The sequence below is a fragment of the Onychomys torridus genome, chromosome 9 (genome assembly GCF_903995425.1).
Source record: "Onychomys torridus chromosome 9, mOncTor1.1, whole genome shotgun sequence".
Lineage (NCBI taxonomy): Eukaryota > Metazoa > Chordata > Mammalia > Rodentia > Cricetidae > Onychomys > Onychomys torridus.
The window spans coordinates 58785573-58854521 of record NC_050451.1 but is presented as its reverse complement, the minus strand read 5'-3'; the positions used below and the strand labels follow the sequence as shown (position 1 = coordinate 58854521).

Genomic DNA, 68949 nt, shown 5'->3' with positions numbered 1-68949 from the left:
GCACAGTTAACACCCACCAACTATGAGGATGGAATTGGTAATGATGGGAGCTAGGGAAAGAAGGCTTCTTGGGAATAAACAAACACACGGCGGTGATTATACAGTCTTAATTATTATCATCAATTTTATTAGTATTGCTGGATGTGGGAGCCAGCAATGAAACCTGCCCACAGGAGAAACTCCTCCATGCCTTCAGTCTCCCTTTGCTCCTCTTGCCCATCCCCCCACACTGTTTTGGAGAAACAAGAAACACCAGGCCTGAGAAGGTCCCAGACACCATCTGTCTTGTGAACCATTTTTTTTTTTTTTTTTTAAGACAAGGTCCTATGTGGTTTAGGTATGGCCTTGAACTTCTGATCTTCCCTCTTCTTCTCCCTAAATGCTGGCATTACCAGCATGTGTCACCATGTTTGGTTCATACTATGCTAGGGTTCAAACCCAGGGCTTCATGTATGCTAGGAAAGCACTGGGCTGAGCCACATGTCCAGCCTTCCAAATTATATATATATATATGTATACAGATATATATATCTGTGTGTGTGTGTGTGTGTGTGTGTGTGTGTGTTTTGCCTGCGTGTATGTTTGTGCACATGTATGCAGTAACTGTAGAAGTCAGAAGAGGGACTAGAGTCGCAGGTGACTACTAGCCTCCAAGAAGGTGCTGGAAGGGCAGCAAGGGCTCTTAACTGCTGAACCAACTCCCCAACCCTTTAGATCTGATTATTTAGGCAAAAGGTATCAAGTAAGGGTAGGTGTAATGGCACATCTCTTTAATCCCAGCACTCAGGAGGCAGAGGCAGGGAGATCTCTGTGAGTTTGAGGCCAGCCTGGTCTACTTATAGAGTTTCAGGACAGCCAGGCTACCTAGTGAGACCCTGTCTCAAAAACATCGAACAAACAAACAAACAAAATGTTTTGTGTATCTCCTTGAAGTCAGAAGGATGCAGCCGACAGAAGCAACTTAGGAAGCGTAGCGCGCTACATAAAAGAAGGAAGGGACACCCGTCACTCGAGAAACCTATGTGAATCCAAACCCTTTGGTATGTTCACCCACTGGGTGACTTCTGGAACCCCCTCCCTGACTCTATCATCACAGTCTCTTTGTATGGTATAGGCATGGGTAGGCATGTGTGTATGCAGACAAGGGACCTGTAGAGGGTAACAGGATGTCTTTCTCATTTGCTTCTCTACATTTTTTTGTTGGTTTAAGACAGGGTCTTACTATGTAGGTCTGTCTGGCCTAAAACTTACAGAGATTACCCTGCCTCTGCCTCCTGAATGTAGGATTAAAGACGTGTGCCACCATGCCTGGCTTCCATCCATGTTTGTTTGTTTGTTTTTATTTGTTTTCTTTTTCAAGACAGGGTTTCTCTGTGTATCTGACTAGAACTCACTCTGTAGACCAGGTGGCCTTGAACTCAGATCTGCCCGCCTCTGCCTCCCAGAGCTGGAATGTGCCTCAAAACACCGCCCAGCATTTTTTTTTTTTTTTTTTTAGATAAGGCCTCTCAAAAAATATGTTCCTAGGCCGGGCTTTGGTGGCGGTGGCACACACCTTTAATCCCAGCACTTGGGAGGGAGAGGCAGGCGGATCTCTGTGAGTTTGAGGCCAGTCTGGGCTACCAAGTGAGTTCCAGGAAAGGCGCAAAGCTACACAGGTAAACCCTGTCTCGAAAAAAAAACAAACAAAACAAAACAAAACAAAAAAAGTTCCTGTCTCAAAAAACAAAACAAAATGTTCCTGGAGCTGACTATTTCAGCTAGACTGACTGGCCCATAAGCCCCTAAGAAAACAGACATCCCAGGATCTGTCTCCACTCCTCCAGTGCTGGGATTGCCCTGATATGTCTCCATGCGTTAGGGACCCAAAGGCAGATCTTTGTGTCTGTGCAACAGACACTTTACCCACTCACTAAGAAGACATCTCCCCAGGCCAACCAAAGCCTTGTTTTGAGTTAGGTGTGGGGGTACCTGCCTGTAACCTGAATCCAAACACTTAGGATGCTAAAGCAGGGGGATTTGATTTCAGGGGTGGCCTGGAGAGGGAGGGAGGGAGGGACGGAGGAAGGAAGAAAGAAAGGAAGGAAGCTACCCTCTGCTTTCATTTGCTGGGAAGAGCTGGCCCGTGCCCACTCTGAGCTCCCCCAGCTGGGACAGTCTCTCCCACAGAGACTCCTGGCCATGATGCCTGTGCTTGAGAAAGTTAAAGGACATGAAGTCAGAGGTCTGATGCTGGGAACGGGTCTCCTCACAGAGGAGGGTGAGGCTGGCAGCCAGCTGTCACCTTCCTTGGCTTTGACAGAGTAAGTCAACTCTGGCTCTTATAGCCTTTGGTTGACACAATCACCCAGTTACCCTGAGTTGCTAAGCAGCTCCATGGACTCATGGCTGACCCCCCAGGCAGGTGACCAGGCAGCCATGCCACAGAAAGCTGGGCATTCAAGGCTTGATGTAGAGAATGTCTTTCTCCACTGAAGGGAGTGGCTTGTTAGGAGCAATGTTTATCTTGCAACTGGGCAACAGAATTCTGCCAAGGTGTCTAGGAGACTAAACCCATTTCCCTTGGCAACTTCAGTGGACATGGGTAAGGGTGCATTGATTTCCCACTTGAAAAAGGACATTGCCTGAGGATATAGCTGAGTTGGTATAGTGCTTGTCTGATATACATAAAATCCTGGGGTCAATATCCAGTGCTATGTAAAAGTGGCACAGTCATATACAGCTGTAATCTCAGCATTTGGGAAGTGGGGGCAAGAGTCAGGAGTTCAAAGTTATCCTTGGCTACACAGTGAGTTTAAGGCCAGCCTGGGCTATGTGAGACCATTTCAAAAGGAAGAAATGAAGGGAGGGAGGCCATCCTGGGATGGGATAGAGAGGGGGTTCGAGGGTCCCCACTCTGCTAAGAACATAGGAATGGGATTTGAGGCAGATGGAGATCTAGCGCTGTCACTTCGAGTTGCAGCCAGGGATAGTGGGGAGGGCTGGGTGCCTGAAGCCGCAGATGGGAGGTAGTGTGCAGGGGCTCTGAGAGTGGAGGTGGTGAGGGACCCCCACTCTCAGGGAGCTCTTGTCACCAAGGACTGCCTTTCTTTCCCTCATAAACCCCACTTCTTGGAGGCACTCCATCTCAAATACAATCCGACAGATCAAATAGCTCATAATCATGTGCCGGGCACATTCTTCAAAGGGACCAACATGCATCAATCTGTATTTAATGCACTTAAATCTCACGAGAGGTAAGCTGGGCCTCACATGCACTAGTCTATCCCAGGATAGTTGACCCTGCTGCATTGTTAGACCCACTTTAAAAATGAAGAAAGAGACACATATAGACCACGTATAGTAACCCATCACCATTCAGTGCTTTTCCTCAGCAAGTGAACTGAAGCAGGACTCTACAAAGTAGGTTTGCTAATCGGCTTTGCAGGATTTGAGCTTCAGGGAAATTAGTTGACACCAAGCAAAGCAATTGAGCTCACATCTGCTCATGTGTGGTCCAGACTATGGGGTTCAGAGGATACTGTTGATGCATGTTCTGGAGCTCTCAGATCTGGGCTCCTCCCCCTGGGACAGATCGGTGATATGTGATACACAGGGCATTGTGGTGGTTTGAATAGGAATGGCCCCCATAGGCTCATATACTTGAATGCTTAGTCATCAGGGAGTGGCACTACTTGAGAAGGACTAAGAGGTGTGGCCTTGTTGGAGCAAATATGTCATTGGGTTTCAGAAACCCAAGCCAGGCCCAGTGTCTCTTCCTGCTGCCTGCAGATCCAGATGTGGAACTCTCAGCTTCTTCTCTAGCACCACATCTGCCTGCATGCCACCATGCTTCTCACGGTGCTGATAATGGACTAAACCCCTGAAACTGTAAGTCAGCCCCAGTTAAGTGTTTTCTTTTGTAAGATTTGCCATGGTCACGGTGTCTCTTCACAGCAACAGAAACCCTAAGACAGACATCTATGTGACATGTGAGAGCTGAAAGGGGCCATGGAGAACAGATGAGAAGCAGAAGGGAAGAGGCCTGTGTGCGTATGAGTGCATGGGGGTACACACTCCAGCACCCCACTGCTGGAGTTGTCATATCTACCATTTCTGTCCCTTTCCCTGTTTCTTTTCTCTAGAAGATGGCAAAGGGTCCACATTTGTTCAAGTCTGGGTAGAGGAGTAACAGAAGAGAAGTACCACAGCTGAGCATGGCAGTTTTTCAGCGCAGAGCTATGTACTCTTACCACAATGCTCCACGTTCCCTAGTGACCCTGGCCATGGCTTCTGCCCTAGCCCCTGTCTAGTGATCTCCTCCACTCCTTTTGTTACAGGTTCTCACTGTTGTTGTCTCAGAAATGGACAGGATGGAAGCAGGCAGGAGAGAGAGGCAAGCTGCTGCATCCGTTGGCACCAAGTTCAGAGGAGCCTGATGTCAGGCACAAAGCCATGGGTTTGTTTTCAGAAGAGCAGGGAGCCAAAGCAGGCTCCTGAGTAGCGGATGACATAATGGAGAGATGTTTTAGGAAGGCCAGACTGGGAGGATCTAAGAAATAGGCTGGCAGGAGGGACCTGGAGACTTAGTAATGAGGACAGATTTGGATAAAGGTTGTAACAGGGCAAGGGGAAAAAAGAATGCTCATTTGGAGACCCTCAGAGATAAAGAATGGATAACTGGGTGCTGGTTAAAAATGGGAAGAAGAGGGACCAAGATGTTACCTAGGACTCCAAGGCGCCTCACCTTGGTTGGGGTTGGTGGTGCCAATGGCAGACATTAGCCCAGTAGGGGGCTCAGGAAGGAAGTGATAGAAAGACAGGGCTGCTGAGGGCCGAGCATGTCTTTGCCATGATGCTTCAAGTTATCCTGACAAAGGGACAGACCTAGGTCTTGTAGGCTCCAGACTAGTTAATCTCTAGGAAGGAACACTGGGCTGTGAGTCATAGCCAGGTGGAAGAGACTCATCACACAGCCCAACACCCGAGTGGCATCACGGTGAACTCCTGACCCCAGTGCCAGCTGACTTTGAGGATGCCCATTGCTCTGAGGGAAAGGAGCCAAGAGGAACTGGAAGCTGGTGTGGTCCCTGTGTGTAGCAGGGACAGGTGACACCACTCTGGCTCTGCTCCTAAGAAAACACCCTGAGGACACCTGCGAGCTAGTGGCAGGATGGAACTTTTTATTTGAAGCAAGTGAATAGCATTGCCCCCAGATGCCCCAGGGCATAAGGCCGGTAAGAAATCCTCTCAATCTGGCCATTTCCTGCTTCTGGGCTGCTGTTCCCCGTGAACAGCAGAGGGCAGCAGAAGCCTGGTTCCCAGGTGTCCTCCCCGCCACCCACATCCAGCCTCCACCGAGGCACGCTTCTAGGGGCATCTCCGTGTAATGGAGAGATGCCGGGGGTCCCCAACGTGTCCCCGGCACTCACACAAGTGGTTCAGGTGCTCTCAGGCTTCTTGTCTTGGCCAGTTTTGATATCCACCCAAGGAGCAGTCACAGGTCAGGGTCCACATCCCACAGGCGGGGGGAGAGAGAGGAGCCAGCCTGATCTTGAAAAAGCAATAGCTAGCCTTTCCACCTGTGTCCAGGTGAGCTGGGACTGAGTCATGGAACAAAACTCTCGTGAGAAGAAAGGTATACCGCGCTGCAAAGGACCCGGTTGCTGCCGCCGCCTCTGTGCTATTATTGCTTCAGGATGAAGGAAGGCATTTTGTCCCCAGGAGGTCACCGCCATGCTTACTGTTATCCTTATTAGCCACCTAGGGGGCACACTGGGGTGGGCAGAGGAGGTGTCGGTGCACTAGGCACCCTCCAAGAAGAGCAGCTAGGTGATAGCAGGGAAGCCTGCTTGTTTAGCACCCAGTCCGCACGTGGGTACCCTCCCAGACATGTGCATACATGGAAATAGGATGTGGCCAGGTGTGCACAAGCATGTAACTGAGTATGTCCAATGGCGTCCATCCACAGGTGCATGCAGAAGGAGCATGGCGTGGGCAGGCACACTTGGAAGTGTGGGCACACCTGGAGGGAGGCAGCAACTATGGATGCTGAACAGGTACACAAGCACCTTGAGCATCCACAGCAAAGGCCAGAGGGCACAAGGCTAAGCAGAGAAGAAAAGGTCATGGCTCCCTCATTTCTACACCCACTGCATCAGTCAGGCACATGAGCCAGGGATTGGAGCGTGGGGGCACTGTAGATAAGGGGAACACTGGTGCACGCATAGAGGAGAACCTGAACACTGGGTGCCCGGGTCATACATAGGTGCTGATTACAGTCATGGGAATGGCTTCCCTGGTATGTGCCCAGGCCCACTTCTGTGTGTGTGTGTGTGTGTGTGTGTGTGTGTGTGTGTGTGTGTGTGTGCGTGCGCAGAGATATAGGTTAACCCCATGTGACTTCACTTGGAGCCACAAGTTGCTCACAGAAGTCTCCACCCAGCATACAGCATCACCCTGAGGAACCCAAAGGACTTAACTTCCTTCTAAGCACTGAGATCCACCACAACATGTCGGTATACCAGTGTTTGTCCCTTGAAACTGGGGGCCAGAAGCAGCTGGGCATCTCCAGCAGGCATGTAGCAGAAGGCCCGAGGGGCCTGTACAGCCAGCTCCTGGAACCGTACAAATTTCTGTCGTCCCTCATCCCATTGGTAGATCTGCGTGAAGGAGAAGTCACTGCCCAGTGCCAGGTAGCGGTGGCCACCCACCAGGAAGGGCTGCAGGGCCAGCGAACCCCGCGAGGGAAGGGCCTGCACCTCAGAGAAACGGGTGCCCTCCCAGCGCAGGATCTTGGAGTCACCGATGTAGCGACTAAGACACAGGTAACTGTCTCGGCCAGCACGAAAGTGTTTCACGGCCTGGGCATCGGGTACCTGGGTCACCTCTCCCTGGGCCACAAACTGCTTCTGAGTACGACTCCACTGATAGATGACAGGCGCCTGAGAACTGCTGGACACAATCAACCGTGGCTTGCCCTCCCCATCAACAAACTCGAGGTCAGTGTCACGGTGCCAGGCGTGCAGGGCCTGGTGGGAATAGAAGCCATTCTGGTGCCAACGGTAGAGGCTAGTGGCCCCTGCCTTGGAGCTATCAGCCACTGCAAAGTACCAGTCACCGTCGATGCGGAAGGCTTCCAGGTCATTGGGCTTCCGCACACGCTGTGGGTCGATATCCTGCAGCTTGGTGAAACGCGTGGTGTTGGGGTCCCAGTGGTAAATGTACGAGCCACCGAACAGCTGGGCCACGACTACATAGAGCTGGCCATCCACCACCATGGGCTTGCAGTGCACAGCAGAGGGGGCTGCCGGGACAGAGCACGTGGAATTAGGCAGTGTCCGTTAGCTCCCACCTTTTCCCACCCAAATGGAAGATCAACCCCCCAAACATGGCCCACAACTGAGATCTGCTACAGAAGTCCACTCCCAGTGCAGTCCCACCCAGGACTCAGGGTCCATAATGTGTTTTGTTTGTTGAGACAGGGAAGCCCTGGTTGGCCTGGACCTTATTGATATAGACCAGGCTGGTCTTGAACTAGCAGTGATTTTCTTTCTTGATGTCCCAAGTGCTGGGATTACAAGTGTGAGCCACCATACCTGGCAAGCTCTGTTTTGTTGTTTTGTTTTGTTTTATTTTTCTCCTGAGACAGGTTCTATATAGCTCTATAGTCAAGTCATACTCCCATCTCCACCTCCCAAACGCTGGGATTATAAGTGTGAACCATCATTAACCCAGGACTTCATACTTGCTAGGCAAGCACTCTACCCACTGGGCTTCATCCCTAGCTCTCAGTATTGCCTTTATTTATCTATTGAGTCAGAGTCTCTCTATTTTGTAGCCCTGGCTGACCTTGAACTCACAGAGATCCACCTTCTTTGCCTGCCAAGTGCTGGGATTAAAGGCGTGGCTCCTATACATCTTATTTTGTAGATACTGCCCTTTCTCGAACCCAGGAAAATCTTTATGGGCAGAAACCTATTTTTTTTTCATCCATCCTTCTTCCTTTAGACATTGACTGGAGTTAGACAACAGAGCCTCCTATCACCTTCCCCTGGATAGGACCAGCCTAGGCAGGCCACGTGGGGTACCTGGAATTCTATCATAGTCTCGAAGCTGCCGTTCCACATAGTCCCACTTCAGGATGGTGCAGGCACTGGCACCTGGCTGGGCCAGAGCCAGATAGAGGTCACTGGAGTAGAGGAAGGGTTCGGCCGATACTGCCGGGAAGGTCAGTGTCTGGTAGAGGACGAAATCTGCAGACAGGAGGTACAGCGGAGTGGAGTCAACACCAAGGAAGAAGGCACCAGCCCACTGGGTGGTCGTGGGGACCCAGCGATAGAAGCTGGGTGTGCCCAGCCGGGTGGCCTTCAGTCATAGGCGGGGCCCACCCTACCGGTCGTGATGCAGTCAAACTCCCGAAGAGGCAAGTCTTGCACCTTGTGCTCCTGGAAGCGGGGAGGGCTGGCACAGTAGATGGGGGCCACAGTGGTGTTGGTGTGTGCCAGCCACTCCACCAGCCACTTGACCTTGCAGTCACAGTTGAGAGCGTTGCCCCGGAGGTCTCTGGATTGTGAGGGGCGGGGGCACAAAGAGGGGGCAGACCCTCAGCTGCTCTGCACACCAGCCCACCAGGCTTTCAGAAGCTGCTGTGAGCTGCTCACAAATAGCTAGGTGACACAGCCCACGCGGGCACAGGCATGGTCAGAGGTGTGCTGGCTGAGCCTAAGGCCCTGCTTGCTTACCTACCTGGCCAGGTGCCTTGGGGTTTTGTTTGTTTGTTTTTGTTTTGTTTTCATTTTTAATTTTCGTAACACTGGGCATTGGAGCCCAGGACCTTGCACAATTCTAGACAAGCGCTCTAAATCACCAGTCCTGTTTTCATTTTTTAATCGTAAGACAGAAGTTGACTGCTCTGATCCCCCTGCTCAGCCTCCTGAGTGTCTGCGATCACAGGCCTGCAAAGCTGGTCCTGGTGGCCAGGCTTCTTTGGCAGTGGCTAACCTGTCCCTCTGTATGTTGCTTCCCTGTCTCTCCAACCTTGACAGAATTCAGGAGCTTTTATCTTATTTTTGTATAAATAACGGCAAATGACCGCAGATATGCCAGAATTCTTTAATATTAATTCAAATCAACCATACATTAAGAAAAAAAAGAAAAGAAAAGAAAAACAACCACTGCCGGCTGGTGGTGGCGCACGCCTGTAATCCCAGCACTTGGGAGGCAGAGCCAGGCGGATCTCTGTGAGTTCAAGGCCAGCCTGGGCTACCAAGTGAGTTCCAGGAAAAAGGTGCAAAGCTACACAGAGAAACCCTGTCTCGAAAAACAAAAACAAAACAAAACAAAAAACACATGTGTTTGCCAGACATATCTAATGTGCATTTGAGAAAGGCTATGGGGACTGGGAGCGCCCCAGTTTGGAAGGCTCTCAGCTATATCCAACTTGACCTCACCTTCTCAAAGTCCCCAAACCCACCCACCCCCAGTCTCTGATCTGATTCAGACTCCCTTTCTACACCCTCCAGGGGGATGCTCTCTGCGGCACTGTGGGAAGAGGCAGGATTCAGGCCTTACAAGTCACTCAGGATGTCCAGGGGACGAAAGATATCTCTGGGCAGTGTCTGCAGGTTATTGTTGGCCAGTGAGCTGCAAGAGAGACCCCAGGGTCACCAAAGATCATGACCAGGTCCAGGGGACACAACGGGTTCCAGTCCCACGTGGGCATAGAGATCAGGTACTCACAGGTGTGTCAAGGACTTGAGTCCTCGAAAGGTAAACTTGGAGAGTGCCCAGATGTCATTGTTCTCGATGAAGCTGGGGACAATAAGAACCTGCCTCAGTTGCCAATCAGGGTCGAAGACCCTGCCCCAGTGAGTTCCTTACATCTGAGGTGAGACCCCTGCCCAGGAGCCAGAAACAGGCTTCCAGAGTGTGCAAAAACATCATACCCATAGTGACAGGGTATTAGGCAAGGTGACAGGCATGGGTGAAATGGCCTTCTGCCCCATCCTGCAGTCAGGAGATTCAAGGGCTCTTCCCTCCACCCCTCTCCCAGCCTTCACTGCGCTCTCAGCTCACTGGGGCCTGGGCTCCCTCCCTCTGCCCTGCCCTTGACCCTTCCCTCCCACACACAGGTACTGCAGGTGTGACAGTCCTATAAAGGCATTGTCTCCAATGAGCGTGAACTTGTTGGAGTTGAGTAACCTGGGGAGACAAAGGCAGAATTAGAACTTGCAAGGGTGTGCCTGCTCCCCATGCCCACTGCCCCACCCTTGAGCTACCTCAACATCTGGCTGCCCTTCCTCCATACCTCAGGACCCCTGGGACAGCAAGACCGGGTGTGAACTTATTTTCATATGGCAAGCTCCCTGTTTGCTCCTGAGTATGGTGGGAGGCAATGTCGCCCTGGCGAGTTGGCTCCTGGCCCACTTCCAAAGCATCTCCTCTTCCTGGCTTCTCACCTGCACCCCAACCCACTCTAGCCCTGCACAGACAGCTGTCCACCATGCCTCCCAAACTCTGCTCCCTGGAGTCACCTGGATCTAAGAGGAACCACCACCACCACCCCCTCCAAGTGTCTAGTCTTTGGCCCTGGCCCAAGGGTCTCTAGAGAAGCCAAGTCTGTGTTCTACACCCCACATTCTTGGCTTCTGTGTGCAGTCTCCCCGATGCCTGGACTCCTGACCCCATGTCACTCCACCTTCTGCACCTTCTATCAGGGCATCTGCATTTTCAAACACTACTTCCACCTACGCTCACCCAAGCTCAGCATCTCTCTGGTTCTATCCTGTTCCCACCCGCCCTTCCACAAAAGCCATCCATACAAGAACTGCAACAGGGGCAGGTGGGAGAAGGCTCCATCTTGGATCTCGGAGAACGCAGCATTCACCAGGGTCCTGCAAGGAACACATGAGTCAATACCATGTAAAGGTCTGAAGGAACTGTACTGGGCACAGGGGTAGACAGGGCAGTGGCTTCTGCCCACTTGCATCTGTCCTTCACTTCCCAAAGCCTCCTTCGCCACTCCTCTCTGCTGCCTCCAGGAGCACCAGGGGCCCCAGCCTCACCTCTCAGCCAACCGCAGGTTCCATTACCATCACCAACACCCACAATGTGTTGGTGCTGCTGAGGGATGGGGTAGCAAGATGAGGGATCTGGCAGCCTCTCTAGTCCCACAAGCCAGGGTGGGGGTCATGGGCCAGTTGCTGCAAGTGAAGCTGGCCCAGCTGTGTGCAGAACAGCAGACCCAGGGGCAGGAGTCTGGCCCGTGCCAAGCTCCCATGAGGGCAATCTCACTTGTCACCTCCCACCCCCACCCCCATGCCATCCGTTGTCCTGCTTTCTGTCCTTGGTGTGACCTCACAGGGAGGGGCCAGCATGCACATGTAGATACTCTCTCCGACCCACACATAGTAGGTCTCATTATGCTACTGGTGGTGATGATTCATTCTTGGCCATGAACTCTGGTTTTCCCAAGCTATGGCTGCTGGATGATTGCAGATCTCCCTGCAGACTGGGGCCTGGAAGTCCTCAGTTCTGAGGAACCCCGGGAGTGCTCCAGGTCTGTATCCTCTGCAAAGAGGAGCAGGGTTTCTCTCTTCCAGAGCCTTCCGTGCCAGCCTTCCCTTCCCCACCCCCCCCCAGGCTAGGTACACACTCACAGGGAGATGACCTCTGAAGGCAGGTTCTTGGGCACTGCCTTAGAGTCCACGCAGAAGGCGGTGTCCCTGGTGCAGGAGCAGCTGGGTGGGCAGGGGGGCGTCTTAGGAGGCCTCTTGGCACTGGCTTGCAGCATCAGGCAAAAACCCAGCGTGGACAACACCAGTAGCCCGCGCCCTGGGCCCAGCTTGGCTCGTAGCCCGGCCATGCCTCCTGCAGGGTCTCCCCTACACCGGCCTGCCGGCGCCCCGCTGCTCCCTGCAGGCTGCTCTGCTCCTCTCGGGAGCTTCCACGTCCCGGCTGCGGCAGCTCTGGGCCACCCGCACTCTAGGCGCCACCTATTCCTCCTGACCTCAGGCGCTCAGGCGGTGGCTGCAGTCCTTTCAGCTCGGAAGCGCTGCGCGGAACTGGGACCGCAACTACCGGCTGCCGGGGCTGGTGGACGCGGACTGCGGCGCGGGCGGCGGGGGCGCGCGCGGGGGCGGAGCGGGGAGGCCCAGGCCGGGCGCCCGCGGGAGAGCAGCCAAAGGATGGAGTGGTTGCACCCGTCCGCAGCGTGCCCTACCAGGCCATCCCAGCCTCCGTGTCTGATCTCCAGGGCTGTGTGTGAAGCGAATGCGTTTGTATGAGAAGTGCATGTGCGTGGTGCACACGGATCTGCGGACCTATGTGCACCTGTGTGTATGTCTTGGCTGTGAAGGGGCGTTGAATCCAGGGGCATGTCGCAAGTGACTCATGTACATCTAGGTTGGCATGAGAGATTGGGAGCTTGAGGGTGCGAGCGTGTTTGCATCAGCTGAGGAACAGAGTGTGCCTTTGTGCCTGTGAGCTGAAAAGGGAAAGGTAGCCCGCTGGAGCTGGAGTGGGAAGTGTGGAATCCGGAACGTTTCACACTGCACAACCACAGTCCGATGGAGCTGCTGGCACCTTGGATGTGCTCCAGCTCAGGTCTTGGTTTTATCAACAAGGAAACTGAGGAAAGGAAAAGAAGCCAAACTTCATATCTCTACCGTGTACTTGGCATGGTTAATTGGCTGGCCCTTTGGAGGGAAGGGACATTAATTCCTTTCTACAGATAAAAGTGTAGCCCTAGGCCTACAAGTTCAACTTCAAGTTCACAGCAATCCTTCTATACCAGGGCTCTTCAAAGGGTAAATCTAGAAGTCCAAAGCTCCTTGAGAACCTTCCACGGAGTCTCTGAGGTCAACATACTTTACCTAAGAAGGACATTATTTGTCTTTTTCACTTCCATGTTGTCATAAAAGTACTCTGGAATTTTCCAGAGCTACATGGCAAGTCTTTTATGAAACCTCAGACTAAAGAGATTTGCAAAAATATAACAGCAACACTTCTTTCTACAGCTATTTTTGTTTAAAAAGGCAAAGGCATATGAGTTGGCAAGATGGCTCAGCGGGTTGTCATCAAGCCTGATGACCTGAGTTCAATCCATAGGGACCCACACAGTGGAAGGAGAAAACGAAACTGTGAAAGTTATCCTCTGATCTCCACGTGCGTGCCAGGGCTTGACAATGACTCAATAAATAAATAAATAAATAAATAAATAAATAAATAAATAACAATGTGATAGTTTTTGTTAAACATGTAGATGTCTGGCAATATAGTTCAGTGGCCCTGGGTCAGGGCCCCCAGTGTAGGACTGGGGCTGTAGTTCAGCTGTTAGAGTGTTTGCCATGAATGTGGTTTGATCTCCAGCACCTCTTTTTTTTTTTTTTTTTTTTTTTTTTAAGGTAATTAGATGTATGTCTGTAATCCCAGCACTTGGCAGGTAGGAAAAACAGAAGTTCAAGGTTATCCTCAGCTATATATCAAGTTTGAGCCTAGCCTGGGGTACTTGGGACCTTGTCTCAAAAACAAAACAAAGAGATGTGTGAACCAACCGGGTACAGTGGTGCATGCCTGCATTCAAACACTCTAGAGTAGCGGTTCCCAACTATCCTAACACTGTGACCCTTTAACACAGTGCTTCATATTGTGGTGACCCCCAACCATAAAATTATTTTCCTTGCTATTTCGTAACTGTAATTTTGCTATTATTATGAGTCGTAATGCAAATATCTGATGTGCAGGATATCCCACCCCCCCCCCCCCCCCCCCACCCCCACCCCCGGTGAAAGTGTCATCCAACCCCCAAGGAAGTCTTGACCCACAGGTTAAGAACCACTGCTCTTGAAGGAGGCTAAGGCAAGATGATCAAGAGTCCAAGGCCAGCCTTACCATATAGGGAGACCCCCACCTAAGAAAAAAAGCATCTTCCCCAGCTGTCCCAGCTTGAGCCATCGGGGGAAATCTCTGCTCTGAGTTAAAGTCCCACAGACTGTTCTTCCAGACTGGGATACTCCTGCCTCTTGACACTCACTGGCCTCTGCTGGTCCAGTTGCCCATGCTGCCTTCTGCATGCCAGCTTGAGGGGAAGGAGAAAGGAGGGGGTAGTGAGGATGGCTGGGGCAGCTGGACAGCCATCCCTGCTCGTCCCTGGCACGGCTTTGCCCAGCACACAAAGGCCGGAGTGAATCTTGTCCTGGATCGTGCAGCTGAGGGCCTGGGAGCTGGAAGGGATAGTGGCCACTGTAAGGCTTTCCACGGCCCTTAGTTGTTACCGAGGGCAACCCAGAGACAAGGGGGAGGAGTCTGGGTCCTCGCCTTAGCTAGTGAGAGGCATCCCGTGGGTGAAGTAGATGATAGTGATGGCGATTGGCCTTTCATGTCCATGAAGTCACTGGAGTGTCAGGACAGCTTGGTGATGGAGAGAAGACAGGTAATAGTAGTCCCATTTCAGAGATGGACCCAGGAAAGTCTAGAAAAGCAGGACTTCCTGTGGGTTCCAGAGCTTCCAGGGGAACACAGGTCTCATGTACCTTACAGAAGGAGCCTCCTTGTGTTAGGTGGCAGTCTTGTGGTTGCATATGATCATCACACAGGGGCCGTGTGCACGCTCCTCGCCCTGTGACAGGTTCACAAAAACCCAAAGAAAGCATAGTCCTTTCCTTCTGTTTGGGAAGACATCGTGACAGCCTTTCTCGAACCTTTCATCATTGCTGATTCCAGTTAACAGTGTGTGTGCTAATGGGGGTTAAGTTGTCAGGGTGGGGAGGGCAGTGAAAGGACCTCAGAGTCTGGGGCTAGGATGGAGGGGTCCCAGAGCAGGTGCCATTGACTCTCGGCCTTTCTGGGGGAGTGGTATTCACAGTGAGGACTAGCTTCGGTGAAGGCAAATAAAGAAGGCTGTGCCCCAGGGCTGGTCTGGGGGGCGAGGTTGAGGGTTGTGTCTGCCTAGCTGAAGAGACAGTTTCCCCTCAATCACTCTCTCCTCCTCGTCCCCCCACTTCTTTTCCTACCAAGGACCCCTACCAGGAGTTGAGAAACATCTGAAACTCACTCAGGGAAGCTGGACAACAGCTTTCCCCAGCCTCCGAACAGACAAAACCAAGTTGTGTCCGTTATCTTTAAGTCATAATGCTGGGAGAACCCTGGCTAAGGGCCTGCGGGAGAGACTGAGGACCTGAGAGACAACAGAGCTGTTCTCTCCACACTTGGTGATGATAGCCAGCCCAACTGTAGCTCCTGTTCAGAGTAAGTACCACAACTGGACCCTGCGGCCCCCCGAGATGCCCACAGGGACCCCAAGATGCCCGCAGTTCTTGGCTCTCCTGCTGGCACACTGCCCACCTGGCTCCGGCCCAGCGTGTGTGAGTCAGCCATCAATCTTGAGGTTTCCAGGACAACCCCAGGGTGGGAGTGGGAGCCTGGGGGATGGGCAGAGAGGTGGGCAGTGCAGACAGGCTGTCCCTTACATCTGTCACCTGCACACAACCAAGCAGGGAGGACACTGGCTTTCCCTTCCTTCCCTTCCCTCAGCCCTCCCTTCCTTCCCCTCATTCTAGGACACTTTGCTGAGCCGTGGGAGGCTTAGGCAAATATTTAAGGGGGCAGTTAGAGGGGCGAGGAGGATGGCGGGAGCAAACATTTCCTTCCTTCTCCTCCTCACAAAGTGTCTCAGGATCTCTCACCTCAGATGCCATGCTCTTGCACAACCTTGAGACTGAGGCCCTGCAGCTGGTGAGGGGATCCTTGGGAGACAGGGAAGGTGGCCAAGGCTGGAGAGAAGGGGGCCAGCTCATGCTCAAAGGGAAGGGCAAGGTGCTAGTGAGCCTGGAGCATAGGCTAGGAAGCTGGGTGACATTTCAAAGACCAGCACAGCTGGCTCTCTGCATGTCTAGGTTTGGCCTTCACCAATTCAGGGGTAGATGGAGCTGAGTGAGCATGGTGGCACATGCCCGTAATCCTGCCCTCAGGAAGCTAAGCCAAGAGGATTGCCGTCAGTTCCAGGCCAACCTAGGTAGAAAATGAGGCTGTCTCAAAATAAAACAAGGTGGGGCTGGAGAGATGGCTCAGAGGTTAAGAGCACTGGCTGCTCTTCTAGAGGTCCTGAGTTCAATTCCCAGCAACCACATGGTGGCTCACAACCATCTGTAATGAGATCTGGCGCCCTCTTCTGACCTGCATGCTGTATATATATATATATATATATATATGTATATATATGTGTGTATATATATGTATATATATGTATGTATATATATGTATATATATATGTATGTATATATATGTATGTATATATATATGTATGTGTATATATATATATATATAAGCTTTAAAAAAAGTAAAATTTAAAAAAATAAAATAAAATAAAACAAGGGACTGGAGAGATGGCCCGTGCAGAGGATCAGAGTTCAATTCCCCACACTCAAGTCAGACAGCTTCCAACGGTGTATGACTCCACCTCCAGGGAATCTGACTCTTCCTATGTTCTCCACAGGCACTGGATACATGTGCTGCACAGATACGCATCCAAGCAAAACATAAATCTCAAAAACAATTTCTTTGGAAAGATTTTTTTTTTTTGTATTTTTAGTTTTGATACTGTATGTATGTTTCCAAGGCTGACCATTTGGTACTGGAAAACAAATTGGTGTGACCTTCCCTGGGGAAGGCCATCTCTCTGACCCCCCCCCCAGCTTTCCTAGGTCACCTGTAGTTCTTTGTGTAGGATTTAGGCTTTCCCCATCCAGTTTGGTACATTTGTTGGTGTCCCCCTTGTTCAACTCACTTTTGGGTGGTGATATTGGTGGGACTTGATGCATGTAGCTGCTGGTATCATTAGGCAACAAAGTCTCCCAGCAAATTCCCTGATCCTGAGTCTCTGGCACTCACAGTCTTTCTGTCCCCTCTTCATCAATGGTCCCTGTGCCTTTTGTGTGTTGTGTTCTGCAGATGTATCCCTTGTGGCCAGGCTCCACAGCTCTGCATTTTGATTGGTGCTGGTTTTCTGTAGTGCACTGAGTATTTAGCGACATTTCCAGTACCAGGTATGGATTCTCTCTTGTTCAGGGGATCTGAAATCAAATTAGAGAGCTGTTGGTTGCTCAAAGGCAATTTTTAAAGAACACATGAGATTATGCATATGTATGTAACTTTTATAGTTTATTTTGTATAAGGGATTTGTACACCTGTAGACTTGGTGTGTCCGTGAGGAGTCCTGGAAACAATCTGGATGATATCAAGGGCAGCTGTGTAGGAGAACAAGAGTGTCAGGTCAATACAGGGAAGTACTGCGCTCTGGCTTACACATTCATAAAAGTTGAGGGGTGCAAAGACTTCTCGAGACCACCTGGCCGACAATTAAAAGGGACTGAGAGAGAGCTAGAGAGAAGGCTCAGTGGTTACAGGCGTTGGCTACCCTTGCAGAGCATGTAGGTCTGATACCCAGCACCCACATGGAAGTTCACAACAGTCTGTCGCTCCAGTTCCAGTGGATCCAGGTGGTGCGCAGGCATGCAGGTGGTGCATAGACACACAGGCAGATAAAGCACTCATACACATCAAATCAAATCAATAAATCTTTAGTCAGGCGGTGGTGGCGTACACCTTTAATTCCAGCACTTGGGAGGCAGAGCCAGGCAGATCTCTGTGAGTTCAAGGCCAGCCTGGGCTACAGAGTAAGTTCCAGGAAAGGCGCAAAGCTACACAGAGAAACCCTGTGTAAAAAAAAAAAAATCTTTAAAAGGGAACTGAAGGCATGTAGCCAAGGCCAAATTGAAAGGGTAACAGCAATCCTAAGTCACTGGTAGATGTGACTCAGGACCCCAAGCCACAGGAGAGAATTTGGGGAAAGAGAGAAGGCAGCGGGAGGGGAGAAGGAGGGGGTCATGAAAGTGGATGGGATTTGGTTAAATCACACTGGGCACATTTAGAAGATATAAACAGGAGGTCAGAAGAGTAGATAGAGTGGGGTAGAAGGGCAAAGATGGCTGATTGGGACCACACTCAGCCCCGTGCAAGGTCATCTTGGCTTAAGAAAGTGTCAGGGGCTGGGGATGTAGCTCAGTGGTAAAAGGCTTCCCGAGCATGTTCATGACCCTAAGTTTGAGCCTTAGCTCTCTAGAAGGCAAAGAGTAAGGCCTAGAATAAGCCACCAGAGTGTTCAACTTACAGACAAGCCCAGAGCAAAGAGTGGAACAGGACTCATCACCCGTGAGTAAGAGTTTCCCAGCAGTGGGGACAGAATGAGGAAAGTGGCTGGAGCAAATCTGAGGTTAGGGACAGCCCATGTGGGAGGCTGGGTGAAGAGGAACCCGACCCTGTCTAAGAAACCACACTAAAGGATCCCCAGCTGCTGCCCCAGGCCCGTTCCCCCAGTGGACACCTCTCCACCCCCACCAGTAATCCCCACTTTCTCAGTCCCTGAATGGAACTCATGCCTGAGCCTGGGGAGATTATCTGGTGGAAAGGATGGCCAGATTCTTGGCTACCGCAGGAAAGGTTTGGCCTGTCAAAAGAAGAGAAACCACAGGGCTGCAGGGGTAGATGCCAGCAAGAGAGGCAGACATGCCAGAAAGACACCCACGGTGAGAGAAGCAGGTGGCCTGAGGGTGAGTTTGCTCACCTCACCCAGGTTTGCTCTTGTCGGGGCCAAGAGGATTCATGTGCCTAGGCCAAGGGCCCTTGGGGGCTCTTGCAGCTGGCTTATCGGGGCCTAGGCTCTAAAAGCCAGGAACAAACAAGCTTCAAAGCCAAGGACTTGGCTGGCAGACAGGAGAGCCGGTCCTTCACCTCTGTCCCCTCTCTCTGATGATATATATATATATAAGACACTGGCCACACCAGATAGACAAGAAGACGAGAGAGCCTACAAAATGGATGTGGGTAGCAAAGAGGTCTTGATGGAGAGTCCCCCGGTGAGTGTCATTTTGTATGGTTTTTTTTTTTTTGTTGTTGTTGTTGTTTTGTTTTGTTTTAGTTTGGCTTTTTTTTTTGTTGTTGTTGTTTGGTTGTGTGTGTGTGTGTGTGTGTGTACACAAGTGTACTGGACTTGCCTGCTCTATCCATAGGCTTTTTTTCTTCTTCTAGACTCATAGACTCAGTTTAGGATTGGGCTGTTAGGATGATCTATAATCATTAAGAGTCCCTGGCAGCCTGGCGGCAGTGGCGCACGCCTTTAATCCCAGCACTCGGGAGGCAGAGCCAGGAGAATCTCTGTGAGTTCGAGGCCAGCCTGATCTACAGAGCGAGTTCCAGGACAGGCTCCAAAAGCTACACAGGGAAAATGGCATGTGAGGCTGGGATGTGTAGATCAGTGGGTAGAATGCCTTGCAAGCATGGGGACCTGAGTTCAGTCCCCAAGACCACATAAACCAGGCATGGGGGTGCACACAATTTGGGAGTGTTAGCAAGATAATCATTCAGGGTCATCTTTAGATATGTATGTATGGAGTTGGAAGCTGGCCTGGGCCATAGATATGGTCTTTTTAAAAAAAAGGAGGAGGATGCTTCCACAGATAGGCGTGCTTGCTACCAACTGTGATACCTTGAGTTTAATCTCTGGAACTCACCTGATGGAAGGAGAGATGTTGTCTCTGAGTTACACACACACACACACACACACACAAATAAATGTAAAAAATATGAAGATGACACATGAACTGGACTAGGAAGAATATACAAGTGTTCATAAGGCAGAGGAGGAAGGCATGGAAGGAAGAAAGGAGTCTACACAAAGGTGTGGAGATGGTGCCACCTGGATCCTTGAAGGGAACAAAAACACTGGCGAGGTCTGAGGTGCCAGGAGCCTTGGGAAAACAGAAGATAAGACTGCTAACTGACTCTCTTGGATCCTTCCAAACCTAGATTTTGCTTCTAACTTTCTAAGTAACTATGGTACTAAAAATACCATTGGTCTAACAAATCCTATTTGTCAGAATCCAACCACCTTCCCAGAAGCCTTCTCTGATCTCTCCAGTCCTTCTCTGCATATTCATAGCCTAAAGGGGTATGAGAGGGTGTCTGGTTTGTATAGGGAGAGGAATGGGCATCCTCTCAACTGCCTGCTTGTCTCTCCGATTTTCCCACTCTCTCAGGATTACTCAGCAGGTCCCAGAAGCCAGTTCCGCATCCCGTGCTGCCCCGTGCACCTCAAACGCCTTCTCATCGTGGTTGTGGTGGTGGTCCTTGTTGTCGTGGTGATTGTGGGGGCCCTGCTCATGGGCCTCCACATGAGTCAGAAACATACCGAGATGGTGAGCAGGCCTGGGTTGGGCAAATAGTAGCTACGAGGTATGTCAGACAGAAGGGCTGGGTGAGATGGACAGACAGATGGACAGCTGCTGGAGAGGAAGAAAAGGGAGTGGGCAAACAGAGCATATCTTGGGTGATACAAGCAGAGATGGCGTAGCAGTCCAGCGCAGATGGTTTCCCTCCAAGGCCCTGGCCTACAATGTGAGACACCAGTCCCTATAACACCTATTATGTTTAGCCTTCCTGAGATCTCAGGAAAGAAGGCATTGCATTTTAATGGAGGGCTCTGGGTAGATATGGGTACCAAAAGGCTGAGAAAAGAAAGAGGAATGCCAGGCACCACCCTGACACCTTCTCCCTAGGTCCTTGAGATGAGCATTGGAGCACCGGAAACTCAGAAACGCCCAGCCCTGAGCGAGCACATGGACACCATTGCTACCTTCTCCGTTGGTTCCACTGGGATTGTTGTGTATGACTACCAGCGGGTGAGTATGCCCGAGGGACCAATGCCCAGTTGTACCACCTCTTTCCAGAGGTCTCTCCCCATTCCGTGCCTGGCTGCCTTCCCTCGGATGCTTAAATCGCTGACTCAGATGTGTCTCCCATGGCCAATCTAAAGGGAATTAGCTGAGAATCAGGGTTGGGGAGTGAGCAAGGAAAGGGAATTTCCTGAATGACCTCCAGTGTTACATGCCTAGCTCCTGACTGCCTATAAGCCAGCTCCGGGAACCTACTGCTACATCATGAAGATGGCTCCAGACAGCATCCCTAGTCTTGAGGCTTTTACTAGAAAATTCCAGAATTTCCAGGTGGGTGTGTGCGTGAAGGGAGTGAGCTGTCTTCCTCCAAGAGCAGGGGAGAGGAATATTTGAAATGATGGCTAGTGCCATCTGTATGGTACTGATTCCCCTGGGCCAGATGTCTACACTCACCTGTGTTACACCGTCCCCAGCTGTTAGCTGGCCTGCTGCTAAATTGTTGACTTTGGCTGAGCTCAGACACCACCTGTGGGCTTCTGATTCCAGCCCAGTCCCTCTGTATTGGGGAGGAAACTGAGCCTCAGAGAATTTGCCTGGCCAAGGGTCCCACAATAAGGACTACAGGTGAGATTGAACATAGGTGCTCTTTCCAGGCCAAGCCCTCAGCATCCACCTCTAAGCTGGGCCAAGAGGAAGCGCATGATACTGGTTCCGCGTCTTCTGGGAGAGACCTGGCTTTCCTAGGTCTTGCTGTGAGCACCTTGTGTGGAGAGCTACCACTATACTATATCTAGGGCCCCTCAGGTGAGAAAAGGTGCCTTTCAGGGTGCCTGAGCAACATTGGGAGGGCTTGAAATGCCTGCTTTGTCAACGGACCTTCTAGGGACCTTACTGTAGTCAGTGGTCTGGGGAGCACAGAGGATGGAAGGCTCACAGACACAGCCCACCTTGGAATCAAGCAGGTGGCTCCTTAGTACCCCTCCTTCACATGATACACATCAGTTCTCTGCTCCACAGGGTCGGTGGAAACAGCATCGGGACAGGAAAGACCTGCAGCAAAGGGTCTTTTGCAGACAAGCAGGAAGCTGCTCCTGTTCATGCCCGACAGGAGAGGGTAGAAGCCAGTAGAGGAGAGGTGTCTCCTACGAGCCAGGGGGCTCCTATCACAAAACAATAAAGCAGCCTGATTGAAAAACAAAGGGTGGCATTTCTTTTCTTCCACATTTTCTCGGTTCCGCTCCCGATGCGAGCCGTCCTGGGAAGTAAAGGGTTTGGGGGAGTTGGGACGCTTTGCCTGTACATCCTTTCTGTCTAAGAGTGATGGGGATTTGGTCCTACCCCAGGTGGTGGCGAAGGGGGCAAAATGCGGGGATAGGGGACTGGACCTAGGTGCCATACACGGGTGTTAGGCGCCCTCCAGCGGTGTGTCCGCAGGGAAGGACAGCGACAGAGACAGGCCGAGAGACAGCAAGACAGAGAGACAGCGAGAAGCAAGAGAGCAGGTCTGAGACAGACAGACTGGAGTCTCAGGCTGAGAGAACGACCGCTGATCCAGGGATTGAGAGGCAGGAACGGACCTGACAGCGTGTCCCGTGCCCGGAGGCACTCCGCCCCGCGTGGGACAGCGGCCACTAGGGGGCCCCTAGCGGGAGCCGTGCCTCCGGGCATCCCGGGCCCGCGCCCCCTCCCCGGCCCCGGCCCCAGGCAGCCGATCCCCCTCCGGGGCGGGCGGCGCTACGCTCGCCCTCCCCGCCCGGCTGGCACGCTTCCCGGCCCGGCCGAGCACGGTCCCGGCCCCGAGGGGGGCCGAGCTGGGCGAAAACCCGCCCTCCAGCGAGCTCATTTCCCTAAAAGGGGGGGGGGGAGTGGGAGGGCGGCGGAAAAAAAAGAAAAGGAGCGACCGAGCCGAGGGCGAGGGGACGCCGGAGCCCAGGGCCGGAGCGAGCCGGGCCGAGCGGGGGGCGGGAGACAGGAAACGGGACGGGAAGAGGTGGCCACGGGGGGAGAGCGCCTCCCCTTCGCCTCCAGCGCTCCCTTCTCCGTCGCCCCGCTCCCGCGTCCGGGCGCGACCGCCACCGCTGCCCGCCAGCATGCCCGGCGTGGCCCGCCCGCCGTTGCCGCTGCTGTCGCTGCCGCTGCTACTGCTGCTGCTGCTGCTGCTCCCGCGCGCCGGGCGGCCGCTGGACTTGGCCGACTACACCTACGACCTGGGCGAGGAGGACGCCCCGGAGGTCCTCAACTACAAAGACCCCTGCAAGGCGGGTGAGCGACCCCCGGCTCCCCCAGGGGCGCACGGGAGCCGGGTGTGAGCAGGCCGGGATCGAGGCTGCGGGCCGGGCAGGGGTTGGGGTTGGGGTTGGGGGAGGACAGTCCAGTGTGGGAAGCTGGGAGCTGCTTGGTTGGCAATGCAGTGGGGGAACAAAAGACCGAGGGAGAAAGGGAGGGGGAAGTTTGGGGGACTTTTAGGACTGAAGTTTTGCGGCTGTTGGTGGAAACTGCTGCTGCTGCCGCTTGCCTTCGAAGAGGATTCCTGGGGAAATCTGCCTGGGTCTCAGCGAATCCCGCTGGCAAGGAGGCTTTTTCTCCACAAGGAAACTTTGCAAACTCCGTGTGTGAGTGAGCGTGTGGTGTGTGTGTGTGTGTGTGCTTTTCCCTTCTCCCCTGTCCCTCCTGCTTTGTGGAATATTGGTGTTTGCCCGCCTGTCTGTTTGCCATGCTACACATCTGTCTGGTTTGATGCCCAGAAGGCCTGCAGTCCAAAGGAATAGATTTCCCGGATACTCAGCCCAGTGGAAGGAAAAGTTTTTCAGGGGGTTCCATGAGATACTCCTTCGTGGGCAACTCTGTGATTCTAACCAGCTGCAGCAGCCCTCCGGGTACTCAAGAGACAGCTGTCAACGTCAGAGAAATCAGGCCAGCAGAGGACTTACCTGTGCCCCTGTGTGCTAGGAGAGACCTATCAGGGCCAAGTTGGGATAGCAAATGAGCCACACAAAGAAAACTTAGATATTCTACATCAGCTCTCTCACCCCACAGACACCTGAGGCTCATTAGTCAAGGTCAAGGCTTGGTGTGTGTGTGTGTGTGTGTGTGTGTGTGTGTGTGTGTGTGTGTGTGTGATCTTTGTCCATGAGGGCCCTCCTGGAGTGATCCCCCTGGAGTGACCAGATGACCAGGCACTCAGGCCATTGGCCTGATTGATGTCCCTGAGCAGACTGCCTGGAACACACTGGGGACAAGATGTCACAGCTTTTCCTCAACTTCCTGCTTCTGACTTCAGCCTGTCTGTGAAGAGCTAGAGCCAGGGACAGGGACAGGAAAGGAAGTGAACACGGAGTCTTGGGACAGACAGCTATAGTTCTGACCACAGGGGGCTTGATCCACCCACCCTTGGGTGGATAGGGATGGACCATTTTAGTGTGGGCAGGGCAAGCCAAATCCTCCAGTCCTTCTTCCATGCCTGATAGGCTGTGGGCAAACCAGGACATTAGCTGTCGCTGACTCTGTGTGTGTGTGTGTGTGTGTGTGTGTGTGTGTGTGTGTGTGTGTTGTGGATGGACAGGAGGAGGGATGAGCGGGGCATGGATTCTGAAGGACTAGTTAGCCACCAGGAAAGCTAAACAGTTTTGAACTTTAGTTTGCTCATTAGTAAATTGGGACTGACAGTACATCCCTTTGTAGAGCTGGTGGTGAGGTCTAAATCTGAGAACACATATAAATCATTTATTATCAGCACACAATAAGCACTAAATAAATGTTTACCCCCTGTGCTCTGTACTTCTGGCTCTTGATCCATTTCTTTTGAGAGAGTACAGGCTTGGGTTTTAGGAAAAGCTGACATCTCCCTGACCCTGTCCTGTGTCTTTTATCCATTCTGTGATGCCCATTCCCTGATACGTCTCTGGCCTGGTTTTGATGTCGGAGGTGCAGAGAGATGCCAGACAGATCCCCATCCTTAAGGAGATCACCATCTAAGCAAGGACCCAAGAAGTTACACAGCATTAGCCAGGAAGAATAGGGGTCGCTTGTCATCTCTTCATTCCTGGTGATGGAGAGAGCAGAGCAAAGTGATCTCAGGGGTCTGGGAAGGTTTGCAAAGTGGAGGCTTTGTGGAGGATGTGGGCCAGGAGCACAGCCTCAAAGAATGAGTAGGAAGCCATGCTGATGTTGAAAATGGGAGTGATTTTTGGGACTAGCAAGAGGCTCAGGGCTCCATCCCCAGTCTCAGATTTCATGCTAGGGTGGGGCTGGCTGAGTTGGAGCTTCAAACAAGGGCTGTGGAGAAAGCTCTCCATCAGGGTGAATTGAGGCTGGTTGGGGAGCTCGGCCAGGCCTGAGGTGGCTGAGAGGGTCTAGAGCCTGACAAGGCCAAACTTCAGGGTCAGATCAGGCCTTCTTCTTGGGTGTGACTGATGCCTAGGCCCTGTGGCCCACCCCTGGAGGGAACTGGACTAGTGTACATGCACATACACCTCATCTGCTGTCCCATCTATAGACCCACCAACTCGCTTTTTTATGTTGCCTCTTCCTGCCTGACTTTGCTTCTTGGCCCCTCCATAGCCCTGACCACCAGATGCTAGGGGTGCCCGGGGCAGGTGCCTGTCTGTACTTCCTTTGGAAGTGGCTGGTAGACCTCTCCTCCTTCTTCCTCCTTCTTCCTCTTCCTTTTTCACTAACAGTGAAAGCCCTTTGATTCTCCCAGCTTAAATGGGATCTCTCTGTTTATTCTAAACATAGCCAGGCCTCATCATTTGAAAATGTCTCTATAGTTAACTGTTTGAGTTAGATTTATTTTTTTACTTCTGTCCATGGGGTCCCACTAAATTGGCCTTGAACTCGTCATCCTCTGCCCTTAGCCTCCCATATGCTGAGATTACAGGGGTGAGCCACTATATCCGTTTATGGCTGCTGTTAAGGACAAAAATGAAGACCCCTGATGTCCTGGGGAAGGTTCTGAACTTTTGGGCCAGAAGCTAACCTAGGCTATTGGTGTGTTTAAGGCTGATTCTACCAAGTCTGCTGTCAGGGGATTTCCTGGAAAACCTGGTTTCTTTTATGTTGAATGCCAGAGCCACGAAAGAGGATTTCAGAGATTCCCAGCGTAGCATCTCTGCCCCAGATGTCTTGCCACTGACACACATGGCTTCCACTTATACCTCAGCTGGCAACCAGTAGGTCTGCAGGAGAAGAGATGGACAGTACTCAAGGGTCCTTCTAACCACCTTACCCCAGGGTCCTTGTGGCCCAGGTGTGGAGTCCAGAGGAAGCACATGACCTTATCTCTCACCAGACAACATTCCCTCTTCCAGACACTCTGAGGAGTGAGTCACTCTACCCACTTAAGTCCCTGGTCCCTGCCTGAGTCACCCTCACTTTTAGGTGCCCCAGGGGTGGAGGAAAACACATCTCCATGGGTCCTAATGAAGAGAGACCAGTCAGATACCTCAGGAAGAAGGGACCCTTCTCTTGTTTTGAGACAGGATCTCACCATGTGGCCATGGCTGGCCTGGAACATACTCTGTAGACCAGGCTGGCCCGGAACTCAAAGAGATCCCCCTGCCTCTGCTTCCTGAGTGCTGGGATTAAAGGTGCATATGCCACCATAGCTGGCAGGAAGCAGGAACTCAAGAATTCTGTTTCTCCAGTGATACGGGAAAACATTGGTGCTGCTTCTGAGGGAGTGGAGCAGGCTTTCTCCTGAGGAGGAGCATGGGGGCTCAGTTGGCCTCTTCTCTATATGTGTGCATGCTTCCGTCCGTTCCTAGAAGCCTCATCCTTTGAGGAGCATGGACTATGAGCTACAGTGTTCTGTTTTTGTTTTCTTTTTCTTATATGTTAGAACACCCTGGAACTCTCACAGGGAATTGCTTGTTGTATACATTTGTGTATGTGTCTTTGCTTCATAGCAAGTCTGTTCTTGTTGGGTGAGCCCAGGCACAAGTGTGCATTGGTGTGTAAGTGGACAGGAGAATAAGTCCATTTGCATATTCTGGGGCCACTAGTACATCCTCCCTCGGCTACAAGTCGGCATTCATCGAGGGGGACACATGCCTGTCCTGCATACACGGCCTTGGCGCTCCATCACACCAGCCAGGCTCCAACAGGAGGGGAGGCCTGGCCATGCCAACGGGGAGGGAACTTTGAAGTCCAGAGGCTGACCTAGGGGACAAAGATTGCTCCCTAGGTCCACATGGACATTGATGTGTCTCTGTGATCTTTCCCCTCCAGCCCTGGGCCTGGCTTCAGAGTACCCTCAAGTACTTCCTGGCCTGGTTTACAGCCAGAGAGCAAAACAAGAACTTTTGATCCTGTGTTGAAAACAGCTGCTACTTTGACCCTAACCTTGACCCTGGAGCTTCCTTTGGACCAGGAAAGCATCCTAAACCCTCTTGTATCTAGATTGTCCAGCTTCCTAAGGTTAGGATCCCAGATGGACCAGCTGTCAGCCCAGCTCCTGGCCATAGGCTCCTCTCCAACCCCACCCTACCCCCATTCTGTTCCCATGCATTCTTCAGCCATGACATCACCGCAGGGCATCCAGCTGAGCTCTGCGGCTAGCCCTGCTCCTTCGACTTGCCCTGCCCTGGTCCCACACTGCCCCTGGTCCCACAGGCCAACGAGGTTCTGTAGTCTCTGTCCACAGAGTCATGCAGCTGAGGAGTGAGTGCAAAGGACAGAGTGTGTCTAGGGAAGGGTTGGAGCTGACTTTGAGCCTCCAGGATTGGAGTTGGTGTAGTGAGCACAGTGAACTGGCTGTTGAGCAGTTGCTTTATACGCTCCAGGCTTGGTGTAGATGCTTCGACTTCATACCTGATTTCTTGCAGTAATCTTCAGAGATGCATTCTATTATGTGCCGCCTTCTTTTTGTTTGTTTGTTTGTTTGTTTGTTTTTTTCGAGACAGGGTTTCTCTGTGTAGCTCTGCGTCTTTCCTGGAACTTTCTCTGTGGACCAGGCTGGCCTCAAACTCATAGAGATCCGCCTGCCTCTGCCTCCCGAGTGCTGGGATTAAAGGCTGTGTGCCACCACCGCCCGGCCTATCTGCCTTCGTTCATATAGGAGAAAACTGAAGTTTTAAAGAGTTTACATGAATGTCAGCTACTGGGAGGCAAACCGAGATTCAAAGACCCCCCTCTGCCTCCAGAGATTGCTCTTTGCTGATAGTCCAGCCCCATGGGCATACAACTGCCTTCTGTATCTCTGGAGTCTGCACCTACAGATTCCACCAACAGTGGATCAAAATTATTTAAGGAAAAAATTGGTCTGGATGGAACATCTATAAATTTTTTCATTATTCCCTAAGAAATACGGTATAATAACTACTGAACATTTGCATTGTATGAAGTATTGTAAATCATCTAGAGATGGTTTGAAGTATATAGCGGGGGTGGGGGGGTGAGGATATGGTCAGTTGGTAGAAGGCTTGCCTAGCATGCACAAAGCCCTGGGTTTGAGCCCAGGTACTATTATTCAGGTAGGGTAGTTCATGCATGTAATCCTAGCATTTGGGAAGAAGAGACAGGATCAGAATTCCAAGGTCATCTTTGGCTCTATAGGGAGTTTGAAGCCAGAATGGGCTACATAAGACCCTGTCTCAAAAAAAGGAAAGAAGGAAAAAGAGAGAATGAATGAAGACATGGTTAGGTTCTATGCAATGCCGTTTTACATACGGACTTGAGCCTCTGAAGATTTTAGTATCTGTAGGGGTCCTGGAATTGATACTGTAGGGAGACTGAGGGACAAGTTAGGAGCCGGCCCTCACTCCTGCACATGTGCAGCTCGGGGTCTTGCGTCTTATGTCATCAGTGGGTGCTGGTGACTACATGCACACAATCTCTCTCTGCTCTCTGCTCCCTGCTTGCTCCCCTCTTCCCCCACCCCACCATCTTTCTCTCTCACCAGGCCTGGTTCCCCCCTTTCCTCCTAATAAAGTTCTGAATACTGATACTGGGTTCTGTTGCGACCATGACCTTTCCACTCAGTAACCAGCGCCCCCACCAGCACTGTTTATGCTGGTAGGTGTGGGTACAGAAGCCTGGAGGTGCCCTGTATGTATAAAAGTACAAAGCTTACAGTAGTGTGAGGTGTTCCTGCACTGGCATATAGGAACCTACCATCTCCCCTCTGGAGTCTTTCCTGTCTCAACCCCTTTTGCATGCTCCAGAAGAGACTCTGGACTAGTTACAGACTGGTGACCTTGGACATGCCATCTCCCTCTTTGGCCCCAGGGTCCTGATCTCTTTAGTCAAGGGAGGGGGGCTGGCGTTTAGCTATGAGGTTATCTCTCCAAATGTCTGTAATGGGACACTCCTAGGGGTGTCGTATGGCTTACTGGGCATGTTGTGGGTGGGCCAGGATTAAATGGACTCATTAATGAGCAAACACTTTGTGAACTGGAAAGCGCTGGGTAAATTTCAACAGACATTTACACAAGGTGTCATTATTGTTACTATTACTGGCTTAATGAGTTCTCAGAGCTTGCCACTGGCTTGTGTGTGTTGGAGCTTGTATCTGTGTTTGTTTTTTTTTTTTTTTAACTCTGTGACGACGGTGTGTGTATTTTTTTTGTGGATGTGTGTGTGTGTCTGAGTGTCTATTTTTGTTTATACGGATTTACAATATGGGTTCCCGAGAGGTAATGAACTTGAGCAAATCCACTGGACTAGGGATGGTAAAATCTGAGTGTAAAGCAAGCCTTCCAGAGGCTTGGCAGTATAATCCAAAGTCAGTTTCCCTTCTGGGCCTCAGTTTCCTAAACTGTTAAATGAAAGGTTGGCTTGATGACTGCTAAGGTCGCTCCTGCATTCAGGTGAGCTGTGTCTGAGTGAGCATGTGTCTCTGGGCACGTATTTGCAGACCAAAAGAAAACTGGCATGATCATTCATTCCTTCATTCATTCATTATGCCTCTTCTACCCAAAAGCCAGTGCTGGGTGCTGCTTGCATGTGCAGGGGTGTAGTCTCTGACCTCAGAGGCTCTGCAAAGACAGCATGGGTTTGGATGTCACCATATGCCCATAGGGACATTAGCCATCGGTGACTAAGTGAGTGATAAAGTAAATGTATATGTATCCACCCAGTGGGGCCAACTGGGGAGGAGGAACCAGCGTGTAAGGCCTCAAGGTTAAAACAATTTGTGTAGTGCTGACTCTGCTGGGATGAGAAGCAGATGTCACCGCGGCGGCGGCAGGGAAGCTGCTGAGATTCCCTCCACCTCCAGCTTGGCCTCCCCGCTCCCCGAAACCCAGCCCGGTGAGAAGCTCGCATCTGGGCTCCTTCCAAGACAGACAGTGCTGTGCCTCTGCTGAAGACAGCCCATCTCTCCAGAGGCTTCTTTTCCCAGGCCCAGACATGGAAATGACCTCTTGGGGGTGGGAGGGTTGTCCTACCCCTGGGCCTTTGCTTCCCAGAGGGAGGACCCAGAAACTTAGAATTCGTTTGCGAGCCGTTACACCTTTCCTTGTTAGCTGGGAGCCTCCTGGTATAAGTCTTGGCCTCCCAGATTTGCCTACCTGTGCCAAGCCTTATTGGACCAGGTAAGCCTGGAAACCATCTTACAGTACTTCATGGCCTCCCGTTTGGTTGAACGACATTTACTATGTGACACCACATACTCAGCACAGAACGTGGACTCACAAATAGACTGCTAGTTAGTCAGCTTTCCGCTACTGTAACCAAGCACCCGAGAGGTCTGACTTAGAGAAAAGGGTTGTTTTGGCGTATGGTTCCTGAGTTTCCAGCCCACGATAGTGGAGAACTTGGTTCTGGAGCCTCTTAGAGGCAGCAGCTTGTGGCGGGAACACTTGGCCGAGTAAAATGACTCGTCAAATCAACCAAGAGGCAAAGAGAGGATGAGGGGAGGGCCTGGTCCCACGACCCCCTTCAAGGTCACACACAGTCACATCCGCACCTCTAAGACCTCACTTCCCAAGGGTGCACAGAACCTCCCAGTAGCGCCACCTTGGGGACCAAGCCTTTAACACGTGGGCTCTTAGACACCAGAGCATCTTCTCTTCCACGTCCCACTGTCAGAGCACGTCTCTCCGTGGACTTCTCTGAGTCAGTGTTTGTGTGAGCTTTGTGTTGTTAAGGTTAGCTCCGTAGGGCCAGGGAGCCTCTTCTGCCTTCCTACCCTCTGACTTAATGTCTGGCCCATAGTGGGTACTAATTATTTTCTGAAGATAATGTGAAGAGTGATACAATTATGTCTTTGTGGGACTATTCATTTATTAACAGTTTTATTTACTCCTTGTCTGTCTCTGTCTCTCTGTCTCTGTCTCTGTCTCTGTCTCTCTCTCTCTCTCTGTGTACATGTGTGTAGATCAGAGGATAGCTTGCAGGAGTTGGTTCTCTCCTTCCTTGGGTTATCAGGTTTGGAAGCAAGCACCTTTTCCCGCCCAGCCATTTCCCTCTTTAAGTCTGGTCTGCAAACCCCAGACCCAAGTGATCCTTCCGCCTCAGCTGTCTGAATATCTGTGGCTGTAAGCGTCTGTTATCACACTTCATTCCTGTTGGGCTTTGAAGTAAAAAGCAAATATAACCCCTGAAGAGATTCTAGAAGCTGACCTGTCATTCTCCTTTCCCATCTTTCTCAGGTGGCATCTGAGGATCAGAGTGGCTGTAGGGGTCAGGGCAGTGTATCCGCTGGGTCAGGGCTATAAGCACCATGTGCACGGCCTTGGGGAAAAGGATTAACTCAGCCTCTGGCTGCTTTCTTTTTCTCCAGCTGCCTTTCTTGGGGACATTGCTCTGGATGAAGAGGACTTGAGGGCCTTCCGGGTACAGCAGGCTACGGCTCTCAGACAGCAAACAGCCCGAAGGTCATCCATCAAAGCTTCAGGTACACTGGCGACAGGCTGGCTCTCTGTGTCCTAGAAATGTGTTTCAGATTTGGGAAACAAGGATTTCTGCCTCTGTCCCACCCCCATTTCCAGCCAGGCCTTCAAGCCAGGACAGAGGCCATGAACTTGAACCCAACACAGGGGATGTCTTCCTTTGGGATATCTTTATCTTGCCCCAGAGGAGAAATAATGTCAACACCCATGGGAACCAAAAGCCAGTATTTTTCTAGCATATAGCTTACAAAGTACTTTCAAAAGTCCTACTTGACTGTCTCCAACCACCTTCAAGAGTGTCTTAGTTCAGGTTTATGTTGCTGTGACAGAACAGCCTGAGAAGGATAAAGGGTTTACTTCTGCCTACAATGCTCGGTCAGGTCAGGCTCCATCACTGAGGGAAGTCAGGGCAGGAACTCAAGGCAGGAATCTGGAGGCAGGAACTGAAGCAGAGGCCATGGAGGAGTGCTGCTTATTGCCTTGCTCAGTTTGCTTTCTTAGACACCCCAAGACCACATGCCCCCAGGAGTGGCACCACCCACATCAGTCATTAATCAAGACAATACCGCTACAGGCCAATCTTAAGACATTTTCTCAACTAAGAGTTACCTCTTCCCAGATGACCCTAGCTTGTATCAAATTAAAAAAAAAAAAAAAAAATCCAACCAGGACAAGGGGTAAGTGTCAGGACCACTCATGTTTCCCAGAAGCCAGGCCTAAGCCTCACACAAGGTAAAGTGATCGGCCTAGTGTCTCACACACACAGAGTGTGTACGTGGTAGGACTGGAGCTAGAATTCAAACCATTGTCTCCCATGTTTCCACCATGCTGTGCCCAATACCACAGTCCTCCTGGGTCCCAGTGTACAAGCTTCTGTGCATCCTTTGGGGCCATCCTCAGGAGCTTCTTCAGTACCCCTCCCAAACTGTCTCCCAAGACCCAACTGCTCATCTCTATTTCCAGTGTTCTGTTGCCCCACGTCCAGTCAGTATCTTTCCACGCCACACGAAAAGGATTTATTTACATGTCCTGAAGCTGGGCTCACAGCTCCTTGTTTGCTGGCAGCCCAGGCACCTACCAACCTATGTGGCATTGGTGGTGGGGAAAGAGAATGGCTGGATTGGCTTTTCCCAACCTTCTTACTGCTGTGCTGAGGGACAGTCTAACATCAGGATGGAGCTGGAGCATGCTTCAGAAGACCTACACAGAGGCTCCCCATTATAAGTGCCAGATTCCTCTTGAGGTTCAGTTCTGCGCATACTTGGATGTGCCAGGCCATCTTCCCTATCCAGCAGGAGGGATGATCCTGGTGTGAGCAGTTCGGGGTTAGAAACTAACTATCCAAAGAGGGCGGTTGAGCCGGGTGGCGGTGGCACACACCTTGAATCCCAGCACTTGGGAAGCAGAGCTAGGTGGATCTCTGTGAGTTCCAGGCCAGCCTGGTCTACAGAGTGAGATCCAGAAAAGGCACCAAAACAACACAGAGAAACCCTGTCTCAAACAAAACAAAACACAAAACAATACCAAACAAACAAACAAACAAAAAAACCAAGGAGGGTGATTGGCATCAAAGGGTATTCTGGTATCTGTGACAAGAGAAGTTTGCAGGACCTCAAGGGACACTAGTGGGATTGGCACAGGCGGAAGTCTTACCCGGGCCTGCTGCCAGCCCACCAGGTGATTTTGGGCACAACCTTGGCTTTAGTCTTCTCTTCATTCAGATACAGACGGTGGCGCTTGCCCCAGTGCCATAGAGCTGCTGTGTCACGTGGGAATGTGGGTCCCGAAGCCCTGAGAAAGTACACGACTCTGTATTCTTCACTGATATCAAGGCTTCTTAGACAAGAGGGGACGTGTTCCAAACCTTGGATCCCCCGAGTCCTCACAGTTCCTGGGAAGTGAGAGTACCTCATTGTCTTAGTTTGGAGTCCTAGCCCATTCTTTGTCTCCGTGGCCATTCCAGATACTTAGAGCACAGCTTCACAGCTAGTATAGAACTTTATAGTGACTTTATAGTCTCCGTGAAGAATGAATTAGCAAATACTGAGTCATTGCTCCTAGGAGAAATGTAAGCTCCCACCAGCCTTTGGATGCAGTTTTGTAAACTGATCACCCTATGACCACATTTTATGTGTGTTTCATTTGAAGACACCTTATTTAATATGAAGTTAGTTCATAAACACTGAACTCATGGCTAGCAGCATTGACTTCAGCCAGAACAAATTCATTGAACATGGGAATTTCTTGGTAAGATACATCCCAGCTTTGTTTGGTTTTGTTTTTGTGTGTATGTATGATAGTGGAGATTGAACCTGGGCCGCCATGCATGCCAGGCAAGCATTTTACCACTGAGGTATGTGCCTAGCCCCATTTTTTGTTTTGTTTTGTTTTTCCAGACAGGGTTTCCCTGGCTGTCCTGGAACTCTCTCTGTGGACCAGGCTGGCTTCGGACTCTGAGATCTGCCTGCCTCTGCCTCCCAAGTGCTGGGATTAAAGACATGTGCTACCACTGCCTGGCTGCCTAGCTCTATTTTTACTCTTTAATTTTAGATAGGATCTCTCCTAGTTGCCCAGGCTGGCATTAAACTCACTGTAGAACTCAAGCTGGCCTTGAACTCAAAACCCTCCTGCCTCAGCTTCCTCAGGAGCTAGATGACAGGTTGGCATCACCAGGTGGGGCTTGTAGCCCAGCTTTCTTGCTTTAGGAACACAAAACAGCACATGAGCACTTTGCTTTGGAACCATTTTAAACAGCCAAATTAAAAAAACAAAAACAAAACAACAACAACAAAAAACCTTAAAAAGTAGCACTCAGTTTATCTTTAAAAAAAGGACACTTGTTTATAGTGTGAGAAGTGAAACAGGCAGACAGGATACCTTGTTTGACCTTGGCTGGGAATGTGCACACATTGGACCACTCAACTTTTTTTTTTTTTTAACTGCCCCATGCATGTCCATGGGTGATCATGAAAGCCGGACAGTATTGATTTTCTCATATTTACAAATAAATTTTTAGCAAAGTAGGCGAATTTGCGAATCCAGAGTCTCCAACTAATAGGACGGGTTCCCTTATTTTGCATCTCCTCCTCTTCCTGGTCGGTCTCCCACTCGCCACCGCTGACCTCTTTCCTCCTTCAATTCTAGGAAACTCTTCTGCCCTGGGTGGTCAGGGCACTAGTGGGCAGCCACAGAGGGAAACCAGGGGCAGATGGAGAGGCAGGTCTCGAAGCAGGCGGGCAGCAACGTCCAGACCGGAGCGAGTGTGGCCCGATGGGGTCATCCCCTTTGTTATTGGAGGGAATTTCACGGGTAAGTGTGCCGCGCGGTGAGTGAGCCTGCACCTGGCCTTGGCCTCCTCACCTTTGGCCTGCCCACAGCCTCCTGGCCAGGCAGCGTGCCTTCAGCAGATTGGCTGTAACATTGTATTGGTCGGTGCCTCCTCACCGCTCCACATGTGACAGCCTGGCTTCTATCCTCCTACAGGCAGCCAGAGGGCGGTCTTCCGGCAGGCCATGAGACACTGGGAGAAGCATACCTGCGTCACCTTCTTAGAGCGCACGGATGAGGACAGCTATATTGTATTCACCTATCGACCCTGCGGGTGAGCAGGACCCCCTGGGCACTCTACCCTTGGCGGTGATCCCCGGCCAGGTTCTGCCCTAGGCACGCCTGCGGCCCTCAGCTGGGCCTGCCCATCCCCTCTCCCCGCTGTGGGCATCACCCATCCATATGGCTCTGACCCTGGCATACAGCGTCGCATTGGGTGCTCAGGGCCATCCCCACCCCCTCTGCACCCCTGCACACCCCCGGCAGCCTGGCCCGGCCCCTGAGTGGATGCACTCCCCCAGCTCGGGACCACCCCCCTGAGCTGGCCCCGCCCTCCAGGTGCTGCTCCTACGTGGGTCGCCGAGGTGGGGGCCCCCAGGCCATCTCCATCGGCAAGAACTGTGACAAGTTTGGCATCGTGGTCCATGAGCTGGGCCATGTCATTGGCTTCTGGCACGAGCACACGCGGCCCGACCGGGACCGCCATGTCTCTATTGTACGCGAGAACATACAGCCAGGTACACACACCCCAGGGGCTGCGTCCCATCCTAGGGCTTATGGAGCTGCTTAGGGGTCAGGCTGAAGTCACCAGAAGCCAGCTCTCCTGGTGAGAAGGCTGAGCTGCAGCCAGCTTGTCCCTGGCTATTCCCACAGGCTTATCTCTTTACCTGTCCTTTGCTAGTTCTGCTCTTTCCTCCTTCCTGTCTGTGGCCTCCTGACCCTCCCTGTTGAGCAAGTTCTCCACTCTCTTCTGCTGGGAAGGATGGATGTCCGTCTATGGATGTCCCTGTTTCCTTTTCCCTCTGCATCCCTTACACCTTCAGATAGACAGCCCCTCACAGGTACAGGGAGGACACAGGCCACGCCCTCGACGACCCCACCCCACTTTTCTCACGTTCTTTGCAGGGCAGGAGTATAACTTCCTGAAGATGGAGGTTCAGGAAGTGGAATCCCTGGGAGAGACCTATGATTTTGACAGTATCATGCACTATGCCCGGAACACATTCTCCAGGTGAGAATGGTCTGAGCCTGGCCCAGGGGAGCCCAAGCCTGCCTTCTGAAGCCATTCTTTTTGCTGATTTCCTAGTCTCACTAGGGTGCCTGCAGCCTAAGCAAAGGGCTTGTGGCCGTGCCTGCCTTAGAAGCCTCTCCCATGAGTGTGAGCTGGCAGGCCCAGGCTTTGCCCATTGCTGTGTGAAGGGAGGGTTTGTGGCTGAGAAGACCTGAGTTCACAGGTCCTGCCTGGTGGGGTCTCCAAATCGTGCCAACCCAAGGGAGCTGAGCTTGTCTCCCATCTGTCACCAGGGTACATTTCCTTTTCCTGGGATTCCCAGGGGGACCACCTCTTTCTGGCTGTCTGCCTCTCCTCACCTTGTTTGTGTTTTGAAGTACTAGGAATTGCGCCCAGGGTCATGTGCATACTCGGCAAGTGGTATACCCCTGGCTTCTACACCCGTCCTATTTATTTATTTATTCATTTATTCATTTATTCATTCATTCATTCATTCATTCATTCATTCATTTATTTATTTATGAGTCTGTTTTTATTTTATGTGCTTTGGTGTTTTATCTGCAGGTGTGTCTGTCAGATTCTCTGGAACTGGAGTTACAGACAGTTGTGAGCTGCTATGTGGGTGCTGGGAATTGAACTCAGGTCCTCTGGAAGAGCACTCAGTGCTCTTAACCCCTGAACCATCTTTCCAGCCCCTAATTTTTATTTTTGAGAGAGGGGTCTCACTAAGTGACCCAGACTGGTCTTGAATTCACTATGTAACCCAAGGCAGAGTTTGGACTTTTCCCCCCCCCTTACATTTATTAATTTGTGTGTATAGGCGAGTACACATGCCATGTGGTACCTTGCGGAGGTCAGAGGACATGTCACAGGAGTAGTTTCTCTCCTGCCACTATTTGGGTTCTGGGTAGCGAACTCTCTTCCACAGGCATGGTGGCAAGTGTCTACTTACTGAGCCTTCTCGCTAACCTGCGGACAGGTTGTCCTGCCTTTTGATTGTCTTGTCTCAGCTTCTCAAGGAGCCAGTTACAGACCAGAGATGGCTTGGTCTGCTTTGTGACTGGCTAATTTGAACAAAGCGTGGCCTTAACCCTGGACTGGTCCCCATTGCCAGTTTACAAGATACCTCCTTAACCAGGGCATGATGTGAGATCCTCCTCCAGGACTGGGGGACGTGCCCCCACTCCTCACACCCCTCCCTGGTCTACCCTTCCTGCATCCCTGTCCCTCTCTAAGTGGTGGCCCTTCCCCCTTCTCTAAGCTCCTCTAGACCCATTCTTCCTGCTCTGGACCTGGGACTAGAGACCAGGGAAGAGAGTGAACTCATTCAGTCCTCCACCCCCACAGACCCTCCTTCTGTTTCCCATCATACCCACACCCCTGTACTGGGCCCTGCCCAGCTGGAGGTGAGTCAGGGACCCTGGGGATGGGGAGAATCATTGTCTCCTCTTTGTTCCTCCTCTATGGAAATGCCGAGAATAGCAGGAAGGAATTGGGAAATAGGGACACTGTGCCCTGGGAGCTGGCTGGCCACGGTGGAAGCTGCTGTCGGTCGGTCTTGCTCCAATCCTAGCCATGTTAGAGGGTAACCAGTTGACCCTGAGAAGTCAAGAGAGACAGTGATTGAGACTGAATCATCATTTGAGGTCTGGAGGTGGGAGCTGAGAGGCATTGAGAGATGACAGCTTAGGGCCCAAAGCTCTCCCAGGGCTGGGAGTCAAAACCAGTCTCAACATCAAGGGCCCAGGTCCCTGCTCCTCAAAGCACTTCTGGGCTCCCCCCAGCTCCTGTGGTATTGCTGCCATGGCAGAGGGTGGCTGCTGGTCAGTGGGCAGCTTTAATGACAGGGTGAAACATCTCCACCCTTCCCTGACCCTGCTGAGGAATGTCTGGGCCCTGGCAATGTCATGCCCTGTGGGTGTAGATGAGCATGCTACCCTTCTTCTGTATCCACCTTCCAGAAGACTAATGCCCTCAAGTCTCCTCATGTCCTTCTCAGGGGCATCTTCCTGGACACCATTGTTCCCAAGTATGAGGTGAATGGGGTGAAGCCTTCCATCGGCCAAAGGACCAGACTCAGCAAAGGGGACATCGCTCAGGCCCGGAAGCTCTACAAATGCCCAGGTTAGAGCAGGGAAGGGGCAGACCAGGAGGGCTGGAGGGTAGAGTCCAAGGAAGGCAGAGGCCAGGGCTCAGGACCACCTAGAAAGTCACAGCTGTGAGTCTCAGAGAAGGATGTTGGGAAGGAAGGGCAGTGTTCCAGTTAAGGACCAAACGGGCTGATGGGTGGGAGGGAGGGTATTTGTGAAAGTAAGGCCACTCCACACAGTTAAAAAGGTTTATTCTGTGGGGGTAACTTACAAGTGAAGGGAGAGCTAGCAGGGTCTGGGAAAGGTATGGCGCAGTCCAGGGTGTTCTCTGGAGAACTCTGTTTGGTCTACCTCCAGCGTCCAGCGTCCAGGGTCCAGGAACCAAGAGAGCCGGCGCATCCGGATCTCGGGTCTTCAGGGTCCTCTCTCGGCCCCGCCTTGTGGGCGTGACCGTTACCGAAGCCTCCATGGGGGTTGGAACTTCCAGATCAAAGCTGGAATGGCTGCCCACTACAGAAGGGCCCAGAAGAGTGAGGATGAGTAGGGACAGAAAGGGACAACCACTAGCCTCTCTCCTGGACAGTGAGGAGGAGGCGAGACCCACTCAAAGAGCTTGACCTGAACTCTGGAATCCCTGTTGCCTTGACAACAGGGCATCTGGTTACCCTGACAGCACTAGACCAGGGAAGTAGGATGGTTTAAGCTTGTGTGTAAGGAGGAGGGGTACATCTTAAAGGGACAGAACCCCTCTCGTAAGCCACTCTTGTCTCCCTTATGGGTTCCAGAGCTCAGGGGTGAGCCAGAGACGGGGGGTCTGACACCTACAGTCAGCAGCCTAGTTCCTTTTTTGCCTTGACAGCCTGTGGCGAGACCCTCCAAGACAGCACCGGCAACTTCTCCTCCCCTGAGTACCCCAACGGCTACTCTGCCCACATGCACTGTGTATGGCGCATCTCAGTCACGCCCGGGGAGAAGGTAACTGTGATTGACTACCTGTCTGAATCTTCCTCTGTTGGGACCCCAGAAGTGGGAGATCATCTCCCTCCAGGAGCCTCAGCCCAAGGGTTTCTGACACAAGGGTGACCTACCCAGTCATTGGCGTAAATGCATTAAGTGTGCAGTGAGGAGGGCTCCCCCCCCCCTCCAATTCTAACCTTGCTCTCTCCCCCTCCTCCCCGACGAGCTGTACATCAGGGCTAATCTGAAGATAGTGTTGCTATGTGCAGTTGCCATGTAGTTCCGTTGTGACTGTCTAGCTCTTCTTGGGTGCTTTTTAAAGTGCTTGTTACATGGCTCCTCTTCTTTTCGTCCGCCCACCCTGAGTCTTCATCTTGCAGAGGAGGAAACTGAGTCATAGGAAGATCCATTAGGTAACTTGCCCAGGTCATACAGTTAACAAGGACAGGATAAGATGTGAACCCTTCCTAGGGCTGGGTTCAATCTCAGCCTTTTCTGGGATGCCCTGGGTGGCCTCGGGTGAACCATTCAGCCCCAGCCCTTGGCTCTCTCCTCTGTATCATCAGAGCTTGCGTCAGGGATTCCCAAAGGGCCCAATTCTCACAAGCTGTGGTCCTGAGAACAGTTAAGAGCAAGACAGATGCCTCCAGTCACGCTTCTGGTCATGGCTATCTCCCTCCCCCGCCCCCCCACTGCTGTCCGGGACCCTCAGGTCCTGCTCCGCCTGCTGCTCATGCATGTGAGCTGAATAGGCACCAACTGCATGAGTGGCAGAGAGCTTGTCTATGTATTCTCTCCCACTGCATGATTGATTAGCCTTGTTTGAATCCTGAGGGACGAGGGCCTGGGACTTCCCTTTCTGTTCTCTTGCCAACCCTTTTTTTGTTCTTGTTTTTGTTTTTCAAGACAGGATTTCTTCATGTAGTTTTGGTACCTGTCCTGGATCTTGCTCTATAGACCAGGCTGGCCTTGGACTCACAGAGATCCACCTGGCTGTGCTGGGATTAAAGTTGTGCGCCGTGGCCGCCCAGCCTCTTGCCAACTCTTAATGCTACAGAGTCTCTTGGAGAAACCCTGAGGGTTTCTCAAGAGTGTAACTCACCTCCTGTTGTCCAGACAGCCCTCCCAACCCAGGAAGGCCACTCTCCTCCCTTGTTTTTAAATTATATTTTGTGTATGGTGTGTGTGTGTGTGTGTGTGTGTGTGTGTGTGTGTGCGCGCGCGTGCAGGTGCCCAAAGGGGCCAAAGGTATCAGATCCTCCTGGAGCTGAAATTACAAGCAGTTGTGAGCCGTCTGATAAGGATGCTGGGAACCAAACTTGGGTCCCCTTCAAGAGCTGAGACACATCTCCAGCCCTTCCTCTGACTTCTTAGACTCACACGTGGGCTTGTCACATGGAGTCTTGATTTCTTAGCCCACCCCGGACCTTCTGTGTCCTTCATATTCTTATTGTTCCCAAGAGTGAGCTGCTACATTCTTTTCCATAATTGGAACAAGGTGTTTACTTTGGTGTTACTGTTATTTTCATGGAGACTGCCAGCACCTTGTGCAAGAGGGTTTCGAATCAAGAGTTCCACGGTCCACCAGGACACTAGCAGCCTCTCACGTCTGCCATTGCCCATTAGATAGGTATGGCATCTGCGACTCTGTCCTGAGCTTTAATCAGAATACTGAGCAGGAAACAGGCCAAAGTGCGTCTAAGATCTCCCTTCAAACTGCCATCGACCTAATAAGTTGCAGGTTTTCAAAACCAGATTTGACTACATTATCCTCCAGCCACAGGCCACCACCTGTTGGTGGGGATGTGCACCCCTCAGAAACCTCTGTCATCTTCCCCTAGCATAGGAACCTGTCCGGCAGTGATGAATACAGAACTGGAATGCCTTTCCACATCACACCCGCCATCCTGACAGCTGAGAAAAGTCCCTTTGGAAAGGAAGAGAGAAATGTACTCAGCAATGGGCCTTATTTCAGTGCACCATACCCTGCCCCCCCCCCCCCCCCCCCCCATACATCCCTAAGCTCTTTCCTAAGTAGCCACAGACTGTCCTTTTAATTACCGATTGACGTTCAGCTCCACAGTTTGCAATTCCCAGAATCTGCTCCTACCCCCTTTCAACATGCATGCGGACACACACACACGCACCCTTGAAACTTGAGAAAGCTTTTGCTGTGGAGCTGCTGAGAGTATACTCACTGACACATCTGCAAGTTATTTGACTGTCCTCTGATGTCATCTGTGAAGCTTAGAGACAAGCGTCAACTTAGGAGCTCCTTACTCTCCCTTCTGTGTGATTGGGCAGCGGCTTTCCAGACGATGTGTGATTTTGTTTTTGCAGCTTGAAGGTCATGCTTTCGTGGGGCAGACTCTCATTGAGAATTGGGTAATTCTGTTCTCTCTCCCTTCGCTGGCAGTCCGCCATCTTCCCTCAAAAGCGATCTCGTCCCTTGTTCTTCTCATTCCAAATCTCAAAATTGCAAACCTTTCTGCTGTTTTGAACAGGCTGAGCCCTGGCTGCCTTCCCAAGGGTCTCTACTCCTCCAGTCCTTGGAAATCTCATCCACGAGTATGAATAATAGTAGTAGTAGTAGTAATAATAATAATAATAATAACTAACAGTTATCAAGCATGTGATTAGTTGAGCATGTGTTCAGTGATTTCTGTGTGTCATGATTTTTTGTGGTGGGAATCAAACCCAGGGTTAGCTAGGCAAAGGTTTTACTAAGCTGTGATCCTCAACCTGGATTGTGCTTTTCAATTAGCGTGAGAGCATTATAGTCTTGGTCCCTGTTTTGCTTACGTGGACGTGAACTTGAACATAGGAAAGTTAGTACCTGGTCCCAGGTCACATAGAAGCTGGATTTGGATACACTAGTCTGTGATTACACTGCTGTTCTGTTCTGAGGCCCTGTTGCAGCATTTCAACAATTATTCTGGCATTCTTCAGCAAATCTGTAAGCCTACTAAGTGCAGGGATGTGTAGATGTACAAGAGAGCCTGATTCTTGAGGAGCAGTCGGGGTAGATCATGGCTTTTTTTTCCTGGTCATGTGACCCAGTCATCAGGAGTAAGGCCAGGTGGGCTGGATCAGCTTTCTCCCCAGTATTTTCTGACTGCATGGACCCGACTCTTCTCTCAAGTGGTCACAGGGCCCTAGTTCAGTAGCCTACCTGATAAGCCCTCCATAATTTCCAAAAGACCTTCATCCCCTTTCAGAACCCTGCTCAGAGCTCCAGGGCAAGAAGGGGATTCAAGATAAAGATTATAAATGTGCCAATGCATGGTTGTAGAAGTGTATCAATTAAAAAATAGTGACGTTCAATCCTCAGCTCAAAAAAGTGTCTCCAGCCTAGCTCCATGGCACTCGCCTTTAATCTCAGTGCTGGGAGGCAGAGGCAGGCTGATCTCTACACAGTAAGTTTCAGGACAGCCAGGACTACACCTTAAAATCTTGTCTGAAAAACAAAAAACAGAAAAACCAAGATGGCAACCTGGGGACGTGAACCTTGCAGTGACCTCTGGAGGCTGGTACTTTCATAAAAATGGCCATTTTCTCTTATCCTTTTCTGTGTCTCACTCTACAGTTGAAACCTTGGGCCCTGGATTTGTTGTTAGAACAGTTTTATGCCATGCAATGAATCGGGCACATGGCACACACTGTCTCTTGATGTCCTCAGCCACCTTCAAGCTTGCCACTGTCACCTCCACTGTGTAGGAGAGGGAATAATTCAGGCTCATGGCGCTTGCGTGTAAATGTGACCAGGGAGTTCTAAACCGAAGGACTTCAAAGTCTGCTCTCAACAGTAACCCTTAGACAAGGCCACCTGCCTGACTGGATGGACTTTGTCATCATATCTGGCTGCTGGGAGATTGTTTTTCATTCACTCTCTACTCTAGCGCTTAGCTCGTGGCCAGAAGTGTGGATGGTAGCCCCATCCTGGTATGTCATGGGTTGTCACATTTGAGCAAGGGTTCCTTAAAGAGCTGGGAGGTGATGGTGCACGTCTTTAATCCCAGCACTAGAGAGGCAGAAGCAGGTGGAGCTCTGTGAGTTTGAGGCCAGCCTGGTCTACAGAGTGAGACCCAAGACAGCTAGAGCTGTTATACAGACAAAACAAAACAAAAACACAAAAAGCCTTATGGTGGCCCAAGTGCCTGTCAACACTCATGAACTTAGCAGCTGGCCTTGGGACTTGGCAGTGTTTCCCAAGTAATGAAGCAGTTTGTGTCTTTGTTTTCCTACCTGCAAAATGGGCTCAGTGATTTGTGGGTTTTTGTGAGGATTGAAGGAACTCAAATTCAGAAAGAGCTTGAGCGGTACATAGCACATAGAGACATCTCAACAAAGGTTGGCTACAGTTGTCGTCTCTATATTTCCAGTGGTTTGATGGGTAAGTTCTAGTCAGTTTCTCAGATGCCCTACTTGTCTCTCTCTACTTACAGGATTCTGATCTGAACCACTACATATTTCAAAATGTTTTAAACAGCTCAGAGTAGTGTGGCACAGAACTAGAATGCCACCTACTTGGAAGTCAGAGGCATGAAGCTTGTAAGTTCAAGGCATGCCTGGGTAACTTGATGAGACCTAGTCTCAAGACTTTAAAAAAAAAAAACAAAACAAACAAACAAAAAAAAAACCTAAGAAGAGCTATCAATGTGCAGCTCAGTGATAGGGCATTTGCCCAGCATGTACAAGGCACAGGATTCAATCAGTCCCCGGTATTGCAAAGACTTCAGTAAACTGAATTCTAAAAGTGAAGTCCAGGCTTACTGTCGGCCTACCTTGCACCAGATGGTGATGTAAGCTTTACTCATCTCATTTCCCCTAATCCCTGTAGGCAGGTCCTCTTACCCACTCATAGATAAGGAAAATAGTACCAAGGAATTCAGTGACGAGTCTAAGATTGTGGGGTGAGGCAACCTTGAAGCCAGTGAGTGGTCTAAGCAGTGATGTAGTTAATGGCCTCTTGCAACTCCTTTCCAAAATGGTTCTTCCCTGAGAGGGCCACCATGTGTGAGAGGACCTCTTCACAGATGGCTATACTGTACCTCGCTTAGCCCGCCATGTCTCCACTGCAGCCATTGAGACTCCATCCAGTCTGTAGACAACTATCCAGAGACTTAAGGAAGCCTAGCTAAAAGCCCAGGGTCCTCAGCCAGGAAACAGTAGAGCTGGCCAGATTTTCTTTGGCAAAGGGCAATGCCCCTGCCACCGGGGCACAGCTGTGTCCACATGACAGAAGTTAGTACGACTCTTAATTAGACACCTCTGGTCTCAATATAGCCATTGCTTGCCTCCCTTGAGGGTGCTACTGACCACCAACACAGGTCTCTCCTCCCAGGTCAGGTGACCTCTGTCTGTCTAGCCCCTTGGGAGGTCTTGGGTGGGCCTTCTGGGGTTCTGCCCTCTGGGCGTGGTGACTTTGGAGTGTGGGGGAAAGTAGACGTTTGTTCTTATTCCAGCTGCTGAGCAGAAAGACAGACTGGCAGCCCAGGGGGCTGCCTGCATGAGGGGCAGAGGGTGTGTGTGAGTGTGGGAGACAGGGCGCTGCGCCTCAGCTTTCCTCATCCCTTCCTCCATCTGGCATTCCGTGAAGGATATTTTTGTCATTTGTTAGATATATAAAAATAACATGTGCATGATATAAAATGCCTGAACAGTCCATAAACACAATGTAAAAATGAATATTCTTCTCCTTAATCTTTTATAGCCCCCTTCTCGACAGGGACTAAGCAGGAGGAACGCTTTGATGTGTTTGTGTGACACACATAAAAGCCAAAGGGCTCGCACTCACATCAGGGCTGTCTGCAGCTTGCCTTGCACTTGACCGTACATCCTGTCTTTGCTTTGGGTCGGCTTGTATGGATTCACCCATCTATTTTTAAGGCTGCATACCCTTCAGTCCTCTTCATTCTCTCTCTGTCTCTTTCTGTCTCTCTCTCTCTGTTCCCCCCACCCTCTCATTCTTTGAGATAAGGTTTCTCTGTGTAGCCCTGGCTGTCCTGGAACTCACTCTGTAGACCAGGCTGGCCTTGAACTCACAGAGATCCGCCGGCCTCTGCCTCCCACCACCGCCTGACTGTCTTCATTTCTCTTCATGTAATTTTTCGACCACCCCCTTGCAGGGCTCTAGTGAAGGACAGCTGATCCCCCCCCCCCCCCCCCCCCGGAGCTGGGAACCAAACCCAGGGCCTTGCGCTTGCTAGGCAAGTGCTCTACCACTGAGCTGCATCCCCAACTCAGGACAGCTGAGTTTAAGTTTTCATTATTACCCAAAATGCTTCAGTAGACACCTTTATACTTGCATCTTTATACATTTAGACAGTTACGCCTGAAGATTCCTAAGAGCAAAACTGTATTTGAGCGATGATTTTTAAGTACCTACTAAGTGCCACATGTGGAGATCTTGTGCCACAAAGGAGATTTCTGCCTGTCTGGGTTTGCGTTTCCACGTCAGAGGAGAAAGACAATGTATCAGAAAGTCCCTGGGAGCAGGAGATGGTGACCCACATTGGGGAGGGAAGTGACTCGTGGGATTTTCAGAGAAGTCCTCGCCTGTTTGGGGACAGAAACTAGCAGGAAGTGAGGGAACACCTGCAGGCCGCTGGGGAGAGCTTCCAGCTGTAAGGACAAAGGTCCTGAGGTAGGTGAGGTGTGTTTGCGGATGAGCATGGACCGGGTGGGAGACAGGGTCAGAGGTAAAGAGATGAGATGGAGAAAGGTCCTTCAAAGTGAGGACGTTGGCGTTTGCTCTGAGTTATGCATATGTTACTCGTATTAAAGGATTTTGAGCAGAGGGTGGCTATGATCAGGTTTACATAATAAAAACTACTCTGATTGCTGAGCCAAGCCAAGAGCAAGGACTTTTGAACTTACCCCAGACAAAAAGCTGATGGTGGGACCAGGGTGGATGAATGGGCAGAAAAAGTGGCTGAAAGAGAGAGGAGAGAGGAGAGCTGGGGAAGGTAGACTTAGCCTAGCAGTGCCAAGGACCCAGTGGGCAGGTAGCATGGCGTCCCAAGTGACGTAGTCAGGTGTGGCTGTCCACGTAGACAGAAGACAACCATCTGGATGTGCCCAGCTTGTAGTTTTTAGCTGAGAACAGGGAGTTGGAAGAGAAGTGTGAGTGTGGAGTGCACACCATGGAGGCTGAGTATGAGGCGGTGCCAGCGCAGGCTGGCCATGAACTCCCTTTGAAGGCTGCCATGCTGGCCCTTAGCTGCTTCCTCTGTGGGAGCATTTGGTCCTTTTTTCTAAAAGGGACAACTTGGGTGGAGGGGCTTATGCTTTCGAAACAGAGCCAGATGAATGGATCTCTGTAAGCCTTGTCTACACAGAGAGTTCCAGATCTACCCCGGTGGGAGCATGCGGCACTGTGGCTCCATGGACGGAGTTAGAATGGATTTGCAGCCTCATTCTTTGGAAATGCTGATGTTAGTAAATCATAGCAACAACTTCCCACAATAACGACTAGGAAATGAGCGCAAGATAGAATTCACTTTTCAAAAATACAGTTCCATTCAGATACATCTCAGGTCACTACAATTGAGAAAACATGCACGAATAAAGGGAAGTAGGGACTGTGGACTAAGGAGTGGTCAGGGAGGGATGGTAGAAATCCCTGTAGTCTCAAGACCTTGAAGGTCACAGTGAGAACTGCTGGCAGTGGGAGCTTGGGAAGATGGAGTGTGGAGATGGGAGCAGGGTCGTAGGAGTAGACATCATGGAAGGAGTGTGTGCTTATTAATGAGCCTAGGGCATGGTGTACTGGGGTGTGGTCCGGAGGGATATAGAGAATGGGATAGAAGGTGTCATGGAGCTGAGAGGCCAGGAAAAAGGACTAAGTGATGGTTAAAAAATCCCTCAGAAAGCCAGGCGGCGGTGACGCACGCCTTTAATCCCAGCATTTGAGAGGCAGAGCCAGGAAGATCTCTGTGAGTTCAAGGCCAGCCTGGTCTACAGGGCGAGATACAGGACAGGCGCCAAAACTACACAGACAAACCCTGTCTCAAAAAACAAAACAAACCAAAAATCCCTCAGAAGGGCTGGCAAGATGACTTGCCCACCAAGCCTGTCAACTTGAGTTTGATACTTGGAACCCACATGATGGAATGAAAGAACTGATTCCTGAAAATTCTCCTCTGACCTCTGTGTGCCTGTGTGTACACACACTAGATAAATAAATAAACAAAGAATGTCCCCACCCAGCACTGACAAATCTGGCTTGGGAGAGTGTCCAGGAACCAGCTCTTTGACCAGGCACCTGTTGACGGGGACATAGATATCGGGTGCTGGTGCCTACTTTGGAGCCTGGGCAAATCGAGATCTCCACCAGCAGAGGGGAGGTGAGGCCCGTGTCCATACACATCACACAGGTCACATCAAACCTGACCCTGGAACCTTGTGGGTCTGTGTCAGCACAGTAGACTTGGGGGTCCCTCTGGATATTTCCAAGCAAGTGGATTCCCTGAAGCCTCTGCCTTTGAAAAACCAATTGGTCTGGAGGGCGGTGGGGCACTGAAGAGCTAGCTTAGTGGTGAAGAGCATATACTGCTTTTGCAGAGGATCCAACTTTGGTTCCCAGCACCTACATGGGGTGGCTCACAACCACCTGTAACTCTAGTTCCAGAGCCTCCTGCTTTCTTCTGGCCTCTGGAACACATACATATATCCAGTCACACACAGATACACATATACTAAACTAAATGAAAAAAAAAAACAAAAACGTTTTTTAGACAGTGTCTTGCTGGGCAGTGGTGGTGCACACCTTTAATCCCAGCACTTAGAAGACATAGGCAGGTGGATATCTGTGAGTTGAAGGCCAGCCTGGTCTACAGTGTCAGTTCCAGGACAGCCAGACCTGTTACACAGATAAACCTAGTCTTGGAAAATAAAATTAATAAATAATAATAATAACAATAACAATAATAAAGGACAGTGTCTCTCTATGTAGTTAGCCTTGGTTGTTCTAGAACTTGCTCTGTAGACCAGGCTGGCCTCAAATTCACAGAGATCCTCCTGCCTCTGCCTCCCCAGTTCTGGGACTAAAGGCATGTACTACCACACTGTCTCTAAAGTAAAATCTTTTTTTTTTTTTTTTAAAGTTCTTGGCCATGGTTATGGAGCATTGAGACTTACCAAGGGGCTGTGGCAGCTGTCAAGTCAGTAAGACAGTGTGATCCTTTCTGCCTCCAGGGAATACTGTGGTGTTGGAGGCTGTCACATGAGCTGGGGACGCTGAATCAGGGAAGTTGTATGGTTCACCCCAGGACTTAGCAGGAAATATAGGCTGATTCAAACCCAGGTCCTGGGGCTGCAGTTTACATTTTTTCTGCACAATCTTTCATATAGATGTCATCCTCTGCGAGGACAGAGACATGCATTAAACCATTCAAGAGAGGAACAATGACCTGATAATCACTCCCTGCAGATACCATGCCCCTTCCCAGAATCAGGCCCTAGGGAGTTTGTATGACTGGTGTCTCAACCTCCTTCCTGGTTCCTTCTTTCCCATTTCAGAACCCCCCTCCCCATCAGTACCGCTCACACTATCCTGGGCCTTCCCTGGTCCTACCCTCTTCCATTGTAAGGACGATTTATATTGACTGTCAGGGAACCTGATTTTTTTTTTTCCCCCGAGACAGGGTTTCTCTGTAGTTTTGGAGGCTGTCCTGGAACTCGCTTTGTAGTCCAGGCTGGCCTCGAACTCACAGAGATCCACCTGGCTCTGCCTCCCAAGTGCTGGGATTAAAGACATGCGCCACCACCGCCCGGCCTGACTGATTATTGAACCTAAGACAATAACCCTATACTGGGATGATTGAACCCAAGACAATAACCCTGTACTGGGATGATTGAACCCAAGACAATAACCCTGTACTGGGATGATTGAACCCAAGACAATAACCCTGTACTGGGATGATTGAACCCAAGACAATAACCCTGTACTGGGATGATTGAACCCAAGACCATAACCCTGTACTGGGATGATTGAACCCAAGACCATAACCCTGTACTGGGATGATTGAACCCAAGACAATAACCCTGTACTGGGATGATTGAACCCAAGACCATAACCCTGTACTGGGATGGGGATTGCAAGGCAGTGAAAGCCATGATATCTCCTGGGTGTTTGTGATGGGAACAATAGATGGGTTTTCAGTTGGACTGACAGGGTTTGTGTGGGAACAGTGCCGGCCATGGCTGGTAATGGTTAGCTCTCACTCCTGCCAGGAAGTGACACTTACCTGGCCCCAGGGGCAGGTCCAGAGTGGGAGCAATGTGACCTTCTCTCACCCCTTATTGTTTTTCCCCAGATCATCCTCAACTTCACGTCCATGGACCTGTACCGTAGCCGCCTGTGCTGGTATGACTACGTGGAGGTGCGGGACGGCTTCTGGAGGAAGGCGCCCCTCCGAGGTAAAGGGCACTGGGCACTCAGCCTCTTCAGCACCCTGGGTTCTTGTTGGAACACTCTGTGGCCCGATACCCTAAGGGGGTAACATCCTGATACGAGACCTACAGGCTCTGGTGTAATTTGTCCTGGCTAGTTCCATCACTAACTAGTGACAGTGGGCAACTCTTATCTGTGATTCAGACTTCCGGTTCTTACTGCAGACTTTTGAGGTACTCTCTAAAGATTCTCTTAAAGGCTGGGGAGTCACCAGAATATGGTAGTATGTCTGGGAGGAGTATGTCTGGTAGGCTGCTTTGCACATCCCATAGCTCTGGGCTCACACCCTCACTGGGATTTCCTTGATCTACAAGGCCCAACTTTTGGAAGCCCATGATATGGCCTGGCTTTAAACCTACTCACCTTGATAACTGTAGGCTTGGAACAGTCTCCTGGCTCTATTTGTACAAGATACGTTGTCACTAATTTTTTTTTTTTTTTTTTTTTTTTTTTTGTGTGTGTGTGTGTGTGTGTGTGTGTGTGTGTGTAGTGAGATAAAGGGGTCAAAGCCCCACAGGACAAAGCTGGGCATAGTAGTGCCATACTTCCAACTTTGGGGAGGCCAAGGCAGAAGGATCCCGAGTTTGAGGATAGCCTGGGCTACATAGCAAGACCCTAACAATGATAACCAAAGCACCATTGGACAAAGAGGCAGCTCAGTGGCCACAGAAATAGAGCACAGAGGACATCTGCATCAAGCCTGAGGTGTTGTGTGATGCTGTTCATTGTTCCATCTGTGTGCAGTCCGACGTGATTCAGGGCTACCTACTCCTCAGCCTCAGCATCGTTGTCCCCTAGTCTGTGGGGGAAGCAGCCAGACGCTTTCAGACAGTCATCTCCTCACTTCCATTTCTGATATTTCAGTAGACCTGTCAGTCACCCAAAGCAGCTGACATTACATTTCCTCTGCAGGGTGTTAGGTCTCCAAGTTTACACTTTCTTTCTTGGAACTGACATTCCTAGCACCAACCTTCAGAAACACTCAGTCTTATTAGGAACAAACAAATCATCCCCAATCAATCCTTGACTCTGAAAAATTCCACAAATGGCCAGCCTCACCTCTCGTGCTGATTCTTATTGAGTTTTATTTGAACAGGATTGCTTTCTCCAGATTCTGGAGTTTGGGGTTCCATAAGCATCCCCTGAATTTGACCCAGTGGCGGAAGCCTGGGAGAGCATGCTGTAACAGTGTATGCAGAGAAAGCTGTGCCTGTTCCCCTCTCGTAGTATGTTTGCATGGAGATCTCATAAAGATCAGTCATGATGGTAACAGGCTTTTTAAAAGGTCAATTAAACTTTAATCCCCGGACTTTGGAGACTGAGACCAAAAGTTCAAAGCTTGGGCCTGCAGTTAGCACATCTGCTAGAGTGCTTGCCTAAAATGCACCAAGCCATGGGTTCAGTCTCTTGTGCTTAAAATCTCAGCATGGGGGGGGGGGACTGAGGTCTTGAACCAAAAGTTCAAGGCCAGCCTGGGCTATATTGTTTGTTTTTAGATAACAATAACAAAACCCTGAAAACACACCGCCCCCCACCCCAAAAATCATGTCATTCAACTCTGTCCTATCCCTTAAGGGGTTTCTGGCTCTTCTGGGGGTCTTAGGAATATGCACAGTAAAGTGGCTGCAGACTGGAACCCTGGGCCTCCAAATAAAGTTGGGGCTTATTTGGAGAGACCTGGGGCTCAAGAGTCCTCTATCTCTACTGTCTGCAGGCCGGTTCTGTGGGGGCAAACTCCCCGAGCCCATTGTGTCCACTGACAGCCGCCTCTGGGTGGAATTCCGAAGCAGCAGCAACTGGGTTGGAAAGGGCTTCTTTGCAGTCTATGAAGGTATTGAGGGAGGGGAAGGGGGCCTTGGGCTGTCCAGAGTGGCTCCCTCCTGTTGCCTCCAGGGTCCCTCCTGTGTGTCTTCTATCGGGGTCGGCAGGGTGGGTAATGGGGAACGGTGTGTTGGAAGAGCTGGCAGAGTTGGGGAGGGGCACTTTAGGCAGGGCAAAACATGCTGACCAACATTACCCCGCGTCCCCAAAGCCATCTGCGGTGGTGATGTGAAAAAGGACAATGGCCACATCCAGTCGCCTAATTACCCCGACGATTACCGGCCCAGCAAAGTCTGCATCTGGAGGATCCAGGTGTCTGAAGGTTTCCACGTGGGCCTCACGTTCCAGTCCTTTGAGGTAGCCACAGACCCTACAATGCCTGTGTCGGTCTCTAGGACAGTCTCTGGAGATGGGGATCCTGGAAACCAGAGCTCCTTTCCCTGATCGAGCCCCTGACTCCTAGATTGAGCGCCACGACAGTTGTGCCTATGACTACCTGGAAGTACGTGACGGGCACAGTGAGAGCAGCAACCTCATTGGGCGCTACTGTGGCTACGAGAAGCCTGACGACATCAAAAGCACATCTAGCCGGCTGTGGCTCAAGTTCGTCTCCGACGGGTCCATTAACAAAGCTGGCTTCGCTGTCAACTTTTTCAAAGGTACTTCCGCCCGCTGTCCCGCCTTCTCCTTCTGTGGATACCCAGCCCCTTAATTCTTTATTCTTCCTTCGTTTAATGTGAAGACGACTCCATGAGAGAGAGGCAAACGCATAGACACTGAGGTTGGCATATTAAAACATTGTGGGTATAGCTGGGCGGTGGTGGCGCACACATTTAATCCCAGCACTCAGGAGGTGGAGGCAGGCAGATCTCTGTGAGTTCGAGGCCAGCCTGGGCTACCAAGTGAGTTCCAGGAAAGGCGCAAAGCTACACAGGGAAACCCTGTCTCGAAAAACCAAAAAAAAAAAAAAGCATTGTGGGTAAACAGCAGCAAAGGTCAAGCCTATGAGGAGCAGAGCTGGGAGGGGTTTGGTTTTGTTCTAACCAGTGTGGTCTAGGGCACACTGTCACACTGTTGTCAAGCCTCAGTTCTTCGCCTATACAGTGGACACAGTAGCTGCCTCCGTACTAGGTGTCATGTAGTGAGTGAAAGAGGAAGGAGAGGACAGTCCTTTGTTGGGACTGGTACTGATGGGAACTGCCAGCTAGCCTCAGTGCTCAGAAGAAAGGTTCCATAGGTTATCCTCCTGGGTTCTCAGCTGCCCTGGGGATTTGGGGAATAGCTCAGGGCTGAACAGACAAGTGAGGCTTTCAGCTGACTTCCCCCTGCAATGGGGTTGGGTTCACAGGAACCCTGAGACTCTGGGCTTGAACCTCAAGCCCAGTGCAGGAAGAAGGAGCAGAGTCTCCGTCTTGTGACACCCTTTTCTTCCCTGTAGAGGTGGATGAGTGTTCCCGGCCCAACCGTGGGGGCTGTGAGCAGCGGTGCCTGAACACCCTGGGCAGCTACAAGTGCAGCTGTGACCCTGGGTATGAGCTGGCCCCAGACAAGCGTCGATGTGAGGGTGAGTGCCCCGCTTTGTCCCTGGGCCACTGATTTCTTTCCCATGCCTTGGGTCGATCTCATTCCAGGACAAGCTGGAGACGTTCCCTAGAACCACTCCCAGCCATGGATGAGAAAGCTGTTCTACATGTCAGCCCCCAGAACGCTGGCAGAGTGTGATACGCATTGGCATTAGGGGATCTTATTCTGACTCTTTTGTTAATACTGATCTTGACCTGGTAATGGCTGTCACCACCTTCCAGAGGGTCATGATCCACAGTTTGGAAGCCACTATTTTTCAGAGTCCAGGCCTGTAAGCTAGTGACAGCCCTTCAGGGCTACAGTTGCAGATCAGGCTGGTCTTGCCACCTTTGAACAGCCACTCTAGGTGCCTCCCAGGACTGCCCATTTATACACATTCCCGGTCCCTTCCGAAGCCCCTCCCAGCAGATTCCTTGCCCATTTTCCAGAAGAGGTGGTAGAAATGACCATATATGCAGCCCCGCCCCTCCGCTCTAAAACTTTGGACTCACCTCCAAAGACCTCCTCCATCTGTCCCACGCCCTGAGTTGTGGGAGCTACAGACCCCCATCTCACCCTGACTATTGCCCAGCCTAGGACACAGACCCCTCCCTAGAGTGGGGACTCCTGGTGGATGATGCCACCTCCCTTGTCCCTCCAGCTGCCTGTGGTGGATTCCTCACCAAGCTCAATGGCTCCATCACCAGCCCCGGCTGGCCCAAAGAATACCCTCCCAACAAAAACTGCATCTGGCAGTTGGTGGCTCCCACCCAGTACCGTATCTCCCTACAATTTGACTTCTTCGAGACTGAGGGCAATGACGTAAGTGCCTCTGGAGCCAAGGTGGGTCGGAAGGTTGGGGCTTAGGGCCTTAGGCTCTGAGACTGGGGAGGCAGAGGCAGGTGGATCTCTGTGAGTTCGAGGCCAGCCTGGTCTACAGAGTAAGTTCCAGGAAAAGGCACAAAGCTACACAGAGAAACCCTGTCTTGAGGAGGGGGAACCCTGAGGACAGAGAGGAGATTGCCCAATACATGGAAGCCTGGAGGGTTTGCGGGGCCCTGAAGGAACATCTGCAGGTGAGAACGGCCATGGAGTTGGAAGCTTGTGGAATGAGGAAAGGCTTGGGGCCAGCTGCCCTGGGGCTCTGCGATGTACAAGGCAGCGTTGGATGGGGGCAACGGCTGCTTAGCCTGACAGCTTCCCTGGAAGGGAGTCATCAAGGAGAGAGGCTTCCTGGAGGAGGCAGCCAGAGCTGAACTCTCCCACAGGTATGCAAGTATGACTTTGTGGAGGTGCGCAGCGGGCTCACAGCCGACTCTAAGCTGCATGGCAAGTTCTGTGGCTCCGAGAAGCCAGAGGTCATCACTTCCCAGTACAACAATATGCGCGTGGAGTTCAAGTCTGACAATACCGTGTCCAAGAAGGGCTTCAAGGCCCACTTCTTCTCAGGTAACCCTGGATTCCTTGGTCCCTAGCCTCACCTCCCACCAAAAAAGGGGCTCCTCTGCCCTCCCTGGTCTCCTAACCTGCCCCCTGCCTCCATCAGGCCAGCCCCTGGGGCATCTGAATATCTTTATCGGGAGGCCCTTAAAACCTTATTTGTGCCAGGCCTAGGGAGGGGCAGAGCATTTAAGTGCAGAACTGAAGAAGCCTGCAAGCCAAGGGCTGAAAGGGGAGGTCCTGGGACAGGGAGTTCAGTTGCCTGTGAACAGAGAAGAGGAGGAGGGTGTTTGCCTTGGACTGTGTGGGGCTGTTCATCTGGCAGCAGCCAGACTTCTAATCAGACCCCGCCCGGCCCACTGGGTTCATGCCAGGCCTTCCCAAAAGAGGAGTCGCCTCCGCCCTTTAGTACCAAAGCTGCCCACTCCCCTGCCGTGGAAGGCGTGGCTTGATCCTTCCCTTAGCCTCATCTGGCCCTTTTGAAGTCCCTCTCTGGGTGGTCCAATCCTAGCTTTCCCAAACTGGACCTCTGGGGTCTTGAGAGACCTCTCCCCTGCTTTAGGAATCCCTAAGTCTCGGGTCACGGGTCAGTGTGAGGCCAGGAGCAAAAGGGCCCAGCAGTGAGGGGTGAGGATGCTGTGCAGTGGAGTTTGGAAAGAGCAGGAAGTTGGTGGGCTGGCTGGAGCAGGTGGCTTGAGGAGAGGTGGGTTAGGGACCTTCACCCCGACTTCTCCTGGGGGGGGTTGGCCATAGGGTGGGCAGGAAACAGGAAGCCCATGACTTTGTCCATGCTGCCTCCCTTCTCCCCTCCTTACCCAGGGTCCTGCATCCTTCAGCCCCCTATGTGGCTGCCCTGCACCCTTGCCTGTCCCACCTGGATGCCATGCACCTGCCCCTGGGCACTGGTTCCCCTGCTTGGCACTGCCAGCTGCCCCTGCTCTGCTTAACATGCTCTGTTGAGCTAGTGCCCCCAGCCCCCGACCCACTGCTTGCTGGGCCCCCTCTCTGTGTAACACCGAGCCCCTCCTTCCCTAGGCCCACCTAGAACAAAGGTGCTTTCTGGAGGCTGAGGGGACATAATACCTGCCCAGGTGGGGCTTCTCAGAGAAACCATTACCTGCTTACTCTTACCTGTCTCTGCCCTTCTGTCGCTCCAGTCTTGGAGAGGATGAGGGCCATGCTCGTGTCTGTCTGGAGTTACTGCCTTGTCTCCCCGCCCCCAACATAAGACACAACACGGTACAAGATATACACGCGTCTGTACACGGGCTCACACCATATGCATACACACACGCGCACACCCATGCATGCACACACATGCATTGTCCCTTGTGCAAGAAACCTGCCGAGGACCCTCATCGATGGGCACCAGAGTTCAGCCTCAGGGCCTGGGGCATGTGACTCTGGCCCCCAGGAGGGGGCTGTGTGGACTTTTGGGACACCCATCAAGGAGACCCTAAGACAAGAAGGAGAAGCAAGAGCCTGAAGACCTTCGGTCTGACCCCAGCATCTCCGGGGCATTTGGGCACTGTAGGGTGAGTGCCATCTCCTTGTTGGGGTCTGTGCCACCTCCCCTGCCCTGACCCCCTCCCCCCCTGCAGTGTGTTCTCCAGTCACAGAATGGGTCATCTGCTCTTTAATGTGCCCAAGTCCCCTCCCAGATGTTAAGGCAGCCATCCACAGGACCGACAGTCCCTCACTCATTTCTTTAGTCACTCACTCAGCCATCTCCCCATCGACTTAGTGTTTTTATTGTACCCCACCTGTCTTCCAGGCACTGGACTAGGTATTTGGGGAGCACTTAGGAAGAAAGCATGGGAGGCCAAACATGCTAGGGAAGCTGTGGCTTACTTCGTGAGCTGAGCCCCCTGGAGCTCCTAGCAGAGCGCCAGAAGAGGTGCCCCCCACATCTATACTCAGAACATTTCTCACAGACCCGTGCCATGGCAGCTTCCTTGGTCAGGCTCTGCTCTCCAGAGGAGCCTCTCGGAAGGGGCTTGAGCAGTCTATCTCCTGGCCACTGCTCCTGTGGACTCTTGATGGGTCTAGCCCACCTGAGCATAGGTGGGAGAAGCAGGACCTTCTGGGAGACAGTACTCAGGCTCCTGTCCTCAGGTTAGATTAGGAACAGTGTCCATCTATCACAGACCTGTCTGGTCGGTGAAATGCCAGTAGCCATCTTTCCACCTCATGGTTCATCTCTGGAACTTCGGGTGCAACTGGGATCTACACATCTGTCCTGACTGCCTGCTTCTGTGCCAGACACACCAGCTTAGAACAGCAGTGTGGCACACATAAACCTGTGACTGTGCACCTTTTTTTTTGTGTGTGTGTGTGTATGTGTGTGTGTGTGTACCTATCATCGTGTGAGCAACTCTATGTGCGAATGCCCACGTAATGGGCATGAGCACCTCTACGTGGATGAGTGTCTGCAACCACACTGGGTCCTCATGTTCCCGCATATGCAGGAATGTCTGTCTCCCTATATGTGTCTGCTCCTGCCTGTGTGTATCTATCTGCAATTGCTCCCCCACACACACAAGGTCATGTGGGTCTTGTGTGTGCACCCACACACAGATGGGTGAGTAGGTTGTGTGTGTGTGTGTGTGTGTGTGTGTGTGTGTGTGTGTGTGAGACTATGGCTTTGTGTCTGAGTCTTCGTGATATACTATAGGTATTTGCCTGTGTGGGGGTGATGCAGGACATGTGTTTATGTTTATCTGTGTTTCCATGTTTGTGCAGCAGTTCTTCCGTGCCCGGGGTTGCATGGGGAGCCTGTGTTTATGTGTATGTCTGTGTCACACACTTTCTGCAGCTGTCAAAATGAGGGTGAGCAGAGCTCTTACGTAGCCCTTTCCACTGCTCCCCTCTACCAGCAGCTCTGAGTTTCTCTTCCCCAGTGTGCACACCTCAGAGTGTGCCATCCCTCCAGCCCTTCTCCTTGCCACGGGCTCAGTCTCGTCCCCTGTTGCTGTGCCTCTTGCTAACCCAGCCGTAGTGACATGGCCGTCCTGCATGTGGGTCTGCCTGCCCTCCTGCCCCACTCCGCCCCGTCCACCTGTCTGGAGGTCCTGGGTCTAGTCTTCATTGGTTTCCCTCCCTGGCTCCTGCCCTCCACCCCCACTCCTCGGTCCCTTTTCTCCTTCTCTCTCTCTCATTTCAGAAAAGAGGCCAGCTCTGCAGCCCCCTCGGGGACGCCCCCACCAGCTCAAATTCCGAGTGCAGAAAAGAAACCGGACCCCCCAATGAGGCCTGCCAGGCCCCCAGACCCTTCATTACTCAGGAAGCTCACCTCGGACGGAGCGGGCTGGGGGCTTCGGAGCCCACCCACTCCCTGCCTCCACTCTGCCATTCCAGCCACCTCCTTTGGCTGGACAGAACTGGTGCTCTCCTCTCCCCTGCCCCCTTCAGCAGACAGGGGAACCTTCCCTGCCCCCTCCCATTTTGATGGTGTCTGTGACATTTCCTGTTGTGAAGTAAAAGAGGGACCCCCGCGTCCTGCTCCTTTCTCTTGCAGTCTGCTTGTCCCTGTGTCTGTTTTTCCACTTGTCCGTCTGTCCAGTAAGCAGGTAATGGTAGAGGTTCCCATGCTGGTCAGTTCCAGACCCCAGCCCTCCCTCCACCTACTTCTGCCCACTTCTGCCTTCTCTGCCTAAAGCAGAGGCGCCTCCCCCCCACCCCCGCCCCACTGTGGGCTCCACTGATGCAGTGTCCAGAACTCCATCATCACCCTGACCTCCCACCCCACACCCAGCCCTCCTGCGCCCTCCCTCCCACAGGAGGAAGCCCTGCCAGGCCTCCCACTTCCCCTGGGGTGACCAGACCTCAGCCCACACAGACCCAGTGCTCTTGTTCACATCTTTACAGACAAGGATGAGTGCTCGAAGGACCGTGGCGGCTGCCAGCAAGACTGCGTGAACACGTTTGGCAGCTACGAGTGTCAGTGTCGAAGTGGCTTCATCCTTCATGACAACAAACATGACTGCAAGGAAGGTAAGACCCGGGCAGAGGGTGACCAGAGCTGGTCAGGTACCTCGTACCGCCCAGAAACATCCGCATTGCAGACACCTCCATCCTGAGCAGTGGAAGGCTAGCCCCTCCCTCCTCCCTTACCGTGGTAGCCAGGTCGCATGCACAGGTGCTCTCCCCCTGTCCACAGATGCCGAAGGGTCCATTTCTGGGTTCTTAAAGCCCGAATCCAAGGTTGTCTGTTTGCGATAGCCTCCCCTGATGCCCAGAATAGAAAGGATAGCAGTTAAGGGCACAGACTCTGAAGCTAGGTTGCCTGGCCCGGATTTGTCTGTCACTTGGCTAACTGTGTGCCCTTGAGTACCTGGGTTGTCCCTGTGTAAAATGGAGTGCTGGGAAGTGATGAAGTGTTCCCAGCAGCCACAATCGAGTGCATTGCCGGTGTGGGCCACACTTCACTCTGGGGACTCTCAGGGCAGGGCTGCTACTCTTTCTGATACCAGAGCCCCGCAAACACAGGTTAAGTACCCCTAATCTGAACATGCAAAGTCCAGAATGTCCAAAAAAATCTGAAACTTTTTGAATACCATCATGTTGCTGAAAATAGGAAATTCTACCCTTGATGTCATGTGATTGGTTGTAGTCAAAAGACAGGCACACTAAAAATATTGTGAAGAAATACCTTCAGGGACAGGCGAGATGGCTCAGCCTGAGTTCATCCCTGTGACGTGCATAAAGGTGGAAGGAGAGAACCAATTCCACAGAATTGTCCTCAGGCTTCCCTACATGTGTGTGCACACATGCATCCACACACATCATATATGTTCATATATACAGTAATACTAATAATAAATTTAAAATTATTATTTTAAAGATTTATTTTATTTTTAAGTGTGTGTGTGTGTGTGTGTGTGTGTGTGTGTGTGTGTGTGTGTACATGAGTACAGTTACCAGTTGGAGGCCAGAAGAGGGCATTGGATTCCCCTGAAGCTAGAAAGTTGATGTGGGTGCTAGGAACTGAACTTTGATCCTTTGAAAGAGCGGTATGAATTTTTAACCACTTGAGCCAACTCTCCAGCCCCAAATTTTACAAATTTAAAAAATACTCTCAGGCTTTGTTCACAGGGTATATATATATATGAAACATGAATGAATTTAGTTGACACGTGACTTCCATCCTTATAGCTCATTACCTACATTCCTATATCGCAAACACTTCTGGTCCCAAGCATTTTGGATGAGGGATGCTCTCCTCCTAACACTCACATCACCTAGTGCCTCTCTGGACGTGATACAACACTGTTCCAACTCATTAACTCTGTGTCCTGTGCCTGCTTCAGCACTGCAATCCCAAAAGCCAAACAGCTTCCCTCTACCACTGAATGCTTGTGTGACTTAGGGGGAATTATTTCAATCTCTCTGAACTTCTTTCTTCATCCATCACACTATAAACAAACACAACCCTGCTCTTTCGAGTGCCAAGCTTTATTGTTATTACTCTGTGCACTAGATAGTCCCCAACAGGTGACTCTTCACTATCATTAAGTGAAAAACCAAACTATGAATAAACATCTTCTGAGCAGGATGAAGAGAACTGAGGCACCCAACATGAAGCCGTGTAGCGTTAAGAGCGTCCACCAACCACCGAGGGTGCCGGGTAGGGAGCCTCTGACTCACAGAGCACCCACTGCCTCTAGCTAGCAGAACCCAATCCTGTGGTTGTCTAATCCACATTCCATTTCTACAGACTAAGTGGAAAAGGATGGTGGCCTGCTCATCAGCTCACCTGTGGGTACTCTTAGAAACACTCCTTGCCCCTCACTTGAAGGTAGGCTGATGGCAGATCCATCCACATCCCCTGCCTCTCATGGAAGGTCTATGTCTATTCAGTGTTCTTTGAGATAATGTGCACAGCAATGGCACCCAGCCTAAGAAGAGAGGTGGCGGTCCATGAGATGGGGGCAGAGCAGGAAACCACTGTGGAGGTGGGGTGGGCAGGGTGGCCATCAGACGCTGCAGGTGAGGAGTGGGGAGAGAGGCAGATGCCTGAGAGACCCAAAGAGATTTGAGGGCTCCAGAGTTAGGTGAACCTCAGCTCTAATCTCAGCGTGTTGCCTGCGTCTGCCTGTCTCTTTCCCCGCAACAACCGCACCAACCCACTGACCAACTGCTTTCTTTTTTTTCTGGTTTTTCAAGACAGTTTCTCTGTGTACTTTTGTGTCTGTCCTGGATCTCACTCTGTAGCCCAGGCTGGCTTCAAACTCACAGAGATCCGCCTGCCTCTGCCTCCCGAGTGCTGCTGGGACTAAAGGTGCGCGCCACCACCTCCTGGCTCCAACTGCTTTCTGTACTGGCAAGCTTTGTATCACCCATAAAACTATTTGAAGAAAACAACTTAAAGAGGGGGAATTTTGTTGCCGGGTGGTGGCAGCGCATGTCTTTAATCCCAGCAGTCCAGAGACAGAAGCAGGTGGATCTCTGTGAGTTCGAGGCCAGCTTGGCCTACAGAGCAAGATCCAGGACAGACAGGACCACACAAGGAAAAAAAAAAACAAAAAAACAAAAACAAAAACCCTGTCTCAAAAAACAAAACAAAAAAAGGGGTGTGTGTGTGAATTGTATCTTGGCTCCTGCGGGATTTGGTCCATAGTTACTTGGTTCCATCACTTAAGGCAAGGCCCAAATCATGGCAGAGGAGCATTCATGATGAAGAGGTAAGCAAAGCTTCCCAACTTATGACAGGGGGTGGGGTGAGGTGGGGGGCAGAGAGGCAGGGAGAGGCAGCAGTGATGGGGACAAGAAATACCCTTCAAGGACTGGTGAGGTGCTCATCCTCCAACTTGGTTTCACCTCCGAGAGTCTCCAATCCCTCCTCCCTCAATAGTCTGTTCAAGAATGAGTGCATCGGTGGATTAATCTATTGGTGAGATCCAGTGACACTCCAAAGGCCATATTGCTGCACTGTGGATGACTCTTGACTATCCAAGGGACATTTTAGATCCATTCATACACTTATCTTTAAGGGCCCTGCTATTGCCTGATCATGAATAATGATGATTGACTTTTGTTTAGTTCTGAGACAGGGTCTCACACCATCGTTCCGGCTGGCCTTGTCCTGACCTTGTGGCAGTGATCATCGGCTTTTAAATGTGTGTTTGAGAGAGCCTTGCTCTGTGTGCAAGTCAGGTTACTGTCAGCAGAGGAGGCCTAAGTAATGAGAAAGAGGTGGTAGCAAGATGGAAGATCAGCTGGGAAGAAAAAGCAGGGGAAAGAACCAAGGCTGGAGGACCTCCAGAGATGGGGAGGGTGACTTCAGGAGCCCATGGACTCCAGAGCTGGGAGAGAGTGGCCATGGCTCCTCTTTGGTGTAAGTGTTCCCTGGCTATTGGCAGCAGTGAGCACCAGCTTCCAAAAGGACAGTCCATTTCACAGGGAGGTAGGGCAACTTCTCAGAGGCCCCAGATGGGAGGGAGGGAGAGGCAAGGAGGGTTCACATCTGAGGGCCTCGCTCCTTCAGGACTCAGGAGGGAGACTGGTCTGCTGCCAGGAGGGACGGTGGTTGAGACAGTAGCCTGAGGAGAAGGCTGAAGGATTGGAACACTTGCTGATAGATGGAGGTGGTGAGCAACAAATGTAGTAGTGAGGGTGTGGTGATCTGGGGGTCCTGGTGAAGTAGGGCGCCACAAATGGACTTTCTATTTATTTAGTTTGTGTTTTCCGTGTGTGTGTGTGTGTGTGTGTGTGTGTGTGTGTGTGTGTGTGTGTGTGTATTGGGGGGTGGGTGTGCATGTGGAAACCCCAAGTTGACATCAGATGTCTCCCTCAGTCACTCTCCACCATATTTTTCGAGATAGAGTCTTTTACTGAGCCTGGAGCCCAATGATTTTGGCTAGACTAGATGGCCAACAAGCTCCAGAGATCCTCCAGTCCCTGCTTTACCAGTGCTGGGATTTTAGGTATGTGGCACCACACCTGGCTTTTATGTGGGTGCTGGGGACTGGACTCTCATATTTGTGTGGCAAACTTTTTTTCTCTTTCTGTCCTTCCTTCCTTCCTTCCTTCCTTCCTTCCTCCCTCCCTCCCTCCCTCCCTCCCTCCCTCCCTTCCTTCTTTTCTTCCTTTCTTTCTTGTTTTTCAAGACAGGGTTTCTCTGTGTAGCTCTAGCTGTCCTGGAACTCACTTTGTAGCCCAGGCTGGCCTCGAACTTATAGAGATCTGCCTGCCTCTGCCTCCGGACTACTGGTACTAAAGGTGTGTGCCAGCCGGACGGTGGTGGCACCTGCCTTTAATCCCAGCACTTGGGAGGCAGAGGCAGGCAGATTTCTGTGAGTTCGAGGCCAGCCTGGGCTACAAAGTGAGTTCCAGGAAAGGCACAAAGCTATACAGAGAAACCCTGTCTCAGGGAGAAAAATAAAGGTGTGCACCACCACCGCCCAGCTGGCGAGCAATTTATTGATTAAGCCAACTCTCTAGAATTCTCTCCTTGTTCGTTTGTTTGTTTGCTTGCTTTGTACTGGGGATTGAATTTAGTTAGGGCCTTACACATGCCCCAGGCAAGGGTTCTGCCACAGAGCCATGTTCCCAGATCTCTTTACTTTTTATTTTGAGGGAAGGTCTCACTAAATGGCTAGCTGAACCTGTGATCCTCCTGCCTTGGCCTCCCTTGTAGCCGGAATTACAGCATATGCTCCCAGGCCCAGCTGAATGGAGTTTCTAAGGGAGAAGGGTAGTATGTCAGTAATCTGGTGACCAGCCATGTAATCCGGCAGCAGAGGGCAGCCAACTGATCTACTATGGAGGAAGACAGACCTCTAGGTGGAGGGTCCGTTGTTTGAACTCAGCCAACCTCCTTCTGAAAGTACAGTTAATCCTATGGGCAAATATTATACCATTTTATATAAGATTCTTGAGCATTGTGAATTTTGGTAGTTGTGAGGGGTTCTAGATCAAATCCCTTGTGGATACTTAGGGACCTGTAAGCATGCTGGGGGAAAAAATGTGAGAAGGTGATGCATGTTGGAAAAATCCAGAGTGAGGCTGTGAGGAGAGAGGAGAACCACAAGAACTGAGGAGGTCAGCAGTCACAGAGGCCATGCTGGGTGAGCTGGCCGCTTTTTGTTTCTGTCACTTGTGATGGCAGCAGGAGTGGAGTTTGGGATGACTGAGTCAGGTACCAAAGTCTCCGGCGACGGTGGCTGACAGGGCTCACAATGCACAAAAGCCCCCAGGTTGCGGAGAGGAGAAAGGGTGTGGCAGCTGGACAGAAGTAGTGTGGCCAGACGGTCACAAAAGGGTAGAGGACCTCACCCACTGCACCTAGGGGTCTTAACCAAGGCCTCACTAGACACCAAGTCATTCAGTTCTCCGCCGGCATGGGTAACTAAATGGGGAAGAAATGTGTCTCTTCAGTCCATTCCTGTCAATGGAGGACAAAAGGCAGAGCAAAGGCGTGGGCAGGAGGGAGCACCTTCTGCACAGGTGGCATCAGGGTGGGAGGTCCCTGGTGATCCCCTCTGTCACTCCTCCCACAGCGGGCTGTGAACACAAGCTGACATCCACCAGTGGCACCATCACCAGTCCCAACTGGCCTGACAAGTACCCCAGCAAGAAGGAGTGTACGTGGGCTATCTCCAGCACCCCTGGGCATCGGGTAAAGCTGGTAAGATACCACTTGGCACCCTGTATGGACACCCCGCTCTTCGATATCAAGTGGCCATTTGCTTCTGCCATCTGCAAAGACTTGTGTGAGTCCAAGGTGTCGACCACAAACGGGGTGGCCTGGCTGAGCCTCAGGGCCTACCCATCCACATGGAAACAAGTCTTCCTGAACAGGAGCCCTCTTTCTGATTATATTTTGGGGATGTCTCTACCACTGCCCGTTCCTGAGTCCTCCCTTACCATCATCCCACAGCCCTGATTGCTGCCATGGTTGTGTCTGAACTGGGGTCCAGGGGTGTAGAGATTTGGGAACTCCTCCCAGATGCCCTAGCCATGCCTCTAATCTGGACTCCTTTCTTGTATCCTCCAGACCTTCGTGGAGATGGATATTGAGTCTCAGCCTGAGTGTGCTTATGATCACCTGGAGGTATTCGATGGGCGTGATGCCAAGGCGCCACTCCTTGGCAGATTCTGTGGCACCAAGAAGCCTGAGCCCGTTCTGGCTACGGGCAGCCGTATGTTCTTACGCTTCTACTCAGACAACTCGGTCCAGAGGAAAGGCTTCCAGGCATCCCACTCCACAGGTGAGGCCAGCCTTGGGCTAGGTGATGCCCTTACACTGATGTTTGTTCCAGGTACGTTGCTGACTCTGGTTGCCAACCCTGGCCTTGACTTTACACAGGGCCTTTGAAGGTCCATAGAGCAGAGCCTGTAACCCCAGGGCCACTGTTGTATTCTGAGGAGCAGATCATCAGAGTGCACACTAAGACATGGGGAAGAAGTCGGGGATTAGAAAAGTCAGAAAGCAAGGTATAATGACAGTGATCAGAATAAGGTGTGGTTAAGGAACCCAGGACTGGGGAGAGCATCCCCGATTGTGCCTGCTGTAGCATGTTCAAGAATGCTTCTGCCTCGGCCTACCCACACGCCATCCCTACAACATTCTGTTTCTTTCCATCTGCAGTTGTTTATTTGCAAGCAACCTGTATAAGGCATCCTTCTAAGTGCAGGTTAGAAAATGAGCCTAGCAGGAGATCCAGATCCCAGCGCTCAAGGAGCTGGCTCTGCTTGTTTATTTGACCAGGGGGCACGTGGCAGTGAATCAGCCCTCACCCTGCCTGCCCCAGGAACTCATAGTCCAGCAGAGAGATAAGCCAAGCATTGATGATTACAGCGGAAGACAAAACATGGCTAGGGGAAAAAGAAAAGAACCTGACTCGGGGGAGTTGCTGGAGTCATTCCGGGGAGTGGGGGGGGGGGGGGGGGTGGGGAGGTGCAGAGCTCATGGTACACACAGGTGGACAGCAGGTCACCTGGTCTGACTAGTGCAGGGAGTGTGAGGATGGCAGTGGGAGCCATGTAGCTGGGAAGGGAAGCTAGAGGCCAGTCCTGAGAGACCCGGATGCAGGTCAGGATATCAGTATCAAATTTCATCGTCTACTGGTGAGTCCCGGGCATCCCAGAACTGGTAAGCCCACAGCCCTCGACCTTTTCCTTTGCCTCCATCCTAACACAGACCTTGCCTTGCTCACGGCTTCCCCAGTACAGGAGGAAACCCAGGGACATGCTGCCCAGGAGGGCAATTGCTCTGTTCACACTTTGCACGCCATTCGCCTTGCCTAGCACACGTTCACAAACCAGAGGCTGGGACTCCGTCAGTGTTTGACCCACAGTGGGGTGGTGGGCTTTATTTGTTGTCATTGGTTGGTTGTTTTTTTGCTTATTTGTTTGTTTGTTTTTAAACTTGAGCCAACACTTAAAAAATCAATCCACATACCAATGTATAGCTTTTCTCTGTTAAGTGTGTAGTCTGACAGTGCTGGGCCATGTTCTTCCTATGACAGCCCTCATCTAGAACACAGGACTAATTCCTTCTCAGATAAAGCTCACCTTTCCCAAAACCACTGCTCAATGTAACCTCTTACCCAGGGTCTCACCCTAAAGTGTCTCCTAGCCTCCTCCTTAGGTCTCCATCCAGAGGTGACAGAGCAGGGCATTTGCTTGAGGCTAGGCCAGATCCCACCTGTCACTGGCCACATGGCCTCTGTACCTGGAATTGGTCTCTGTGGTTCTGGGTGGTGCTGCACAGACCTGTAAATACGGTGTCCTCATCAGTGGTGGTCAATCTTGCCGTTCATCCCCTGCAGAGTGTGGGGGCCAAGTTCGGGCAGATGTGAAGACCAAAGACCTCTATTCCCATGCCCAGTTTGGTGATAACAACTACCCAGGAGGGGTGGACTGCGAGTGGGTCATCGTGGCCGAGGAAGGCTATGGTGTGGAGTTGGTGTTCCAGACCTTCGAGGTGGAGGAGGAGACGGACTGTGGCTACGACTACATGGAACTCTTCGATGGTTACGACAGCACAGCCCCCAGACTGGGGCGCTACTGTGGCTCTGGGGTGAGCACCCTCCTGACCCCCTACCTCACACTGCTTTCCTACTCTCACCCTAGTCCCACGGCCTGGCCCTCTGCAGAAGCTAACGTGCTCAACCTGGGAACACTTACAGAGGCCATCACACCCGGGGGCTGTCCTTGCCCAGGGAACCAGGGTCCTTTCCAGACAGTGTAAAGGTTTCCACAGCGCCTGGCCTGGGCCCCACCCTGACCTTTGCGCACTTGGGACCAGTTAGGTCTGTCCTGCAGAGCTGCGTGCATCTGGAAGTGGAGGTGATAGGGTTCTCCCTGAACCACGCGAACCTTGACCCCACCACCGCCAATTTCCAGGGCTTAACTGGGGCTGTGGGGTGGGGCAGAGGTTAGTGCCACAATCAGAAACAGGAGCCCTGAGCTATCTAACCAGACCGGCTGGACCATAAACACCATGATCTCTTCCTCTGTCTGTCTTTCCCCTGGTGAGAGGCCACTGTGTCCTAAAGTCATTGCTGCTGCTGTTGTTCTCCAAGTAGGGCTTGGGAACTGAATGTGACTGTCTAGAGAGTATTGCTTCTTTGAGCCTCCTCAAGCTCGGGGTCAGGGACTGAGGAACATAGGCAGTGTCCTTCTGAGGTGGCTTTATGCTCGGACCCTCCAATCATAGAAGGACTCATCCCCGACAGCCTTGAAGACATTTCCAGTAACTGTGCCAAGAAGAAGCCCTGCCTGAGTTCCTCTCCATATCCCCTCTGCTGGCCAACTCACAGAGATCTGCCAGCCTCTGCCTCCCCAGTGCTGGGATTGAAGGCCACTATACCTGTCCAGCTCTGATCTTAAAGCAAGCTGCCCTTCCCAGATTTCACTTTAAATTCCTGGTAGCATAAAACTCTGCTTCATTTTTTAAAATGCTTTATTTTTAATTGTGTGTATGTAGGGGATGGGGTGGGGCTTGTGCAGTACCTGAAGAGGCTAGACAAGGGCATCAGATTCTCAGGAACTGGAGTTATAGGTGGTTGTGAGCCACCCATTGTGGGAACTGAACTCAGATCCTCTAGAGAGCAAGAAGTGCTCTTAACTGCTGAGCCATCTTTCCAGCCCCTCATCTATCTATCTTTCTAAAAAAATAATTTAAAAGATTTTAAATATATATATATATTCTCACTAGAGAGCCCAGATTGCTCTCCTTCTGGCTCTGTTTCCTAAGTGCCAGGATTACATACCACCCTACTTCATGGGGAATCTTGAGACACTGAGGACCTCCGGGAGGGAAGACAGCAGTCCCATCCCAACTCCTCATTCCCATCCTTCTCCCTGGCAGCCTCCTGAGGAAGTGTACTCGGCCGGAGATTCCGTCCTGGTGAAGTTCCACTCTGATGACACCATCTCCAAGAAAGGCTTCCACCTGCGGTATACAAGCACCAAGTTCCAGGACACACTCCATAGCAGGAAGTGACTGCCCCTGCGTGGTAGCAGGAACTGGAGTCCTGCTTCCCTCGGTCACCCAGGCTGGACAATGGGGGTGACAGGCAGATGGTGACATACTGTCCCTCTCTCCCAGGCACCAGGACCTACAGGGCTAATGGGCCAGGTGTCATCAGGAGGTGGGAATCGGACTCCTTATAAGCCAGTTCCTGAAGCCTCCCATCAGAGGGACCAGGGAACCGGAGCTTTCACCAAGACACTTGAAGTGACCATTCCTCCTTGGGGCCCTGCCTGGGGCAAGACAGTCTCTGTGCAGGACCCTGTGCCTTCCCTGGCGTCTCTACACACTGTATTGTGGATAGCCGGTGGTCCTAATCTTCATTGTAACGTACATTTCCTGCCCCTTCTCCAGCCTCAATTTGGTTTTATTTTGACCCCTGCTCCCGCTTTCATGTTTCCTGGGGCACAAATATCTGTGGGTACCCCCTCGGAGCCATGGTGGGGAGTTGGAGAGGAGGAAGTGGATGATGAAAGACGGGGCTTCTCTTAGGCCCACTGGCTCATCAGCCATACCAGGGCACCCCAGCCAATAAACAGAAAGTGTTACAGCCAGTATCCTGTGCCAGATGTTGTCTGCGATGTGGGGACATGTGGATTCTTCCAGATGTGCTAGTTTGCTGGGTGTCTGGAGCCAGTCTGGAGCCAAAACACCTGGTTTTGCTGGCTGCCCTTCCCTCTCAAAATTCCAGGACTCCTGAGGGTGTGATTTCACACTGACATGAACACACACACACACACAGACACACACACACACACACACACACACACTGCTTATAGCCCTCCCACACGACAGGAGTAGAACATTCTATAAAGAGTCAGTCTGGGGGAGGGAGGAGACATATAAAAGAGGTTTAGGGTATGTTTGTCCATCTGGCTTTTCTGTCTCTTGGTCTGGGGTTGGGGGGAGAGAGGGGTGTGTGAGTGTCTAGCTGGCAAGTGGGAAGACCCACATCGACTAAGTTAGGTCCATTCCTGACCCGCAGATGCTGGGTACCAGCGCCAGGGATCCTCTACCCTTTTTGGAGAGGACAGCCAGGATGGT

General features: G+C 51.5%; 3 protein-coding genes across 5 annotated transcripts; 2 read left to right on the top strand and 1 right to left on the bottom strand.

Annotated features, from left to right (window-relative positions):
- Positions 1–5142: 5142 nt before the first annotated feature.
- Lgi3 (leucine rich repeat LGI family member 3) lies at positions 5143–12231 on the bottom strand. The gene is made up of 8 exons (XM_036199544.1): positions 11640–12231; positions 10803–10874; positions 10111–10182; positions 9721–9792; positions 9553–9624; positions 8375–8544; positions 8070–8234; positions 5143–7285 (listed from the first exon to the last, which is right to left on the bottom strand). The coding sequence occupies exons 1-8, from the start codon at positions 11843–11845 to the stop codon at positions 6468–6470; spliced, it is 1647 nt and encodes a 548-aa protein (XP_036055437.1). The 5' UTR covers positions 11846–12231; the 3' UTR covers positions 5143–6467.
- Positions 12232–18851: 6620 nt separating this feature from the next.
- Positions 18852–21886, top strand: Sftpc (surfactant protein C). The gene is made up of 6 exons (XM_036198525.1): positions 18852–18893; positions 20073–20231; positions 20592–20714; positions 20928–21038; positions 21362–21512; positions 21726–21886. The coding sequence occupies exons 1-5, from the start codon at positions 18852–18854 to the stop codon at positions 21500–21502; spliced, it is 576 nt and encodes a 191-aa protein (XP_036054418.1). The 3' UTR covers positions 21503–21512; positions 21726–21886.
- A 311-nt stretch (positions 21887–22197) lies between these two features.
- Bmp1 (bone morphogenetic protein 1) lies at positions 22198–68463 on the top strand. Of its 3 annotated transcripts, XM_036199139.1 has the most exons (20): positions 22201–22970; positions 31432–31545; positions 34685–34849; positions 35024–35141; positions 35426–35604; positions 35993–36098; positions 38098–38222; positions 39048–39163; positions 49465–49567; positions 51316–51432; positions 51634–51779; positions 51886–52081; positions 52861–52986; positions 53647–53807; positions 54254–54434; positions 58293–58418; positions 63926–64053; positions 64423–64636; positions 66200–66450; positions 67744–68463. In XM_036199139.1, exons 1-20 carry the CDS (start codon positions 22799–22801, stop codon positions 67876–67878), a joined length of 2979 nt encoding a protein of 992 aa, XP_036055032.1. In that variant the 5' UTR covers positions 22201–22798; the 3' UTR covers positions 67879–68463. The 3 variants fall into 3 exon arrangements, with proteins under 3 accessions (XP_036055034.1, XP_036055032.1, XP_036055033.1); XM_036199140.1 differs by lacking the exons at positions 22201–22970; positions 31432–31545; positions 34685–34849 and having other exon boundaries at positions 35040–35141; positions 35389–35604; positions 67744–68460; XM_036199141.1 differs by lacking the exons at positions 63926–64053; positions 64423–64636; positions 66200–66450; positions 67744–68463 and having other exon boundaries at positions 22198–22970; positions 57589–58360.
- The last annotated feature ends 486 nt before the right edge of the window (positions 68464–68949 follow it).

Coding starts and splice junctions, on each gene's coding strand:
- Bmp1 (XM_036199139.1), top strand. CDS start 22,799: ATGCCCGGCGTGGCCCGCCCGCCGTTGCCGCTGCTGTCGCTGCCGCTG. Junction 38,223..39,047: donor GAAGCTCTACAAATGCCCAG/GTTAGAGCAGGG, acceptor TTGCCTTGACAG/CCTGTGGCGAGACCCTCCAA. Junction 51,433..51,633: donor CTTCTTTGCAGTCTATGAAG/GTATTGAGGGAG, acceptor GCGTCCCCAAAG/CCATCTGCGGTGGTGATGTG.
- Sftpc (XM_036198525.1), top strand. CDS start 18,852: ATGGATGTGGGTAGCAAAGAGGTCTTGATGGAGAGTCCCCCG. Junction 20,232..20,591: donor GTCAGAAACATACCGAGATG/GTGAGCAGGCCT, acceptor CCTTCTCCCTAG/GTCCTTGAGATGAGCATTGG. Junction 21,039..21,361: donor GAAAATTCCAGAATTTCCAG/GTGGGTGTGTGC, acceptor TGCTCTTTCCAG/GCCAAGCCCTCAGCATCCAC.
- Lgi3 (XM_036199544.1), bottom strand. CDS start 11,845: ATGGCCGGGCTACGAGCCAAGCTGGGCCCAGGGCGCGGGCTACTGGTG. Junction 10,183..10,802: donor CTGCCCCTGTTGCAGTTCTT/GTATGGATGGCT, acceptor TTGTCTCCCCAG/GTTACTCAACTCCAACAAGT. Junction 9,625..9,720: donor CTCAAGTCCTTGACACACCT/GTGAGTACCTGA, acceptor TCTCTCTTGCAG/CTCACTGGCCAACAATAACC.